At 42.5% G+C, this 72,089-nt stretch overlaps 3 protein-coding genes across 3 annotated transcripts in view; 1 reads left to right on the forward strand and 2 right to left on the reverse strand.

The window, feature by feature from the left end:
• Positions 1-4,528: 4,528 nt before the first annotated feature.
• LOC139582500 (prepronociceptin-like) lies at positions 4,529-21,176 on the forward strand. The gene is made up of 3 exons (XM_071412561.1): positions 4,529-4,638; positions 14,402-14,648; positions 18,911-21,176. The coding sequence occupies exons 2-3, from the start codon at positions 14,496-14,498 to the stop codon at positions 19,565-19,567; spliced, it is 810 nt and encodes a 269-aa protein (XP_071268662.1). The 5' UTR covers positions 4,529-4,638; positions 14,402-14,495; the 3' UTR covers positions 19,568-21,176.
• Positions 21,177-21,245: 69 nt separating this feature from the next.
• On the reverse strand, positions 21,246-46,065 carry LOC139582499 (zinc finger protein 704-like). The gene is made up of 10 exons (XM_071412559.1): positions 45,880-46,065; positions 44,777-44,929; positions 44,393-44,589; positions 43,992-44,110; positions 30,798-31,021; positions 29,463-29,563; positions 28,759-29,131; positions 28,271-28,378; positions 27,911-28,032; positions 21,246-24,572 (listed from the first exon to the last, which is right to left on the reverse strand). Exons 2-10 carry the CDS (start codon positions 44,891-44,893, stop codon positions 24,461-24,463), a joined length of 1,473 nt encoding a protein of 490 aa, XP_071268660.1. The 5' UTR covers positions 44,894-44,929; positions 45,880-46,065; the 3' UTR covers positions 21,246-24,460.
• Positions 46,066-71,755: 25,690 nt separating this feature from the next.
• The window catches only part of paqr8 (progestin and adipoQ receptor family member VIII), a 3,294-nt gene continuing 2,960 nt past the window's right edge, over positions 71,756-72,089 (reverse strand). The window contains exon 4 of the mRNA XM_071412562.1: positions 71,756-72,089. This exon is cut by the window's right edge and continues 129 nt beyond it. Within this exon, the coding sequence (XP_071268663.1) occupies positions 71,898-72,089 (192 nt within the window). The 3' untranslated portion in view covers positions 71,756-71,897.

The raw sequence follows: 72,089 nt of genomic DNA on the forward strand, positions 1-72,089 counted from the left end.
TCCTCCCTTGCCGGTACAAAGCCTCTCCATGACTAAGACTCCTGTCGGGCCTCCTCGCCGCGGCACACGTTAACTGGTTGTCTTGAAACTCTAGGCTAACCGGCAGGGGGATGTCGGAGCAGCAGTGGGCACCAGAGATGCGTCTGTACAGGCCCACCTCTGTGTGGACACGTCCTGGCAGCCATCAACCACTGCCCCGCTGCCTTGTGGGTTAGTCTGGTACGACAAGGGCTAGGGGAGAACACCCTGAGAGAAAAGCAGCGTACTGGTGGCGCGCGTTAGGTGGAAGCGGACAGACTGGGGAATCAGGCAGCCTCCTGCAGCTGTGGAAGATACTGGTCTTCCTGGGTTTCTCCCTTGTCACTGGAATTGAATCTTCCTACAGTGAAGTAGTGTTCGTGGGGATTGCGCACCCTCAGCAGCACTTTAAATAACTTCCTTTGTGCAGGTATCCACTTCTGACCTCAGGTGAAGCCATCAACCGGAAACCGGACTAAAGTCTGGTGGCATTGGGGTATCTGGTGATGGGGGAAGGAGTGAATGCACCGGAAATATGCAGTGAAGTGAATGCACCGGTGTATGTCTGTGTGGGTGTGTGTGTGCCAAGGTGTGGAGAGTCCATTTAAAGTTTTCAGCAGTCTGATGGCTTGTAGATAAAACTGTCTCCGAGCCTGTTGATATCAGACCTCGTGCTCCGATACCGTCTGTCTGATGGTAAGGGAGTGAACAGCTCATGGCTGGCGTCTGTGGGGTCCTAGATGATGCTGCGGGACATTCTCAGGCATCGTTTCAAGTAGATGTCCTGGATGGGGGAGAGCATGGCCCCAGTGGCAAAATCTCCACCCCATGGCAAAATTGGTAGAATTGTAGGAAATTAGCTGTGAAATTGCACATTTGTTCTCTCTACCATATGGCAAAATGAGTGAAATTGCATGAAATGTGTTATAAAATTGCTAAACTTCTCTACTCCCTGTGGCAAAATGTGTAGAATTGCAGGAAATGTATTTTAAAATGTACATTTTTCTCTCTCGCTTAGGGCACCCAAATAGCTTTGGTGGCCAGTGTTTTTTGCAATGGTGTTTTTGAATTAACATTGGCTTAACATGTATTATTTTCAGACTAAATGAATGAAGGGTCCATGCAGTATTAGTTATGACTAGTTGGTCTGACAGGTGATGCTTTAGAGTGCTATAAACCAGGCAGGTTAGTGATGCACCCAATGGGACAGGTTCAGCATGACTGCCTTTCATAGCTGTCCAGGACAGGTTCAGCCTGGCTGCCTTTCATAGCTGTTCAGGACAGGTTCAGCCTGGCTGCCTTTCATAGCTGTTCAGGACAGGTTCAGCCTGGCTGCCTTTCATAGCTGTTCAGGACAGGTTCAGCAGTATTTAGAGATACTGATATACTGAGAGCAGAGAGTAGAGATACTGATAGCAGAGATAGCACTGATAGCAGAGAGTAGAGATACTGATAGCAAAGAGTATATATACTGATAGCAGAGAGTAGAGATACTGATAGCAGAGATAGCCCTGATAGCATAGATTAGAGATTCTAATAGCAGAGATAGCACTGAAAGTAGAGAGTAGAGACACTGATAGCAGAGAGTAGATATACTGATAGCAGAGATAGGAGAGAGTAGAGATACTGATAGCAAAGAGTAGACATACTGATAGCAGAGAAAGGAGAGAGTAGAGATACTGATAGCAAAGAGTAGAGGTACTAATAGCAGAGCTAGCAGAGGGGGTTCTGAAAAAAATGCTTTGCCCGTGCTACAGGCGGCAAAATCTGTCTGGTAATACAGAACTAGTAAAGGCCAAGTGAACTACTTTTGTGAAAAAATATGTTTTGCAAAAAAATACACTGCTCAAAAAAAATAAAGGGAACACTTAAACAACACAATGTAACTCCAAGTCAATCACACTTCTGTGAAATCAAACTGTCCACTTAGGAAGCAACACTGATTGACAATAAATTTCACATGCTGTTGTGCAAATGGAATAGACAACAGGTGGAAATTATAGGCAATTAGCAAGACACCCCCAATAAAGGAGTGGTTCTGCAGGTGGTGACCACAGACCACTTCTCAGTTCCTATGCTTCCTGGCTGATGTTTTGGTCACTTTTGAATGCTGGCGGTGCTTTCACTCTAGTGGTAGCATGAGACGGAGTCTACAACCCACACAAGTGGCTCAGGTAGTGCAGCTCATCCAGGATGGCACATCAATGCGAACTGTGGCAAGAAGGTTTGCTGTGTCTGTCAGCGTAGTGTCCAGAGCATGGAGGCGTTACCAGGAGACAGGCCAGTACATCAGGAGATGTGGAGGAGGCCGTAGGAGGGCAACAACCCAGCAGCAGGACCGCTACCTCCGCCTTTGTACAAGGAGGAGCACTGCCAGAGCCCTGCAAAATGACCTCCAGCAGGCCACAAATGTGCATGTGTCTGCTCAAACGGTCAGAAACAGACTCCATGAGGGTGGTATGAGGGCCCGACGTCCACAGGTGGGGGTTGTGCTTACAGCCCAACACCGTGCAGGACGTTTGGCATTTGCCAGAGAACACCAAGATTGGCAAATTCGCCACTGGCGCCCTGTGCTCTTCACAGATGAAAGCAGGTTCACACTGAGCACATGGGACAGACGTGACAGAGTCTGGAGACGCCGTGGAGAACGTTCTGCTGCCTGCAACATCCTCCAGCATGACCGGTTTGGCCGTGGGTCAGTCATGGTGTGGGGTGGCATTTCTTTGGGGGGCCGCACAGCCCTCCATGTGCTCGGCAGAGGTAGCCTGACTGCCATTAGGTACCGAGATGAGATCCTCAGACCCCTTGTGAGACCATATGCTGGTGCGGTTGGCCCTGGGTTCCTCCTAATGCAAGACAATGCTAGACCTCATGTGGCTGGAGTGTGTCAGCAGTTCCTGCAAGAGGAAGGCATTGATGCTATGGACTGGCCCGCCCGTTCCCCAGACCTGAATCCAATTGAGCACATCTGGGACATCATGTCTCGCTCCATCCACCAACGCCACGTTGCACCACAGACTGTCCAGGAGTTGGCGGATGCTTTAGTCCAGGTCTGGGAGGAGATCCCTCAGGAGACCATCCGCCACCTCATCAGGAGCATGCCCAGGCGTTGTAGGGAGGTCATACAGGCACGTGGAGGCCACACACACTACTGAGCCTCATTTTGACTTGTTTTAAGGACATTACATCAAAGTTGGATCAGCCTGTAGTGTGGTTTTCCACTTTAATTTTGAGTGTGACTCCAAATCCAGACCTCCATGGGTTGATAAATTTGATTTCCATTGATAATTTTTGTGTGATTTTGTTGTCAGCACATTCAACTATGTAAAGAAAAAAGTATTTAATAAGAATATTTCATTCATTCAGATCTAGGATGTGTTATTTTAGTGTTCCCTTCATTTTTTTGAGCAGTGTATATATATATATATTATTTATATATTTTTTTACATTCTGATTTTTCAGGGTGTGCTGCAGCATCATCAGCACCCTACTTCCTGCAGCTAGAGATAGCAGAGCAGATATAGCAGAGATATCAGTGGTCTCCTGAACTAGTGTTTCCACTATTCTAGCGCTTACCTCAGCTGTCCCAGAGCTAGACCAGGTGTGTGTGTTTGTGTGTGTGCGTGTCTGTCTCTGTGTCTGTCTGTCTGTCTCTGTGTGTGGGGGGCAAGTGTTTAAATTGTGCAGTATTACCTATAGTAAATAAGATTCTGGGAGCATCAGTTGTGATGTGTGTGTGTGTGTGTGTGTGTGTGTGTGTGTGTGTGTGTGTGTGTGTGTGTGTGTGTGTGTGTGTGTGTGTGTGTGTGTGTGTGTGTGTGTGTGTGTGTGTGTGTGTGTGTGTGTGTGTGTGTGTGTGTGTGTGTGTGTGTGTGTGTTTGCCGGGCTGGTAGACAGGGGACACAATTCCTCCTTCAGTATCAGACCTCACAGAAACTATACCCTTCACAGCTCTTTATAGTGGTTTGATAGTGGTTTGATAGTGGGTTTGATAGTGGTTTGATAGTGGTTTGATAGTGGGTTTGATAGTGGGTTTGATAGTGGTTTGATAGTGGTTTGATAGTGGGTTTGATAGTGGGTTTGATAGTGGTTTGATAGTGGGTTTGATAGTGGGTTTGATAGTGGTTTGATAGTGGGTTTGATAGTGGTTTGATAGTGGGTTTGATAGTGGTTTGATAGTGGGTTTGATAGTGGTTTGATAGTGGTTTGATATGAAAGCAATAGAAATACAGTCTGTAGATGCAGTTTAGCGTATATGGTGGATATTCAATGTGTTTGTTTGCTCTTAGAGGACTAGAGATAGAAGTGATGTAGGCCAAGTCTCATATAGTATATCAGTGTTGATCACAGAATTAATGTATGGTATCTCCATTGTGTGCGTAACACGGGTATACCCCACGTCACTCTCTCCCTCCCCTCGGCTACGTGAATGGTGAGGTGAGGGGAAGGGGGAGGGGTGGGGTATGTGCTAGGGGAACGGGTGTGTCACTATAAGAAGCCAGAGAGGGGAGCATGCAGACAGTTGGTTCAGAGAAACTCTTCGAAGCCTAAGGACAACACCTTACTACTACTGCCACTCTGCATCCACAAGAGACTAAGATTTAAAAGCCACAAATACAGGTATGAGAGAGATTAGTTTGATTTCCGTGTGTGTCTGTGTGTGCGTGCATTGGATAAGATAATATTTATATTTTGGGAGGGGGTGGAAGAAAAATATCTAATAAGAGAAATTGACACGACGGTTGTGTAGTCATGGGTTTAATCCTTAATTATGCCTACGGGTAATATCATTGGACAGAATGCTTATTACATTGTTTAGCCAATCATCATCATGTACTTTGCTCTATATTGTTTCAGAGGGTTCTGTTCCTTTCATTCACACTAGATTTTCTATCTTTGCTGATATACTTTATACCAGCATTTCTTAAACCTGGTCCTGGGGACCCAAAGGGGTGCTCCGTTTAGATTTTACCCTAGCTCTACACACCTGATTCCAGTAATCAACTCAGCATCGAACCTCTGATCAGCGGAACCATGTGAGTGTAACACTAGAGCATCGAACCTCTGATCAGGGGAACCAGGGGAACATTTACATTACATTTACATTTAAGTCATTTAGCAGACGCTCTTATCCAGAGCGACTTACAAATTGGAAACCATGTGAGTGTAACACTAGAGCATCGAACCTCTGATCAGGGGAACCATGCGAGTGTAACACTAGAGCATCGAACCTCTGATCAGGGGAACCATGGGAACCAGGGGAACCATGTGCGTGTAACACTAGAGCATCGAACCTCTGATCAGCGGAACCATGTGAGTGTAACACTAGAGCAAAAACTACAATGTGGACGTTGTGTCCCCAGGACCTGAATAAAACGTGTATTTCCATTACTCGTTGCTTTTCCCATGTTTCATTACGTTGTTATCACCTTGCTGTGTCCCCTGGCCCATGACACCATCGTCATTAGCACCGCACTGAGTATGTTCCATTCCCATAGCATCATAGCAACTGTCCACCTGTTCACCTGTTCCACTGGCTCACCAATTAATTAACAGAGGAATAAAATCTCATCTAGAGTCACAACACCCAGCCTTTCTGCTGACTTAGTAGTTATCGTTCAGCTTATGCTTTCACGAGGAACTCCTTTGATGTCTTGAGTGTGTAATTTGTCCAATCAATGATGTCAGCGTGTAGAATTGATTTCCAACTGTAAGCCATAACATCAGGTACATGGTATCTTTAATTAGTCACTACTTGCAATGTTATTACCGGATTTATCATCATAAATTACTAACAGGAAGATAATTGAATTCATTATGTTCTAATCTATGAGAAGTGCTTGTAGTGTGTAAGGCCCCACTGGACCATGTACCTTTATGTATTGTTTTAAGTGTACAAGTGTGCACTACATCATGTAGTTTTATGCATATAGGCCTACGTGCTTCAGAGGGGTTTTATTAAGGTAGCTAGCTCTAACAGGAGGGTTTATTAAGGTAGCTAGCTCTAACAGGATGGTTTATTAAGGTAGCTAGCTCTAACAGGAGGGTTTATTAAGGTAGCTAGCTCTAACAGGATGGTTTATTAAGGTAGCTAGCTCCAACAGGATGGTTTATTAAGGTAGCTAGCTCCAACAGGATGGTTTATTAAGGTAGCCAGCTCTAACAGGATGGTTTATTAAGGTAGCTAGCTCTAACAGGATGGTTTATTAAGGTAGCTAGCTCCAACAGGATGGTTTATTAAGGTAGCTATCTCTAACAGAGGGATGTAATAAGGTAGCTAGCTCTAACAGAGGGATGTATTAAGGTAGCTAGCTCTAACGGGATAGTTTATTAAGGTAGCTAGCTCTAACAGGATAGTTTATTAAGGTAGCTAGCTCCAACAGGATGGTTTATTAAGGTAGCTATCTCTAACAGGATGGTTTATATATCTTTTTATTTAACCTTTATTTAACTAGGCAAGTCAGTTAAGAACAAATTCTTATTTACAGTGACGGCCTAGGAACAGTGGGTTAACTGCCTTGTTCAGGGGCAGAACAACAGATATTTACCTTGTCAGCTCGCGGATTCGATCTAGCAACCTTTCGGTTACTGGCCCAACACTCTAACCACTAGGCTACCTGCCCCCCCAAAGGTAGCTAGGGTGGTTAATTAAGCCAGGGTGGTTAATTAAGGTAGCTAGCTCAAACAGGATGGTTAATTAAGGTAGCTAGCTCAAACAGGATGGTTTATTAAGGTAGCTAGCTCAAACAGGATGGTTTATTAAGGTAACTAGCTCTAAGCTCTCAGTCATGGCCAAGCTAGTAGGCCTTTTCCATTGTTTTATATTTTTCCATTTGTGTTTGACAGTGCTTTTAATTTATGTTGTTTCCATTCTACTTCCTCTTTGTCCTTTAGTACCCAATTACACCAGACATAATACCCCGACATTATAATCAGAATACCTTGCATTATAATCCATACAAGCTGTAGCCTGGGGTTTTATTTGTTGTTTTTTTGATAGGTGGAATGAGCTAAAACAAAAACATTATCTGTAGGCTATGATTATTGTTGTTTTTCTCCGTATAAAAGCATTATCAGTACGATCCTGAATATGATTGGAAAATAAGTATTGTGGAGCTGAAGGTCTGCCCTTAAGCTGGCCCATCTGTTCTCCATCATAATAACCCTAGGAGATTGCAGTGTCATACTGCCATAATATAAACAGTCTGCTCAATTAAACTAACACGACGATGCTGGAAACGGATAGAATCAGTGGTGGTCTATAATGTTGCCACAGGCTTCGATGTAATATAATTACTTCATATTATCCACACAAATGCTATTTTATTAAGCGAAACCTCGTCCCCAGGCTGGCGCAAAAGGATTGCGCAAAGCATTTTAAAATGTATTTCAAATTCTGTAGGATAGAAGTGGTTAAACCCCTGAATCGACAGAGACCTAGACACAGTGCTAATTTCAACAGACCTGGACACAGTGCTAATTAATTCAACAGACCTAGACACAGTGCTAATTAATTCAACAGACCTAGACACAGTGCTAATTAATTCAACAGACCTAGACACAGTGCTAATTAATTCAACAGACCTAGACACAGTGCTAATTAATTCAACAGACCTAGACACCGTGCTAATTTCAACAGACCTAGACACCGTGCTAATTAATTCAACAGACCTTGACACAGTGCTAATTAATTCAACAGACCTAGACACAGTGCTAATTAATTCAACAGACCTTGACACAGTGCTAATTAATTCAACAGACCTAGACACCGTGCTAATTTCAACAGACCAGACACAGTGCTAATTTCAACAGACGTAGAGACAGTGCTAATTAATTCAACAGACCTAGACACAGTGCTAATTTCAACAGACCTAGACACTGTGCTAATTAATTCATCAGACCTAGACACTGTGCTAATTAATTCAACAGACCTGGACACAGTGCTAATTAATTCAACAGACCTAGAGACAGTGCTAATTTCAACAGACCTAGAGACAGTGCTAATTTCAACAGACCAGACACAGTGCTAATTAATTCAACAGACCTAGACACCGTGCTAATTTCAACAGACCTAGACACAGTGCTAATTAATTCAACAGACCTGGACACAGTGCTAATTTCAACAGACCTAGACACTGTGCTAATTAATTCAACAGACCTGGACACAGTGCTAATTTCAACAGACCTAGACACTGTGCTAATTAATTCAACAGACCTGGACACAGTGCTAATTTCAACAGACCTAGACACTGTGCTAATTAATTCAACAGACCTGGACACAGTGCTAATTAATTCAACAGACCTAGACACCGTGCTAATTTCAACAGACCTAGACACAGTGCTAATTAATTCAACAGACCTGGACACAGTGCTAATTTCAACAGACCTAGAGACAGTGCTAATTAATTCAACAGACCTGGACACAGTGCTAATTTCAACAGACCTAGACACTGTGCTAATTAATTCAACAGACCTAGACACAGTGCTAATTTCAACAGACCAGACACAGTGCTAATTAATTCAACAGACCTGGACACAGTGCTAATTTCAACAGACCTAGACACTGTGCTAATTAATTCAACAGACCTGGACACAGTGCTAATTTCAACAGACCTAGACACTGTGCTAATTAATTCAACAGACCTGGACACAGTGCTAATTTCAACAGACCTAGACACTGTGCTAATTAATTCAACAGACCTGGACACAGTGCTAATTTCAACAGACCTAGACACTGTGCTAATTAATTCAACAGACCTGGACACAGTGCTAATTTCAACAGACCTAGACACTGTGCTAATTTCAACAGACCAGACACAGTGCTAATTTCAACAGACCTAGACACTGTGCTAATTAATTCAACAGACCAGACACAGTGCTAATTAATTCAACAGACCTGGACACCGTGCTAATTTCAACAGACCTAGACACTGTGCTAATTAATTCAACAGACCTGGACACAGTGCTAATTTCAACAGACCTAGAGACAGTGCTAATTTCAACAGACCTTGACACAGTGCTAATTTCAACAGACCTAGACACCGTGCTAATTTCAACAGACCTAGAGACAGTGCTAATTAATTCAACAGACCTAGAGACAGTGCTAATTTCAACAGACCTAGAGACAGTGCTAATTTCAACAGACCTTGAGACAGTGCTAATTTCAACAGACCTTGACACAGTGCTAATTTCAACAGACCTAGAGACCGTGCTAATTTCAACAGACCTTGACACAGTGCTAATTTCAACAGACCTAGAGACAGTGCTAATTTCAACAGACCTTGACACAGTGCTAATTTCAACAGACCTTGACACAGTGCTAATTTCAACAGACCTAGAGACAGTGCTAATTTCAACAGACCTAGACACAGTGCTAATTTCAACATCAGAGGTACTCTTGATGAAACTACCTCTAAAGGCAACACACAGATGGGCACAGACGTCAGTTCAACGTCTAGTTTTGATTTACATTTGGTTGAGTTGTCAACTAAAGTGAATTCAACGTGAAATCAACAACAACAACAAACATCTTTACTTTGTTGACTTTTTTTTGTAAATCCACATTGATTTAACATCATCACATTGCATTTTTAATTTAAAAAAAAATTATACTTTGTTTTTATTGTAGGAACACAAAGAAGGTACAAATAAAGTAAAATAAAATAACAAAAAAAGATCTGGCAGTTACAGTGCACGTCATACCTTCATCATCATATCATCATATTAGTTACAGTGTACGTCATACCTTCATCATCATATCATCATATCAGTTACAGTGCACGTCATACCTTCATCATCATATCATCATATCAGTTACAGTGCACGTCATACCTTCATCATCATATCATCATATTAGTTACATTAGCATCTTTGAATTAGACCTTTTCCAAGCATGAAACCCATTTCTCCCAGTATTCCTGACCTCTCTCCTGTTGAGTTCTTGTTTTGTTGAAATGACGTGGAAACAACGTTGATTGAACCAGTTTTTGTTGCCCAGTGGGACCTGAACAGTGTTACTGAACGGAACACTCCTCTCATAGTTATTTCCCTATACAGATGTCGGTTTAACTCTCTTCCTCCAGACATTACATTTACATAATCTATTTATATTTTATTAATTTGACAGAAGCTTTTTATCCAGAGAGACTTATCAGTGGGCAAAAAAAAAAGGTCGATGTCACCTTTTAATCCATTTTGACAACTGGGTTATAATCATTACCTGCACAATCTCATGTCTTTCTTCACCTTGACATTAATCCCTGTACATCCTGTACATACTATACCTATCCCGTATCCCCAGCCTCTGCTGTTTGACAGTGATTCAACCTGCTCCTGTGCGATACCACAGGTGTGTGGATCCATACTGCAGGATTAGGATCTGCACAGGGTTGTTGCAGACCTGGGTTCAAACGCTATTTGAAATCTTTCAGATAACCTTGAGAGTTTGCTTTAGTCTGCGTGGAGTTCCAAGCGGACAGTGTTTACAGTTTTGCGACATTTATATTGGTTTATTGCACCAGAAATTCTTAATCACTCCCAGCTAAAGTATTTGAAATGATTTCAAATAGTATTTGAGCCCAGGGTCTGGAGACAGGAGTGCGCTGCTGTTTACCAGCGGCTGGTATAATCAGGTACTCCTACCCTGGGAGGATTAGCACATTCTCTCTGGCTCAGATATAGATCAGTCATTTCACATTTCCTCCTCCAGGATGACTGCTAACAGACACTCTGACAGACTATCGCTCAGGGGAGCTCTTCTACATAGTTTGTATTGTCAAATATGTCGAAGCCCATTCAGAAAAGTGATGTTGACACACCTTGTTGTAAATCCAAGTGAAGTGAGCAGAATAATAGAACAAAAGGGCTCTGAGCAATGATGTATATAAACCATTTAAACATTTCAAAGAGAAAATTACAAGTATTTAAATATTGTTTGTTGTTGTAATGTAGTGGGGTACAGTAACATTAGGATTTTTTGTTGTTGATATATTTCTTTATTAAAAATGTTATGTTTAGCTCACATAATATAATGTAAAAGTATGTATTAAGGTGTCTGTAATATAATAAACGTGACAAAAAACAAACGTAGACATGAATAAGTGGTAGGGGAGGGAGGTGTGATGGCTTCTAAACAGCGCCCCCTGTCAGTCATCTAATGTATATATAAATCATTGGTTCTGAGGCACTACAACTTCACCTCTACTAGTTAGTATAGACATTGGAATTTACACTCTGAGAAAAAAATGGGTTCCGAAAGGGTTCTTTGGCTGTCCCCATAGGAGAACCATTTTTAGTTCCAGGTAGAACCATTTTTGGTTTCAGGTAGAACCCTTTTGGGTTCCACGTAGAACCCTCTGTGGAAAGGTTTCTACATGGAACCCAAAAGGGTTCTACCTGGAACCAAAAAGGGTTCTTCAAAGGGTTCTCCTATGGGAACAGTGGAAGAACCATTTTTTACTCCCCTTTTTTTTCTAAGAGTGTAGCCATTTCTCGAAGAACTGTCCTCTCCCCTGTCTTGGCCTCCGAAACACTGCCTGCTCTTTATATTCCCGTCATTTCAAACAAACACATGAAACAGTTATTGTCAAACAGAAGATCATTAAAAAAAAGTCACTTCTCAAAAAACGTATCAAGAAACATTAATGATGTGTGAGATTTAATAGGTATGAGAGAGAATTTTAATCGTTTTAAATTATTTTCTCCTCGAAATATCGCCCTTTCAATATTCACTCTGCATGTCTTCATGAACGCTGGAAAGACATATGTGACACCATATATATGACATCTTAATGCCTTATTATCCTCATGATCATATAATGACACCAAATGGTACCCTAGTCCCTATATAGTGCACAACTTTGGACCAGAGCCCCATGGGAATAGGGTGCCAGTTGGTGACTAATACAGGAGTAAAGTACCAGGGCCTTATGTTGGTGACTAATACAGGAGTAAAGTACCAGGGCCTTCTGTTGGTGACTAATACAGGAGTAAAGTACCAGGGCCTTCTGTTGGTGACTAATACAGGAGTAAAGTACCAGGGCCTTATGTTGGTGTCTAATACAGGAGTAAAGTACCAGGGCCTTATGTTGGTGTCTAATACAGGAGTAAAGTACCAGGGCCTTATGTTGGTGTCTAATACAGGAGTAAAGTACCAGGGCCTTATGTTGGTGACTAATACAGGAGGAAAGTACCAGGGCCTTATGTTGGTGTCTAATACAGGAGTAAAGTACCAGGGCCTTATGTTGGTGTCTAATACAGGAGTAAAGTACCAGAGCCTTATGTTGGTGACTAATACAGGAGGAAAGTACCAGGGCCTTATGTTGGTGTCTAATACAGGAGTAAAGAACCAGGGCCTTATGTTGGTGTCTAATACAGGAGGAAAGTACCAGGGCCTTATGTTGGTGACTAATACAGGAGTAAAGAACCAGGGCCTTATGTTGGTGTCTAATACAGGAGTAAAGGACCAGGGCCTGATGTTGGTGTCTAATACAGGAGTAAAGTACCAGGGCCTTATGTTGGTGACTAATACAGGAGTAAAGTACCAGGGCCTTATGTTGGTGTCTAATACAGGAGGAAAGTACCAGGGCCTTATGTTGGTGACTAATACAGGAGTAAAGTACCATGGCCTTATGTTGGTGACTAATACAGGAGTAAAGTACCAGGGCCTTATGTTGGTGACTAATACAGGAGTAAAGTACCAGGGCCTTCAGGGCCTTATGTTGGTGACTAATACAGGAGTAAAGTACCAGGGCCTTATGTTGGTGACTAATACAGGAGTAAAGTACCAGGGCCTTATGTTGGTGACTAATACAGGAGTAAAGTACCAGGGCCTTCAGGGCCTTATGTTGGTGACTAATACAGGAGTAAAGTACCAGGGCCTTATGTTGGTGACTAATACAGGAGGAAAGTACCAGGGCCTTATGTTGGTGACTAATACAGGAGTAAAGTACCAGGGCCTTATGTTGGTGACTAATACAGGAGTAAAGTACCAGGGCCTTATGTTGGTGACTAATACAGGAGTAAAGTACCAGGGCCTTGTGTTGGTGACTAATACAGGAGTAAAGTACCAGGGCCTTATGTTGGTGACTAATACAGGAGTAAAGTACCAGGGCCTTATGTTGGTGACTAATACAGGAGGAAAGTACCAGGGCCTTATGTTGGTGTCTAATACAGGAGTAAAGGACCAGGGCCTTATGTTGGTGACTAATACAGGAGTAAAGTACCAGGGCCTTATGTTGGTGTCTAATACAGGAGTAAAGGACCAGGGCCTGATGTTGGTGACTAATACAGGAGTAAAGTACCAGGGCCTGATGTTGGTGACTAATACAGGAGTAAAGTACCAGGGCCTTATGTTGGTGTCTAATACAGGAGTAAAGTACCAGGGCCTTATGTTGGTGACTAATACAGGAGTAAAGTACCAGGGCCTTATGTTGGTGTCTAATACAGGAGTAAAGGACCAGGGCCTGATGTTGGTGACTAATACAGGAGTAAAGTACCAGGGCCTGATGTTGGTGACTAATACAGGAGTAAAGTACCAGGGCCTGATGTTGGTGACTAATACAGGAGTAAAGTACCAGGGCCTGATGTTGGTGACTAATACAGGAGTATGGTTGGTCGGATCGTGAGCGAGCGCAGCGCGTTCCTTCTTCGCGTAGCTCCACTCTTTTTTCTTTCTTGTTTCCTGTCTCTCATTCATTTCATCCCTATTAAAACCACGAGGCAGCTAATACATAGTACAATTACTGAGGCTGATAATGAACTTCCCTTTGTGACTCTTTAATGAACGTATTGCACTGTGTATGAAACAAGCTGCTCCTGCATTGCTGTCGGCCGATTGGGAACTCTTTCTCCATCGACTTTACGGAACAGGCCCCTCGAGGTCTATCTATCCTATCTGGAAAGTGGACACACCTGACCAGTTTAACTTTTCTCAGTTGTATTATGCTGTTGTTGTTGTTATTGTTGTTGTTATTATGCTGTTGTTATTGTTGTTGATGTTGTTGTTATTGTTATTGTTGTTATTGTTGTTGTTGATGTTGTTGATGTTGTTATTTTTATTGTTGTTGATGTTGATGTTGTTGTTATTGTTGTTATTGTTGTTATTGTTGTTGATGTTGTTGATGTTGTTATTGTTGTTGTTGATGTTGTTGTTATTGCTATTGTTGTTGTTGTTGATGTTGGTGTTGGTGTTGTTATTGTTGTTGTTATTGTTGGTGTTGGTGTTATTTTTGTTGTTGGTGTTGTTGATGTTGGTGTTATTGTTGTTATTGTTGTTGTTGGTGTTGTTATCGTTGATGTTGTGACCCTGCTCACCCCTTTGAAATGAACATTTTGAAATGAGTGACTAACCTCCTCTTTCCTCACCTCTGTGTCTTCCCACCAGGCTGTGCCCTACTCCATATACCCTACAGACTTGGGCCTCCACCCTCCTCCCGTCCCTATTGCCCATCCGTCCCTCCCTCCCTCAGTAGTGAGTCATGAAGTGGTCCCTGTGGAGCCTACTGCTGGTGGTGGTGCGTCTGTGTTCACCAGGACGGAGTGACTGCCAGGGTGACTGCCTGGCCTGTGGCCTCCTACTACCCCTACCCAACCCCCAGACCCAGGGCCAGCAGCAAACATTCAACACACTGGTGAGTATCTGTGTGTGTGTGTGTCCTGCATGCAGAATGGGGATGATGGTTGTATGGATGATGGTTGTATGGATGATGGTTGTATGGTTGTATGGATGATGGATGTATGGATGATGGTTGTATGGATGATGGTTGTATGGATGATGGATGTATGGATGATGGTTGTATGGATGATGGATGTGTGGATGATGGTTGTATGGATGATGGTTGTATGGATGATGGATGTATGGTTGTATGGATGATGGTTGATAGATTATGGTTTTATGGATGATGGATGTATGGATGATGGATGATGGTTGTATGGATGATGGTTGTATGGATGATGGATGTATGGTTGTATGGATGATGGTTGTATGGATGATGGATGTATGGATGATGGTTGTATGGATGATGGATGTATGGATGATGGTTGTATGGATGATGGATGATGGTTGTATGGATGATGGATGTGTAGATGATGGTTGTGTGGATGATGGTTGTATGGATGATGGTTGTATGGATGTATGGTTGATAGATGATGGCTGTATGGATGATGGATGTATGGATGATGGTTGTATGGATGATGGTTGTATGGATGATGGATGTATGGTTGTATGGATGATGGTTGTATGGATGATGGTTGTATGGATGATGGTTGTATGGTTGTATGGATGATGGTTGTATGGATGATGGTTGTATGGATGTATGGTTGTATGGAGGATGGTTGTATGGATGATGGATGTATGGATGATGGATGTATGGTTGTATGGATGATGGTTGTATGGATGATGGTTGTATGAAAGATGGTTGTATGGAAGATGGATGTGTGGATGATGGTTGTATGGATGTATGGACGATGGATGATGGTTGTATGGATGATGGTTGTATGGATGATGGATGTATGGTTGTATGGATGATGGTTGTATGGATGATGGATGTGTAGATGATGGTTGTGTGGATGATGGTTGTATGGATGATGGTTGTATGGATGATGGTTGATAGATGATGGCTGTATGGATGATGGATGTATGGATGATGGTTGTATGGATGATGGTTGTATGGATGATGGATGTATGGTTGTATGGATGATGGTTGTATGGATGATGGTTGTATGGATGATGGTTGTATGGTTGTATGGATGATGGTTGTATGGATGATGGTTGTATGGATGTATGGTTGTATGGAGGATGGTTGTATGGATGATGGATGTATGGATGATGGATGTATGGTTGTATGGATGATGGTTGTATGGATGATGGTTGTATTTAAGATGGTTGTATGGAAGATGGATGTGTGGATGATGGTTGTATGGATGTATGGACGATGGATGATGGTTGTATGGATGATGGTTGTATGGATGATGGATGTATGGTTGTATGGATGATGGTTGTATGGATGTATGGATGATGGTTGTATGGATGATGGATGTATGGATGCTGGTTGTATGGATGTATGGACGATGGATGATGGTTGTATGGATGATGGTTGTATGGATGATGGATGTATGGTTGTATGGATTTTGGTTGTATGGATGATGGTTGTATGGATGATGGATGTATGGTTGTATGGATGATGGTTGTATGGATGATGGTTGTATGGATGATGGTTGTATGGATGTATAGATGATGGTTGTATGGATGTATGGATGATGGTTGTATGGATGATGGTTGTATGGATGTATGGATGATGGTTGTATGGATGATGGTTGTATGAATGGTGGATGATGGTTGTATGGATGACGGTTTTATGGTTGTATGGATGAATGGTTGTATGGATGATGGTTGTATGGTTGTATGGATGATGGTTGATAGATGATGGATGATGGATAATGGATGTATGGATTATGGTTGTATGGATGTGTGGATGATGGTTGTTTGGATGATGGATGTGTGGATGATGGTTGTGTGGATGATGGTTGTATGGATGATGGATGTATGGTTGTATGGATGATGGTTGATAGATGATGGTTGTATGGATGATGGTTGTATGGATGATGGATGTATGGATGATGGTTGTATGGATGATGGATGTGTGGATGATGGTTGTGTGGATGATGGTTGTATGGATGATGGATGTATGGTTGTATGGATGATGGTTGATAGATGATGGTTGTATGGATGATGGTTGTATGGATGATGGATGTATGGTTGTATGGATGATGGTTGATAGATGATGGTTGTATGGATGATGGTTGTATGGATGATGGTTGTATGGATGATGGTTGTATGGATGATGGTTGATGGATGATGGTTGTATGGATGATGGTTGTATGGATGATGGTTGTATGGATGATGGTTGTATGGATGATGGTTGTATGGATGATGGATGTATGGATGATGGTTGTATGGATGATGGATGTATGGATGTATGGATGATGGTTGATGGATGATGGTTGTATGGATGATGGTTGTATGGATGATGGTTGTATGGATGTATGGTTGTGTGGATGATGGTTGTATGGATGATGGATGTATGGATGTATGGTTGTATGGATGATGGTTGATGGATGATGGTTGTATGGATGATGGTTGTATGGATGATGGTTGTATGGATGATGGTTGTATGGATGATGGTTGTATGGATGATGGATGTATGGTTGTATGGATGATGGTTGTATGGATGATGGTTGTATGGATGATGGTTGATAGATGATGGTTGTATGGATGATGGATGTATGGATGATGGATGTATGGATGATAGATGATGGTTGTTTGGATGATGGATGTGTGGATGATGGATGATGGTTTTATAGATGATGGTTGTATGAAAGATGGTTGTATGGAAGATGGATGTGTGGATGACGGATGATGGTTGTATGAATGATGGTTGTATGGATGATACTTGTAGTGTGATCATCGTTGTTTATTTGAAAAAACACTTTCTCCCCAAAAAGTTTTACGACACAGCATTTACAAGTTAGAACAGTAAATTAGTATTCTGCCATTAGGGTGACTCATAGGATGTAGCAGTAGTAGTGCTAATGTAGATAATCATTCTAATGATGCTTCTGACTGAGCCAGGTTAACGAAGCAAATAGCACACCTGGGTTTAAACACTATTAGAAATATTTTGAGTGTTTGCTCTAGCTTACCTGGAGTGCCAGATGGAGTGATGAGTTTTTTCAGTGCTGGGACTATTCTATAGGTTTCATTAAGCCAGTCAAGCTTAATCAAGCCCAGCTCAAGTATTTGAAATGGTTTCAAATACTCTTTGAACCCAAGAAGTTCTGAGACATAGCAGTGCTGATAATGATTCTGTGGGCTGGTGCAGCTAGGGGATGGAGCTCTGTGGTAATATAGCAGCTAATTGGCTGGTGCAGCTGGGAATAGAGCTCTGTGGTAATATAGCAGCTAATTGGCTGGTGCAGCTGGGAATAGAGCTCTGTGGTAATATAGCAGCTAATTGGCTGGTGCAGCTGAGGATGGAGCTCTGTGGTAATATAGCAGCTAATTGGCTGGTGCAGCTGGGGGATGGAGCTCTGTGGTAATATAGCAGCTAATTGGCTGGTGCAGCTGAGGATGGAGCTCTGTGGTAATATAGCAGCTAATTGGCTGGTGCAGCTGGGGGATGGAGCTCTGTGGTAATATAGAAGCTAATTGGCTGGTGCAGCTGGGAATAGAGCTCTGTGGTCCTCTGTATTAGCTGTTTATGAGGGGGATGCAGACAGAGATTGATGATTGACACATTGTATCAGAAACTTCTAGATGGAAAGCGCCTGGTTTTGTTGTTTTATTGTTACATAGTTTCCCCACCACTCACTGAGAGATCGTGAGGCCATTACATGGTACACACACACACACACACACACACACACACACACACACACACACACACACACACACACACACACACACACACACACACACACACACACACACACACACACACACACACACACACACACACACACACACACACACACACACACACACACACACAAATTGCTGCAAAGATCTGACGTGAGGAGAATCTCCCGGTGATCCCATTTCCATTTGATACGGATAATTAATTTCCGTCAATAGCTACCCATTCTCTTTTGATGTGAGTCGCCTTTCATACAACTATCTTTAAGTCATCTCCAATCCGAAGGGGATTAGTTAACAGGATTTACTGTTTACATCATCAAAACTGACAATTACAGCTATCATGGGCCTGTCAGGTTTGTGCATGAGTCTCAAATGACTCCCTTTTACCCATACAAACGTACAGGGCTACTTGACTCAGAGGACATATAGTCTAGACTCTACTAACACCTCTCCCTGTCCTTCTCTGTCTGTTCACAGGTGTGTCTGTTGGAGTGTGAGGGTCACGTCTCCCCTGCCCTCACCTGGGAGCTGTGTCAGCGATCCATCCTACCGCACTACCTCCTCCCACCAGGTGGCGGCGCTGTGTCTAAGAGAGCAGCAGAGGAGCTGAACCTGGGCCCTGTACACCTGGAGTCTGATGGACAACTCCTCTACTCTGCAGCCATGGAGCACTACCAGCAGGACAGAGAGGACCAGGAAGACAGGGCCCTGGAGCAACGTGATGCCCAGTACGACGACTCCCCGCTGGACTCGACCGAGGAGGAAGACTCCCTGGCTCTGGAAAACAGGGAGGAGAAGAAGGAGGAAGAGGACAGGACGAGGAGCAGTCAGGGGGAGGGAGGAGACGATGAGGAGGAGGCCGCGGTCCAGCTGACCAAGCGTTTCGGGGGCTTCCTGAAAGGTCACCACGGTTATAGGAAGTTGATTGGCGGGCCGGTGGGGCGGCCACTGCAGAAACGCCTCGGAGGGTTCATCGGGATCAGGAAGTCGGCCAGGAAGTGGAACAACCAGAAGAGGGTGAGCCAGCTCCTCCGGCAGTACCTGGGGATGACCAGCAGCAGCATCCCTGGCCGCGGTGTTGGCAGGTTCAATAACCCAGCCCAGGGATTCAGGAGGCTACCCAGCCGGCTGTAGCCTTCCCTTCCCTCCACAGCCCCCTGAGGGAGTAGAATTCTCTTCTCCCTTGCCTCCACCCTCCCAAGTACCTCCATAGAAATAATAATGACTATAGTTTACCATTTGTCTACTATTATTTTGGTGTTCTATTCCTATAGTTACCAACTATCTCTACAGGGACCGTGAACTCCCTCATACCTCATCAGCCTAATGAGGAAGAGTAATGATATCGTCGTTCTGAAACCCATCCGGTGTTGTGAAGAGAAGGAATGTTTCCTTACAACCATCAATGTTTCTCCCCCCCCTACCGCCCCAGTTAATGAACTGCATCCTGAAAAATAAAAGTGCAATGTAATATTGTGTGTCAGTATCGTAAAATCCAGACGACATGATACTAGATCCTGGATACAATACTACCCTATGTTAAGATGATGACTGGATGGATGTTTATGATGTATGTTCAGCTCCTCTGCTGCTCTCTTAGACACAGCGCCGCCACCTGGTGGGAGGAGGTAGTGCGGTAGGATGGCTCTCTTAGACACAGCTCCCAGGTGAGGGCAGGGGAGACGTGACCCTCACACTCCAACAGACACACCTGTGAACAGACAGAGAAGGACAGGGAGAGGTGTTAGTAGAGTCTAGACTATATGTATGCACTTTAACTTTTTATTTATTTAAAGCTTGAGCGAGTGAGGGGTTGCATTTGTTATTTGCACTGTTCACGGTCTCTGGGTCATTAAACAACTGGTGCTCCGCTTCTTCTCTATTCTGAGAATATACTGTGTGTGTCACTGGGCAGAGAACAGCCGTCACTATCTGGCCAAGTTGCAAAGTTGGAAGCCTTGCCTATTCTACAATTTATCTTCTTAAAATCTGATTTTAAACCTAACCCTATAACCTTAATCCTAAACTTAACCTTTACCTCCAACCTTTGGCTTGCCCTCCTCATTTTTTATTCACACCAAAAAGCTCATTTTAGTTTTCATAAATGTTTACTATATAGCCAATTTAGATTTTGCAGCTTGGCCATATAGTGGGAACCGCAGAGTGGACCAGCTACCAGACAGTAGGGTAACACTGCCCCCTGGTGTTGGTAGAGTAAATCAGCATCCCAGAAGTAACACTGCCCCCTGGTGTTGGTAGAGTAAATCAGCATCCCAGACAGTAGGGTAACACTGCCCCCTGGTGTTGGTAGAGTAGATCATGTCCTGTATTTGTCTTCTAGGATACATACCAAACTGAATTTACCACCTATCTGATTTTGACCACAAAAAAAAGGCAAGACGAGAGATATGTGCATGTTATCTTCTTGTTACTGTATGAAACACAGTGTGTCTGCTTGTCTGAAAATACTCAATAACACAACACTATGTTATGGTTTTAGGTTAGAATTTCACCTGTTAGAGGTTGATATTGCTTTGCCACGCATACCTTTAGGCAGTATTTATCCAGTACTGTACTGGGGTATGTTAAAGAGTGTGTGTGTGTGTGTGTTTGTGAGTACATGTCTCTCGTTCATACACAAAGAACTTTGTGAATACAGTGTACATTTCTAATGTGTATTATTGTTCAAAAGTCTTTATGAAACCTGTATAGAGAAAAATACAATAAATGAGTTTGCTATTTCTCTTGTGGATTGTCGTTACAGAAAATTGTCAGTGCCCAATATTCTCAGTGGTTATTTTTGTTGATACTTTATTTGAATGTGTTAATAACATTAGACAATATGTTTTGTTGTTGTTTCATTAGAAGGCTAATACATATTCAGTTGTCTAATTGCCTGATCCCTTGGTAGTGGTCCAATAGTAGGATTGGGTTCAATTCCAATTGAAATCAATCAATACAGGAAGTGATTTGAATTAAAATATTCTAAACTTGACAAGCTTTTTGAAATAATTAGCTTCTTCTCTTCCATTTATTGAGAAATCATTGAGAACACACACAATTTTTTAAATTGGAATTTCAGTTTAATTGACCCCAATACTGTCCAGAAGCTTATACAGACAGAACCATAACAATGCTTACCAAGACGGAGAAGAGTAAAATACTGTTATGGAAGGAACTGACTCCATTCAAACCACAACGAGTCAAACCAAATGTAGCTTATTTGTCATTATCCTTGTAAAATACATTTCCATAAAATGTGCCAAAACATGACATAAACCTCTGCCTACCTCTCAGGCGGGACAGAAAGACAATCATTTAAAAAGAGACACAAACGAAATAGTCCAAAGGAAGAACTCATAGATAGCACACCATGTAGAAGTAACAGGTTTCCATTACCTCCGTAGAGACCACAGGGAAGAATGAAATGTTGAAGAAAAAGAGAAAAAACATACAGTGGAAGGTGAGGAGAAATGTTCTCAGTGGAAGGTGAGGAGAGATGTTCTCAGTGGAAGGTGAGGAGAAATGTTCTCAGTGGAAGGTGAGGAGAGATGCTCTCAGTGGAAGGTGAGGAGAGATGCTCTCAGTGGAAGGTGAGGAGAAATGTTCTCAGTGGAAGGTGAGGAGAAATGCTCAGTGGAAGGTGAGGAGAGATGCTCTCAGTGGAAGGTGAGGAGAGATGCTCTCAGTGGAAGGTGAGGATAAATGTTCTCAGTGGAAGGTGAGGAGAAATGTTCTCAGTGGAAGGTGAGGAGAAATGTTCTCAGTGGAAGGTGAGGAGAAATGTTCTCAGTGGAAGGTGAGGAGAAATGTTCTCAGTGGAAGGTGAGGAGAAATGTTCTCAGTGGAAGGTGAGGAGAAATGTTCTCAGTGGAAGGTGAGGAGAAATGTTCTCAGTGGAAGGTGAGGAGAAATGCTCAGTGGAAGGTGAGGAGAAATGCTCAGTGGAAGGTGAGGAGAGATGCTCTCAGTGGAAGGTGAGGATAAATGTTCTCAGTGGAAGGTGAGGATAAATGTTCTCAGTGGAAGGTGAGGATAAATGTTCTCAGTGGAAGGTGAGGAGAGATGCTCAGTGGAAGGTGAGGAGAAATGTTCTCAGTGGAAGGTGAGGAGAAATGTTCTCAGTGGAAGGTGAGGAGAGATGTTCTCAGTGGAAGGTGAGGAGAGATGCTCAGTGGAAGGTGAGGAGAAATGTTCTCAGTGGAAGGTGAGGAGAAATGCTCAGTGGAAGGTGAGGAGAGATGCTCTCAGTGGAAGGTGAGGAGAAATGTTCTCAGTGGAAGGTGAGGAGAAATGCTCAGTGGAAGGTGAGGAGAGATGCTCTCAGTGGAAGGTGAGGAGAAATGTTCTCAGTGGAAGGTGAGGAGAAATGCTCAGTGGAAGGTGAGGAGAGATGCTCTCAGTGGAAGGTGAGGATAAATGTTCTCAGTGGAAGGTGAGGAGAAATGCTCAGTGGAAGGTGAGGAGAGATGCTCTCAGTGGAAGGTGAGGAAAGATGCTCAGTGGAAGGAGAGGAGAGATGCTCTCAGTGGAAGGTGAGGAGAGATGTTCTCAGTGGAAGGTGAGGATAAATGTTCTCAGTGGAAGGTGAGGATAAATGTTCTCAGTGGAAGGTGAGGAGAGATGCTCTCAGTGGAAGGTGAGGATAAATGTTCTCAGTGGAAGGTGAGGATAAATGTTCTCAGTGGAAGGTGAGGATAAATGCTCAGTGGAAGGTGAGGAGAGATGCTCTCAGTGGAAGGTGAGGAAAGATGCTCAGTGGAAGGTGAGGAGAGATGCTCTCAGTGGAAGGTGATGATACATGTTCTCAGTGGAAGGTGAGGATAAATGTTCTCAGTGGAAGGTGAGGATAAATGTTCTCAGTGGAAGGTGAGGAGAAATGCTCAGTGGAAGGTGAGGATAAATGTTCTCAGTGGAAGGTGAGGATAAATGTTCTCAGTGGAAGGTGAGGATAAATGTTCTCAGTGGAAGGTGAGGATAAATGTTCTCAGTGGAAGGTGAGGATAAATGTTCTCAGTGGAAGGTGAGGAGAGATGTTCTCAGTGGAAGGTGAGGATAAATGTTCTCAGTGGAAGGTGAGGAGAGATGTTCTCAGTGGAAGGTGAGGAGAAATGCTCAGTGGAAGGTGAGGAGAAATGCTCAGTGGAAGGTGAGGAGAAATGCTCTCAGTGGAAGGTGGAAGGAACCTGGGGACAGATCAGTTTGCTGTACAGAAGAAGAAGAATCCTGGATGGAGAGCAGTTAAGGGTTAAGTGCCTTGTTCAAGAGTACAACCAGGGATGGATATGAAGCTAGCCCGCTAGTACTGTTCAGACCAGGCTAGTAGGATATGAAGCTAGCCCGCTAGTACTGTTCAGACCAGGCTAGTAGGATATGAAGCTAGCCCACTAGTACTGTTCAGACCAGGCTAGTAGGATATGAAGCTAGCCCGCTAGTACTGTTCAGACCAGGCTAGTAGGATATGAAGCTAGCCCGCTAGTACTGTTCAGACCAGGCTAGTAGGATATGAAGCTAGCCCGCTAGTACTGTTCAGACCAGGCTAGTAGGATATGAAGCTAGCCCGCTAGTACTGTTCAGACCAGGGTAGGAAATGAAGCTAGCCCGCTAGTACTGTTCAGATCACACCAGGCCAGTCAAAGTTTGTTCTTAGAAATATTGTATGGCGCATACTTTGGACCCAAATGTTACCCAGGGCAACTAGCCAGTGCCCAAAAAGTTCCATCCCTGTGTATAGCTAACTCCTATGGTTGTTGCCATGCTACACAGCAGAAACAGGTCTGGGACGGAAGAGCATTGTAGGCCTACCACATAACACAGTCTAACCTACTAGCTACTAGCACCACCATCGCACACTGACTTACTTCTCAGGTCAACGTATAAAAAAACATAACTTTATTCCTTGAGGGGAAAATAAACAAGGTATAAAAAAAGGAAGTTGTTGTTGTTGATGGCCCACAGGCCCTGATCCTGATCGTGTCCTCTCTGTTTTAGTCTCTTTCTTTCATCATCCTTCGTTCACACACTCGTTTAGTCTGGGAAGCGCTGGCATGCTTTCTTCCAGCGACAGGCCGTGCACCACTGCTCCTTGCGCTCCACTCCGTACACCTTACGACACTTCTTAGCCTCCCCTCGCCCCTTCCTACAGGGATGATACACAAGAAACATTTTAGCCTCCCCTCGCCCCTTCCTACAGGGATGATACACAAGAAACATTTTAGCCTCCCCTCGCCCCGTCCTACAGGGATGATAAACAAGAAACATTTTAGCCTCCCCTCGCCCCTTCCTACAGGGATGATACACAAGAAACATTTTAGCCTCCCCTCGCCCCGTCCTACAGGGATGATAAACAAGAAACATTTTAGCCTCTCCTCCCCTCGCCCCGTCCTACAGGGATGATAAACAAGAAACATTTTAGCCTCCCCTCGCCCCGTCCTACAGGGATGATAAACAAGAAACATTTTAGCCTCCCCTCGCCCCTTCCTACATGGATGATAAACAAGAAACATTTTAGCCTCTCCTCGCCCCTTCCTACAGGGATGATAAACAAGAAACATTTTAGCCTCTCCTCGCCCCTTCCTACAGGGATGATAAACAAGAAACATTTTAGCCTCCCCTCGCCCCCTCCTACAGGGATGATAAACAAGAAACATTTTAGCCTCCCCTCGCCCCGTCCTACAGGGATGATAAACAAGAAACATTTTAGCCTCCCCTCGCCCCTTCCTACAGGGATGATAAACAAGAAACATTTTAGCCTCCCCTCGCCCCTTCCTACAGGGATGATAAACAAGAAACATTTTAGCCTCCCCTCGCCCCGTCCTACAGGGATGATAAACAAGAAACATTTTAGCCTCCCCTCGCCCCGTCCTACAGGGATGATAAACAAGAAACATTTTAGCCTCCCCTCGCCCCGTCCTACAGGGATGATAAACAAGAAACATTTTAGCCTCCCCTCGCCCCGTCCTACAGGGATGATAAACAAGAAACATTTTAGCCTCCCCTCGCCCCTTCCTACAGGGATGATACACAAGAAACATTTTAGCCTCCACTCGCCCCGTCCTACAGGGATGATACACAAGAAACATTTTAGCCTCCCCTCGCCCCTTCCTACAGGGATGATAGACAAGAAACATTTTAGCCTCCCCTCGCCCCTTCCTACAGGGATGAAACACAAGAAACATTTTAGCCTCCCCTCGCCCCTTCCTACAGGGATGAAACACAAGAAACGTTTTAGTCTCCCCTCGCCCCGTCCTACAGGGATGATACACAAGAAACGTTTTAGCCTCCCCTCGCCCCTTCCTACAGGGATGATACACAAGAAACGTTTTAGCCTCCCCTCGCCCCTTCCTACAGGGATGATACACAAGAAACATTTTAGCCTCCCCTCGCCCCTTCCTACAGGGATGATAAACAAGAAACATTTTAGCCTCCCCTCCCCTCGCCCCGTCCTACAGGGATGATACACAAGAAACATTTTAGCCTCCCCTCCCCTCGCCCCGTCCTACAGGGATGATACACAAGAAACATTTTAGCCTCCCCTCGCCCCTTCCTACAGGGATGATAAACAACAAACATTTTAGCCTCCCCTCGCCCCGTCCTACAGGGATGATAAACAAGAAACATTTTAGCCTCCCCTCCCCTCGCCCCGTCCTACAGGGATGATACACAAGAAACATTTTAGCCTCCCCTCGCCCCTTCCTACAGGGATGATAAACAAGAAACATTTTAGCCTCCCCTCGCCCCGTCCTACAGGGATGATAAACAAGAAACATTTTAGCCTCCCCTCACCTCGCCCCTTCCTACAGGGATGATAAACAAGAAACATTTTAGCCTCCCCTCGCCCCGTCCTACAGGGATGATAAACAAGAAACATTTTAGCCTCCCCTCGCCCCGTCCTACAGGGATGATAAACAAGAAACATTTTAGCCTCCCCTCGCCCCGTCCTACAGGGATGATAAACAAGAAACATTTTAGCCTCCCCTCGCCCCGTCCTACAGGGATGATAAACAAGAAACATTTTAGCCTCCCCTCGCCCCGTCCTACAGGGATGATAAACAAGAAACATTTTAGCCTCCCCTCGCCCCTTCCTACATGGATGATAAACAAGAAACATTTTAGCCTCCCCTCGCCCCGCCCTACAGGGATGATAAACAAGAAACATTTTAGCCTCCCCTCGCCCCGTCCTACAGGGATGATAAACAAGAAACATTTTAGCCTCCCCTCGCCCCTTCCTACAGGGATGATAAACAAGAAACATTTTAGCCTCCCCTCGCCCCTTCCTACAGGGATGATAAACAAGAAACATTTTAGCCTCCCCTCGCCCCTTCCTACAGGGATGATACACAAGAAACATTTTAGCCTCCCCTCGCCCCGTCCTACAGGGATGATACACAAGAAACATTTTAGCCTCCCCTCCCCTCGCCCCTTCCTACAGGGATGATAGACAAGAAACCAAGATGGGGACGTGTGGCAGACTAATAGTATACCTAATATAGAGAAAAGGCTGTGTTAGAGAGAATAAGTTACACATTCTCCATCATGTTTCTTATCTAGCCATCTAATCATGCCCTCTTGTCACATTGTGGGAGGTGTGGAGTCTGTGCAGAGAAAAAGATAGACGAGAACGATAGAGTTAGCAGGAATGGAGAGGAGAGATAGTTGAGACAGAATGGAGAGATAGTTGAGGCAGAATGGAGAGGAGAGATAGTTGAGACAGAGGGGAAATTAGAGATTGTTGAGACAGAGGGGAAATGAGAGATTGTTGAGACAGAATGGAGAGGAGAGCTAGTTGAGACTGTTCTGCCTGCGGCTATGGAACCCTGACCTGTTGAGAGGAGAGATAGTTGAGACAGAATGGAGAGGAGAGATAGTTGAGACAGAATGGGGAGGAGAGATAGTTGAGACAGAATGGAGAGATAGTTGAGGCAGAATGGAGAGGAGAGATAGTTGAGGCAGAATGGAGAGGAGAGATAGTTGAGACAGAATGGAGAGGAGAGAGGAAATGAAAGGTGGAGAGAAGAATAGAGGATAGATAGTTGAGATGGAGGAGAGAAGAAAGGAGAGGATAAATGGTGCTGACTAAAGGAGCAGTGAGCGCGTGACGGGGATGAGAGAGAGAAGAAAGGCAGTCATAGGTAGTTCTAACCTGAAGGAGCAGTGAGTGAGTGACGGGGATGAGAGAGAGAAGAAAGGCAGTCATAGGTAGTTCTAACCTGAAGGAGCAGTGAGTGAGTGACGGGGATGAGAGAGAGAAGAAAGGCAGTCATAGGTAGCTCTAACCTGAAGGAGCAGTGAGTGAGTGACGGGGATGAGAGAGAGAAGAAAGGCAGTCATAGGTAGCTCTAACCTGAAGGAGCAGTGATTGAGTGACGGGGATGAGAGAGAGAAGAAAGGCAGTCATAGGTAGCTCTAACCTGAAGGAGCAGTGATTGAGTGACGGGGATGAGAGAGAGAAGAAAGGCAGTCATAGGTAGTTCTAACCTGAAGGAGCAGTGAGTGAGTGACGGGGAGGCTGCTCTCAAGGTGGTTAGCCTGTTGGTGGCACTGCTCTGTTGAAGCCACTGTTCTCCCACACTCACAGACCTGCAGCGACCCGTCATCACCTGTAGGGGGCAGGAGAGAAGGAGTAGAGGGGGAAGAGAGAAAAGCAAGGCATGTCTTGTAATAAGAAATCATTAAATAGTCACTATTAATATCACATCCGCCTGTTATCCTACTGATGCTCTGACGTTAACCAGGACATAGATGTTAGCCAGATATCACAAGATATTCTCGTTCTGGAGAGACCTGGGAAGGAACGGCTGAGTTTGAGCCTAACCAGGAAGAGGAGAGCAGACGTACCTGGGTGTTGTGATGGCTGTGCTGGTTAGAGACGGTGAGAGGGGGAGGGGTCCAACAACAGGGGGAGGGGCTGCAGGAGGACATGGTCACCTGGAGGGGAGCGCAGGCCTGGAGGACAGGAGGACAACAACAGACCAGACATCTCTCAAACTCCTATACATTTATTTTACTGAAATTCTAGTCAAACTCTTTTCAAGATGGCTAGCTGTTTGTTTCTAAACACAACGCATAAGACAAGTCAACAACGCAACATCACTGCCTTGCCATACAAGACAAGTTGGTTGAAATGCGAAACAGAGAGACCAGCCTAAAACCATAAAAAATGAATAAACAATCATGAACTGCAAATGATCTCAACATCCAAAGCACTGACCCTCTACAGGTCAGGGCAGACCCAGTACGCCCTAGAAAGCAGTGGCAATTGTTACTGAGTGGAATATATATATATGAAATGAGAAAGAAACCAGGGCCAGACCAGGGTCACCTACCTGATAGAGATGGTCTGTCTGTATCTGCCAGGTGGAGCTGGGGGCAGACTGGCTGAGAGGTCTGTGCTGGTATGGGGCTGACTCTGGGCCTGAACTGGGCCTGGAGCTCCCTGACCCTGAGGAGGTGATCTGAAGACCGGAATCTGGATCAGGGCTTAGAGGGGAGCCACAGGACCCCCAGGGGACGTGAGGGGACGAAGCCGGGAGGTGGGCTGGGGGAAGAGGGGAGACGGGAGAGGGGTCTGGGGGAAGAGGGGAGACGAGAGAGGGGTCTGGGGGAAGAAGGGAGACGGGAGAGGGGTCTGCTGGAGCTTCGCAGGAGATCTTTGTGTAGTAGAAGTCCTCCTCTCTTGGGGACTGCTCCGATCCACTGCTGTAGGGGTGTGCCGGGGTGGGGTGTGTGTGTGTGCCAGGGTGGGGTGTGTGTGTGTGTGCCGGGGTGTGGTGTGTGTGTGTGTGCCGGGGTGTGGTGTGTGTGTGTGCCGGGGTGGGGTGTGTGTGTGTGACGGAGTGGGGTGTGTGTGTGTGCCAGGGTGGGGTGTGTGTGTGTGTGTCGGGGTGGGGTGTGTGTGTGTGCCAGGGTGGGGTGTGTGTGTGTTAATTTGGAAGGGAGAGACAAAGAGAGGGAGACAGAGTAAGTTAACAATATAATTGGACTACATGCATGTGTTTCTCTAAACCAGATGGCTGAGAGGAGAACTCACCCCAGGTGCAGCACACGGACATGTCTCTTCATCCCAACTGAAGACGTGAGCACCTTGCCACAGCTGGGCCACAGACACCTGTACGCTCCTCTGAAAGAACTCTGTGATCAGAGAGAGAGAGGGGACGGGTAGAGGGAGAGAGGGGGAAGAGGGAGAGAGACAGGGGGGAGAAGGGTAGAGAGGTAGAGAGAGAGGGGACGGGTGGAGGGAGAGAGGGGGAAGAGGGAGAGAGACAGGGGGGAGAAGGGTAGAGAGGTAGAGAGAGAGGGGATGGGTAGAGGGAGAGAGAGAGGGGGAAGAGGGAGAGAGACAGGGGGGAGAAGGGTAGAGGTAGAGAGAGAGGGCACGGGTAGAGGGAGAGAGAGAGGGGGAAGAGGGAGGGAGAGAGACAGGGGGGAGAAGGGTAGAGAAGTAGAGAGAGAGGGGACGGGTAGAGGGAGAGAGAGAGGGGGAAGAGGGAGAGAGACAGGGGGGAGAAGGGTAGAGAGGTAGAGAGAGGGGGGACGGGTAGAGGGAGAGAGAGAGGGGGAAGAGGGAGAGAGACAGGGGGGAGAAGGGTAGAGAGGTAGAGAGAGGGGGGACGGGTAGAGGGAGAGAGAGAGGGGGAAGAGGGAGAGAGACAGGGGGGAGAAGGGTAGAGAGGTAGAGAGAGAGGGGACGGGTAGAGGGAGAGAGATAGGGGGAAGAGGGAGAGAGACAGGGGGGAGAAGGGTAGAGAGGTAGAGAGAGAGGGGATGGGTAGAGGGAGAGAGAGAGGGGGAAGGGGGAGAGAGACAGGGGGGAGAAGGGTAGAGAGGTAGAGAGAGAGGGGACGGGTAGAGGGAGAGAGAGAGGGGGAAGAGGGAGAGAGACAGGGGGGAGAAGGGTAGAGAGGTAGAGAGAGAGGGGACGGGTAGAGGGAGAGAGAGAGGGGGAAGAGGGAGAGAGATAGGAGGGAGAAGGGTAGAGAGGTAGAGAGAGAGGGGACGGGTAGAGGGAGAGAGAGAGGGGGAAGAGGGAGAGAGACAGGGGGGAGAAGGGTAGAGAGGTAGAGAGAGAGGGGACGGGTAGAGGGAGAGAGAGAGGGGGAAGAGGGAGAGAGATAGGAGGGAGAAGGGTAGAGAGGTAGAGAGAGAGGGCACGGGTAGAGGGAGAGAGAGAGGGGGAAGAGGGAGAGAGACAGGGGGGAGAAGGGTAGAGAGGTAGAGAGAGAGGTAAAGAAAAAGAGAGATGGAAGGGAGAGAAAGAGAGACAGAGAGAGAGAAGAACAAAACAAACCTCATCAGCTACCTCACCGATTCTTCAACTGCCTATTTCTCTCTCTATCTCCATGGCGACAGCCTCCTCCCCCCTCACCTTTGACCTTGCGGCTGTATGTAGCTCACCCCCCTGCTCCAGCTCCATATGCAGTCCTTCATCTGGGCTGCTGTCCATCTCGGCGACAGAAGGGGACAGAGCGGGACTAACGTTGCCATGGTCCCAGCTCCAGTAGCCACTGCTGCCGCTGTCCGAAAGCTCCCCGCCCCCACACTCCATGTCTCCGCCCCTACACTCCATGTCTCCGCCCCCTGATGATGAACCTAGAGAGACACAGCATGGTGGTCAATATAGTCACTATATAACCATGTTAGAGACACAGCATGGTGGTCAATATAGTCACTATATAACCATGTTATAGAGACAGCATGGTGGTCAATATAGTCACTATATAACCATGTTATAGAGACAGCATGGTGGTCAATATAGTCACTATATAACCATGTTATAGAGACAGCATGGTGGTCAATATAGTCACTATATAACCATGTTATAGAGACAGCATGGTGGTCAATATAGTCACTATATAACCATGTTAGAGACACAGCATGGTGGTCAATATAGTCACTATATAACCATGTTATAGAGACACAGCATGGTGGTCAATATAGTCACTATATAACCATGTTATAGAGACAGCATGGTGGTCAATATAGTCACTATATAACCATGTTATAGACACAGCATGGTGGTCAATATAGTCACTATATAACCATGTTATAGAGACAGCATGGTGGTCAATATAGTCACTATATAACCATGTTATAGAGACAGCATGGTGGTCAATATAGTCACTATATAACCATGTTATAGAGACAGCATGGTGGTCAATATAGTCACTATATAACCATGTTATAGAGACAGCATGGTGGTCAATATAGTCACTATATAACCATGTTATAGAGACAGCATGGTGGTCAATATAGTCACTATATAACCATGTTAGAGACACAGCATGGTGGTCAATATAGTCACTATATAACCATGTTAGAGACACAGCATGGTGGTCAATATAGTCACTATATAACCATGTTATAGAGACAGCATGGTGGTCAATATAGTCACTATATAACCATGTTATAGAGACAGCATGGTGGTCAATATAGTCACTATATAACCATGTTAGAGACAGCATGGTGGTCAATATAGTCACTATATAACCATGTTATAGAGACAGCATGGTGGTCAATATAGTCACTATATAACCATGTTATAGAGACAGCATGGTGGTCAATATAGTCACTATATAACCATGTTATAGAGACAGCATGGTGGTCAATATAGTCACTATATAACCATGTTAGAGACAGCATGGTGGTCAATATAGTCACTATATAACCATGTTATAGAGACAGCATGGTGGTCAATATAGTCACTATATAACCATGTTAGAGACACAGCATGGTGGTCAATATAGTCACTATATAACCATGTTATAGAGACAGCATGGTGGTCAATATAGTCACTATATAACCATGTTAGAGACACAGCATGGTGGTCAATATAGTCACTATATAACCATGTTATAGAGACAGCATGGTGGTCAATATAGTCACTATATAACCATGTTATAGAGACAGCATGGTGGTCAATATAGTCACTATATAACCATGTTATAGAGACAGCATGGTGGTCAATATAGTCACTATATAACCATGTTATAGAGACAGCATGGTGGTCAATATAGTCACTATATAACCATGTTAGAGACAGCATGGTGGTCAATATAGTCACTATATAACCATGTTATAGAGACAGCATGGTGGTCAATATAGTCACTATATAACCATGTTATAGAGACAGCATGGTGGTCAATATAGTCACTATATAACCATGTTATAGAGACAGCATGGTGGTCAATATAGTCACTATATAACCATGTTATAGAGACAGCATGGTGGTCAATATAGTCACTATATAACCATGTTATAGAGACAGCATGGTGGTCAATATAGTCACTATATAACCATGTTATAGAGACACAGCATGGTGGTCAATATAGTCACTATATAACCATGTTATAGAGACAGCATGGTGGTCAATATAGTCACTATATAACCATGTTATAGAGACAGCATGGTGGTCAATATAGTCACTATATAACCATGTTATAGAGACAGCATGGTGGTCAATATAGTCACTATATAACCATGTTATAGAGACAGCATGGTGGTCAATATAGTCACTATATAACCATGTTAGAGAGACAGCATGGTGGTCAATATAGTCACTATATAACCATGTTATAGAGACAGCATGGTGGTCAATATAGTCACTATATAACCATGTTAGAGACACAGCATGGTGGTCAATATAGTCACTATATAACCATGTTATAGATACAGCATGGTGGTCAATATAGTCACTATATAACCATGTTAGAGACACAGCATGGTGGTCAATATAGTCACTATATAACATTGTTAGAGACAGCATGGTGGTCAATATAGTCACTATATAACCATGTTATAGAGACAGCATGGTGGTCAATATAGTCACTATATAACCATGTTATAGAGACACAGCATGGTGGTCAATATAGTCACTATATAACCATGTTAGAGACAGCATGGTGGTCAATATAGTCACTATATAACCATGTTAGAGACAGCATGGTGGTCAATATAGTCACTATATAACCATGTTAGAGACACAGCATGGTGGTCAATATAGTCACTATATAACCATGTTAGAGACACAGCATGGTGGTCAATATAGTCACTATATAACCATGTTATAGAGACAGCATGGTGGTCAATATAGTCACTATATAACCATGTTAGAGACAGCATGGTGGTCAATATAGTCACTATATAACCATGTTAGAGACACAGCATGGTGGTCAATATAGTCACTATATAACCATGTTATAGAGACACAGCATGGTGGTCAATATAGTCACTATATAACCATTGTTAGAGACAGCATGGTGGTCAATATAGTCACTATATAACCATGTTATAGAGACAGCATGGTGGTCAATATAGTCACTATATAACCATGTTATAGAGACAGCATGGTGGTCAATATAGTCACTATACAACCATGTTAGAGACACAGCATGGTGGTCAATATAGTCACTATATAACCATGTTAGAGACACAGCATGGTGGTCAATATAGTCACTATATAACCATGTTATAGAGACAGCATGGTGGTCAATATAGTCACTATATAACCATGTTATAGAGACAGCATGGTGGTCAATATAGTCACTACATAACCATGTTAGAGACACAGCATGGTGGTCAATATAGTCACTATATAACCATGTTAGAGACACAGCATGGTGGTCAATATAGTCACTATATAACCATGTTAGAGACACAGCATGGTGGTCAATATAGTCACTATATAACATTGTTAGAGACAGCATGGTGGTCAATATAGTCACTATATAACCATGTTAGAGACACAGCATGGTGGTCAATATAGTCACTATATAACCATGTTAGACACAGCATTGTGGTCAATATAGTCACTATATAACCATGTTAGAGACACAGCATGGTGGTCAATATAGTCACTATATAACCATGTTATAGAGATAGCATGGTGGTCAATATAGTCACTATATAACCATGTTATAGAGACAGCATGGTGGTCAATATAGTCACTATATAACCATGTTAGAGACAGCATGGTGGTCAATATAGTCACTATATAACCATGTTATAGAGACAGCATGGTGGTCAATATAGTCACTATATAACATTTAAGTCATTTAGCAGACGCTCTTATCCAGAGCGACTTACAAATTGGTGCATTCACCTTATGATATCCAGTGGAACAACCACTTTACAATAGTGCATCTAACTCTATAACCATGTTATAGAGACAGCATGGTGGTCAATATAGTCACTATATAACCATGTTATAGAGACACAGCATGGTGGTCAATATAGTCACTATATAACCATGTTAGAGACAGCATGGTGGTCAATATAGTCACTATATAACCATGTTATAGAGACAGCATGGTGGTCAATATAGTCACTATATAACCATGTTATAGAGACAGCATGGTGGTCAATATAGTCACTATATAACCATGTTATAGAGACACAGCATGGTGGTCAATATAGTCACTATATAACCATGTTAGAGACACAGCATGGTGGTCAATATAGTCACTATATAACCATGTTAGAGACACAGCATGGTGGTCAATATAGTCACTATATAACCATGTTAGAGACACAGCATGGTGGTCAATATAGTCACTATATAACCATGTTAGAGACACAGCATGGTGGTCAATATAGTCACTATATAACCATTGTTAGAGACAGCATGGTGGTCAATATAGTCACTATATAACCATGTTATAGAGACAGCATGGTGGTCAATATAGTCACTATATAACCATGTTAGAGACAGCATGGTGGTCAATATAGTCACTATATAACCATGTTAGAGACACAGCATGGTGGTCAATATAGTCACTATATAACCATGTTATAGAGACAGCATGGTGGTCAATATAGTCACTATATAACCATGTTAGAGACACAGCATGGTGGTCAATATAGTCACTATATAACCATGTTATAGAGACAGCATGGTGGTCAATATAGTCACTATATAACCATGTTATAGAGACAGCATGGTGGTCAATATAGTCACTATATAACCATGTTAGAGACACAGCATGGTGGTCAATATAGTCACTATATAACCATGTTATAGAGACAGCATGGTGGTCAATATAGTCACTATATAACCATGTTATAGAGACACAGCATGGTGGTCAATATAGTCACTATATAACCATGTTAGAGACACAGCATGGTGGTCAATATAGTCACTATATAACCATGTTATAGAGACAGCATGGTGGTCAATATAGTCACTATATAACCATGTTAGAGACACAGCATGGTGGTCAATATAGTCACTATATAACCATGTTAGAGACAGCATGGTGGTCAATATAGTCACTATATAACCATGTTAGAGACACAGCATGGTGGTCAATATAGTCACTATATAACCATGTTAGAGACATTCAGCATGGTGGTCAATATCCAGTGCGACTATATAACCATGTTAGTGACATTCAGCATGGTGGTCAATATAGTCACTATATAACCATTGTTAGAGACAGCATGGTGGTCAATATAGTCACTATATAACCATGTTATAGAGACAGCATGGTGGTCAATATAGTCACTATATAACCATGTTATAGAGACACAGCATGGTGGTCAATATAGTCACTATATAACCATGTTAGAGACACAGCATGGTGGTCAATATAGTCACTATATAACCATGTTATAGAGACACAGCATGGTGGTCAATATAGTCACTATATAACCATGTTAGAGACACAGCATGGTGGTCAATATAGTCACTATATAACCATGTTAGAGACAGCATGGTGGTCAATATAGTCACTATATAACCATGTTAGAGACAGCATGGTGGTCAATATAGTCACTATATAACCATGTTATAGAGACACAGCATGGTGGTCAATATAGTCACTATATAACCATGTTAGAGAGACAGCATGGTGGTCAATATAGTCACTATATAACCATGTTAGAGACACAGCATGGTGGTCAATATAGTCACTATATAACCATGTTAGAGACAGCATGGTGGTCAATATAGTCACTATATAACCATGTTAGAGACACAGCATGGTGGTCAATATAGTCACTATATAACCATGTTAGAGACAGCATGGTGGTCAATATAGTCACTATATAACATTGTTAGAGACAGCATGGTGGTCAATATAGTCACTATATAACCATGTTATAGAGACAGCATGGTGGTCAATATAGTCACTATATAACCATGTTAGAGACACAGCATGGTGGTCAATATAGTCACTATATAACCATGTTAGAGACACAGCATGGTGGTCAATATAGTCACTATATAACCATGTTAGACACAGCATTGTGGTCAATATAGTCACTATATAACCATGTTATAGAGACAGCATGGTGGTCAATATAGTCACTATATAACCATGTTAGACACAGCATTGTGGTCAATATAGTCACTATATAACCATGTTAGAGACACAGCATGGTGGTCAATATAGTCACTATATAACCATGTTATAGAGATAGCATGGTGGTCAATATAGTCACTATATAACCATGTTATAGAGACAGCATGGTGGTCAATATAGTCACTATATAACCATGTTAGAGACAGCATGGTGGTCAATATAGTCACTATATAACCATGTTAGAGACAGCATGGTGGTCAATATAGTCACTATATAACATTTAAGTCATTTAGCAGACGCTCTTATCCAGAGCGACTTACAAATTGGTGCATTCACCTTATGATATCCAGTGGAACAACCACTTTACAATAGTGCATCTAACTCTATAACCATGTTATAGAGACAGCATGGTGGTCAATATAGTCACTATATAACCATGTTATAGAGACACAGCATGGTGGTCAATATAGTCACTATATAACCATGTTAGAGACAGCATGGTGGTCAATATAGTCACTATATAACCATGTTATAGAGACACAGCATGGTGGTCAATATAGTCACTATATAACCATGTTAGAGACAGCATGGTGGTCAATATAGTCACTATATAACCATGTTAGAGACACAGCATGGTGGTCAATATAGTCACTATATAACCATGTTAGAGACAGCATGGTGGTCAATATAGTCACTATATAACCATGTAAGAGACACAGCATGGTGGTCAATATAGTCACTATATAACCATGTTATAGAGACAGCATGGTGGTCAATATAGTCACTATATAACCATGTTATAGAGACAGCATGGTGGTCAATATAGTCACTATATAACCATGTTATAGAGACAGCATGGTGGTCAATATAGTCACTATATAACCATGTTAGACACAGCATTGTGGTCAATATAGTCACTATATAACCATGTTATAGAGACAGCATGGTGGTCAATATAGTCACTATATAACCATGTTAGACACAGCATTGTGGTCAATATAGTCACTATATAACCATGTTAGAGACACAGCATGGTGGTCAATATAGTCACTATATAACCATGTTATAGAGACAGCATGGTGGTCAATATAGTCACTATATAACCATGTTATAGAGACAGCATGGTGGTCAATATAGTCACTATATAACCATGTTATAGAGACAGCATGGTGGTCAATATAGTCACTATATAACCATTTAAGTTATTTAGCAGACAGCTCTTATCCAGAGTGGCTTACAAATATAGTCACTATATAACCTTATGTTATCCAGTAGAACAGCCACTGGTGGTACAATAGTACGTCTAACTATATAACCATGTTATAGAGACAGCATGGTGGTCAATATAGTCACTATATAACCATGTTATAGAGACACAGCATGGTGGTCAATATAGTCACTATATAACCATGTTATAGAGACAGCATGGTGGTCAATATAGTCACTTTATAACCATGTTAGAGAGACAGCATGGTGGTCAATATAGTCACTATATAACCATGTTATAGAGACAGCATGGTGGTCAATATAGTCACTATATAACCATGTTAGAGACACAGCATGGTGGTCAATATAGTCACTATATAACCATGTTATAGAGACAGCATGGTGGTCAATATAGTCACTATATAACCATGTTAGAGACACAGCATGGTGGTCAATATAGTCACTATATAACCATGTTAGAGACACAGCATGGTGGTCAATATAGTCACTATATAACCCTGTTAGACACAGCATGGTGGTCAATATAGTCACTATATAACCATGTTAGAGACAGCATGGTGGTCAATATAGTCACTATATAACCATGTTAGAGACACAGCATGGTGGTCAATATAGTCACTATATAACATTTAAGTCATTTAGCAGACGCTCTTATCCAGAGCGACTTACAAATTGGTGCATTCACCTTATGATATCCAGTGGAACAACCACTTTACAATAGTGCATCTAACTCTATAACCATGTTATAGAGACAGCATGGTGGTCAATATAGTCACTATATAACCATGTTATAGAGACACAGCATGGTGGTCAATATAGTCACTATATAACCATGTTAGAGACAGCATGGTGGTCAATATAGTCACTATATAACCATGTTAGAGACACAGCATGGTGGTCAATATAGTCACTATATAACCATGTTAGAGACACAGCATGGTGGTCAATATAGTCACTATATAACCATGTTAGAGACACAGCATGGTGGTCAGTATAGTCACTATATAACCATGTTATAGAGACAACATGGTGGTCAATATAGTCACTATATAACCATGTTAGAGACACAGCATGGTGGTCAATATAGTCACTATATAACCATGTTAGACACAGCATTGTGGTCAATATAGTCACTATATAACCATGTTAGAGACACAGCATGGTGGTCAATATAGTCACTATATAACCATGTTATAGAGATAGCATGGTGGTCAATATAGTCACTATATAACCATGTTATAGAGACAGCATGGTGGTCAATATAGTCACTATATAACCATGTTAGAGACAGCATGGTGGTCAATATAGTCACTATATAACCATGTTATAGAGACAGCATGGTGGTCAATATAGTCACTATATAACATTTAAGTCATTTAGCAGACGCTCTTATCCACAGCGACTTACAAATTGGTGCATTCACCTTATGATATCCAGTGGAACAACCACTTTACAATAGTGCATCTAACTCTATAACCATGTTATAGAGACAGCATGGTGGTCAATATAGTCACTATATAACCATGTTATAGAGACACAGCATGGTGGTCAATATAGTCACTATATAACCATGTTAGAGACAGCATGGTGGTCAATATAGTCACTATATAACCATGTTATAGAGACAGCATGGTGGTCAATATAGTCACTATATAACCATGTTAGAGACAGCATGGTGGTCAATATAGTCACTATATAACCATGTTAGAGACACAGCATGGTGGTCAATATAGTCACTATATAACCATGTTAGAGACACAGCATGGTGGTCAATATAGTCACTATATAACCATGTTAGAGACACAGCATGGTGGTCAATATAGTCACTATATAACATTGTTAGAGACAGCATGGTGGTCAATATAGTCACTATATAACCATGTTATAGAGACAGCATGGTGGTCAATATAGTCACTATATAACCATGTTAGAGACAGCATGGTGGTCAATATAGTCACTATATAACCATGTTAGAGACACAGCATGGTGGTCAATATAGTCACTATATAACCATGTTATAGAGACAGCATGGTGGTCAATATAGTCACTATATAACCATGTTAGAGACACAGCATGGTGGTCAATATAGTCACTATATAACCATGTTATAGAGACAGCATGGTGGTCAATATAGTCACTATATAACCATGTTATAGAGACACAGCATGGTGGTCAATATAGTCACTATATAACCATGTTAGAGACAGCATGGTGGTCAATATAGTCACTATATAACCATGTTAGAGACACAGCATGGTGGTCAATATAGTCACTATATAACCATGTTAGAGACAGCATGGTGGTCAATATAGTCACTATATAACCATGTTAGAGACACAGCATGGTGGTCAATATAGTCACTATATAACCATGTTAGAGACACAGCATGGTGGTCAATATAGTCACTATATAACCATGTTAGAGACACAGCATGGTGGTCAATATAGTCACTATATAACATTGTTAGAGACAGCATGGTGGTCAATATAGTCACTATATAACCATGTTAGAGACACAGCATGGTGGTCAATATAGTCACTATATAACCATGTTATAGAGACAGCATGGTGGTCAATATAGTCACTATATAACCATGTTAGAGACAGCATGGTGGTCAATATAGTCACTATATAACCATGTTAGAGACACAGCATGGTGGTCAATATAGTCACTATATAACCATGTTATAGAGATAGCATGGTGGTCAATATAGTCACTATATAACCATGTTATAGAGACAGCATGGTGGTCAATATAGTCACTATATAACCATGTTAGAGACAGCATGGTGGTCAATATAGTCACTATATAACCATGTTAGAGACACAGCATGGTGGTCAATATAGTCACTATATAACCATGTTAGAGACACAGCATGGTGGTCAATATAGTCACTATATAACCATGTTAGACACAGCATTGTGGTCAATATAGTCACTATATAACCATGTTATAGAGACAGCATGGTGGTCAATATAGTCACTATATAACCATGTTAGACACAGCATTGTGGTCAATATAGTCACTATATAACCATGTTAGAGACACAGCATGGTGGTCAATATAGTCACTATATAACCATGTTATAGAGATAGCATGGTGGTCAATATAGTCACTATATAACCATGTTATAGACACAGCATGGTGGTCAATATAGTCACTATATAACCATGTTAGAGACAGCATGGTGGTCAATATAGTCACTATATAACCATGTTAGAGACAGCATGGTGGTCAATATAGTCACTATATAACCATGTTATAGAGACAGCATGGTGGTCAATATAGTCACTATATAACCATGTTATAGAGACAGCATGGTGGTCAATATAGTCACTATATAACCATGTTAGAGACAGCATGGTGGTCAATATAGTCACTATATAACCATGTTAGAGACAGCATGGTGGTCAATATAGTCACTATATAACATTTAAGTCATTTAGCAGACGCTCTTATCCAGAGCGACTTACAAATTGGTGCATTCACCTTATGATATCCAGTGGAACAACCACTTTACAATAGTGCATCTAACTCTATAACCATGTTATAGAGACAGCATGGTGGTCAATATAGTCACTATATAACCATGTTATAGAGACACAGCATGGTGGTCAATATAGTCACTATATAACCATGTTAGAGACACAGCATGGTGGTCAATATAGTCACTATATAACCATGTTAGAGACAGCATGGTGGTCAATATAGTCACTATATAACCATGTTAGAGACACAGCATGGTGGTCAATATAGTCACTATATAACCATGTTATAGAGACAGCATGGTGGTCAATATAGTCACTATATAACCATGTTAGAGACACAGCATGGTGGTCAATATAGTCACTATATAACCATGTTATAGAGACAGCATGGTGGTCAATATAGTCACTATATAACCATGTTAGAGACAGCATGGTGGTCAATATAGTCACTATATAACCATGTTAGACACAGCATTGTGGTCAATATAGTCACTATATAACCATGTTAGAGACACAGCATGGTGGTCAATATAGTCACTATATAACCATGTTATAGAGACAGCATGGTGGTCAATATAGTCACTATATAACCATGTTAGAGACAGCATGGTGGTCAATATAGTCACTATATAACATTGTTAGAGACAGCATGGTGGTCAATATAGTCACTATATAACCATGTTATAGAGACAGCATGGTGGTCAATATAGTCACTATATAACCATGTTATAGAGATAGCATGGTGGTCAATATAGTCACTATATAACCATGTTATAGAGACAGCATGGTGGTCAATATAGTCACTATATAACCATGTTAGAGACAGCATGGTGGTCAATATAGTCACTATATAACCATGTTAGAGACAGCATGGTGGTCAATATAGTCACTATATAACCATGTTAGAGACAGCATGGTGGTCAGTATAGTCACTATATAACCATGTTATAGAGACAGCATGGTGGTCAATATAGTCACTATATAACCATGTTATAGAGACAGCATGGTGGTCAATATAGTCACTATATAACCATGTTATAGAGACAGCATGGTGGTCAATATAGTCACTATATAACCATGTTATAGAGACAGCATGGTGGTCAATATAGTCACTATATAACATTTAAGTCATTTAGCAGACGCTCTTATCCAGAGCGACTTACAAATTGGTGCATTCACCTTATGATATCCAGTGGAACAACCACTTTACAATAGTGCATCTAACTCTATAACCATGTTATAGAGACAGCATGGTGGTCAATATAGTCACTATATAACCATGTTATAGAGACACAGCATGGTGGTCAATATAGTCACTATATAACCATGTTATAGAGACACAGCATGGTGGTCAATATAGTCACTATATAACCATGTTAGAGACAGCATGGTGGTCAATATAGTCACTATATAACCATGTTAGAGACACAGCATGGTGGTCAATATAGTCACTATATAACCATGTTAGAGACAGCATGGTGGTCAATATAGTCACTATATAACCATGTTAGAGACACAGCATGGTGGGCAATATAGTCACTATATAACCATGTTATAGAGACAGCATGGTGGTCAATATAGTCACTATATAACCATGTTAGAGACAGCATGGTGGTCAATATAGTCACTATATAACCATGTTAGAGACAGCATGGTGGTCAATATAGTCACTATATAACCATGTTAGAGACACAGCATGGTGGGCAATATAGTCACTATATAACCATGTTATAGAGACAGCATGGTGGTCAATATAGTCACTATATAACCATGTTAGAGACAGCATGGTGGTCAATATAGTCACTATATAACCATGTTAGAGACAGCATGGTGGTCAATATAGTCACTATATAACCATGTTAGAGACAGCATGGTGGTCAATATAGTCACTATATAACCATGTTAGAGACAGCATGGTGGTCAATATAGTCACTATATAACATTGTTAGAGACAGCATGGTGGTCAATATAGTCACTATATAACCATGTTATAGAGACAGCATGGTGGTCAATATAGTCACTATATAACCATGTTAGAGACAGCATGGTGGTCAATATAGTCACCATATAACCATGTTATAGAGACAGCATGGTGGTCAGTATAGTCACTATATAACCATGTTAGAGACAGCATGGTGGTCAATATAGTCACTATATAACCATGTTAGAGACAGCATGGTGGTCAATATAGTCACTATATAACCATGTTAGAGACACAGCATGGTGGTCAATATAGTCACCATATAACCATGTTATAGAGACAGCATGGTGGTCAATATAGTCACTATATAACCATGTTATAGAGACAGCATGGTGGTCAATATAGTCACTATATAACCATGTTATAGAGACAGCATGGTGGTCAATATAGTCACTATATAACCATGTTAGAGACAGCATGGTGGTCAATATAGTCACTATATAACCATGTTAGACACAGCATTGTGGTCAATATAGTCACTATATAACCATGTTAGAGACAGCATGGGGAGAGAGACAGACAGAGAAAGTGAGAGCAAGATGGTTCTGATCTATTGACTAACCTACCTGGTAAAGAGTCATTCTGACTCTGAGGAGAGCTCTGGACCACAGAGCTGCAGGACAGACTGGTCAGAACCATGGCTGCCATGATCTCATCCATCTCCACCGACCCTGGGCTCCAGAAACTGAGGAGTGGGGGGGGGGGCAATAGTTACAAAATGGATTTAGTCTTGGAGAAACGATCACAATCTCCACCTAAACAGACAACTTAAAGAAGAGGAGCAGATGAAGAACGGAGACTCTGTTGAGGAGTATCAAGATAACAGTTGATGTTGTAAGGTCGTGTGACAAGATGAAGAACGGAGACTCTGTTGAGGAGTATCAAGATAACAGCTGATGTTGTAAGGTCGTGTGAAAAGATGAAGAACAGCTTTAGACTGAAGGATGCCTACAGCGAGAGAGCTTACCTGTAAGGGGCAGACACAGGGCAGGAGGGTATTATGGGAGTTGTAGTCTGCTGGGGAGCCGGGGGGTGGGTCCAGACCCTCTCAGTCCTCCCCTGGGGCACGAAGACTGGGCCCTGATGGTTTCTATCCATGCTTTTCCTATGACTGTTCCTCTCTGTCAAGTTAGGGGCTTCCTGCCCACAGCACTGCATGTACACCTGCAGACAGACACGGGGACAGAGATGCAACACTGATAAGATATGGGTGAGACGCAGAGAGAGAGGCACAGTTGAGACAATGACACCTGTACAGCAAAACTGTGACAATACTTTTAGATACCCACAAAATATTGAAATTGAATGATGGATTCCTTCTTCCTATCTCTGCTTGTATGGGTCCACCTACCAGTGTCTCCTGTGTCTCTGCCCCAGGCTGCCTGCTGTCTGTGGGTCTTACTGCTGTAGAGGGACATGACTGTGGTCCTGAAGAAGAGGTCCTGTCCCCTGGTCTCTTGGTTGCCATGGTACTGCTGCTGGTAGAGGCTGGAGTTATGCTATTCTAGAACCATAGAATAAAAGTAATCTCTTCATTGGAAGGAAAGCAGCAAATAATGTTTTTTGTTGTTGTGCGCATATAAATATGATGTAATGTCTTGGAATGTAAATCACAGCACAAAATGTTTTACTTCAATCATTACTGGTAATTACATGTTTATTATCGGCATCTGCATGTGTAATTACAGTTTCCATCCAACAAAGGAGTGATGTTGCGAAAATTCCTAAAAGTCAATCACACAACCAATGACATCATCCTGTACCGAGAGTGTTTCAAACATTTTTTTTGAAGATCCCACACCCCTCTCTGTCTGTCTGACCGAGAGGTAGCAAGTGTGCAGTGTGTGTGGACTCCTGGGTGGCTTTTAGTGGAGCACAATATCCCATTTCTGTTTAATCTAACGTTTATGATTTTAAAACAAAGACTTGTCTTAAACTGCATTATTTGGGGACTGTGCCGATAGGCTAGTAAAGACCCTGGAGGTATAGTCGTCTTGTCCAATAAGCGCTCACTTCCACTAGTAAACAACCCTACTGTGGAGGAGACGGGCGCTCATTGGCCGAGAGCTTCTTTCCAGGCTACACACCCCTTTTTGACAACGTGTTCGGACACGAGTTTCGGCCGGAGCGTTGGAGATGGTGATGGGAATATAGTCATATCCGCTTAATGTTTAATAAAAAGTAGTATAATTTCCCTGAGAATATTGCCATTTTCGTATTAGTCCGAAGTCATGCGTGGTAATAGTGAAAAGAAAATAGAGAAATCTCAAAACAACACCGATGAACTCAATGAAAACATCTATCCTACCCGGCAACCCAGAACGATTAGGAAATCCCCCCCATTACAAACATGCCCAAACATGTATAAAAAAAGCAAACACATCATTAACGTTATTAATATTTTCTAAACATTACTACTATCCTATTTAATAATAAAACATGACGATATTTTACCGTTAGAGCGATCGAGATTCTTGTGTCCAGTTTGGAGAGTGAATGAAAGTAGGCGTCTCCACCGGGTCTGCCTTGATGACTACCAGTGAAAGGGTGGTTGGATGGGGGAACGGATTGCTGGATGCGCTCTGTGAGGATGTGGCTACGTGCGTGCGTATGGTGGAGCAGTGCCGAGTGCGACAGCTGCCCACAGCGCTAGATATCAGACTGCACTGAGACTGCACAAGGGCAGATCTGGGTGATAGGTTACGAGATCAAAATTATACCCTCAGCGCCCAGACACAGACAGACGGAGGGAGAACTGCGCCAGAGAAAATAGGCTACATGAAACACAATGACCAGAGATTTGATTTCTTCATATTTTTTTTGATGCGTGTTTTTAATGTGCAGATAGTTTTGTTCAAATATAAATGTTTAAAATGGTTTCCCTGTGCAACGTCATAATAAGGGTTTTCCCCTCTCAATCTCGCAATTTGGAAAATAAACAAACACAAACAAAACATATGAGCTGAAAACACATTGAATGACTTAAATCTATTTGTCATAACCTCAGAATTGTCATAATCTTTTTTTACAACAGACCAGTAGACAATGTAAATGCATCTCTCATCAGTATAGGCCTAAACCTCTCTATTTTGCACCTTAAAATATGTTGTTTATGTTTAATGTGATATTAACCTATATGACAATACGTACAGTGTAGGAGGAGGAGGAGGGGGGAGGGGGGGGGGGGTCCTGAGAGGAGGGGGTAACCTCTCCCACACACATATCCAAGAAGAAAGTTGAAGCTCATCTACTGCAAATTCTATACAATTTTAAAACTCTAAATTGCAATTTGGAGAACAGCAAAAACAAGCAAAATTTACACCAGCCATTAAAACGTTGGTTGCTGTAGCTTCATTCACCTCAGTCGATCTTATGCCATGTTACTATGATATCTGAGTGAGAGGAACTAACAAAATGAGTGGGTGCCCTGGTTGGTAATTAGGCCATGAACACTACACCCTGGCTAGACTAACTAGACTCATTTACCAATCAATATATATTTTTTTAACTGGCATGGTCTAATTGAATGAGTGTCAGTAGCTAGTTTTCCATCCAATTGGTGACAGATTTTCATGTAAATATGCTGCACTGAACAAAAAATATTAAACACAACATGTAAAGTGTTGGTCCCATGTTTCATGAGTGAAATACGAGATACCAGAAATGTTACATACGCACAAAAAGCTTATTTCTCAAAAATTTGTTTACATCCCTGTTAGTGAGCATTTCACCTTTGTCAAGATAATCCACTTGACAGGTGTGGCATATCAAGAAGCTGATTAAACAGCATGATCATTATACAGGTGCGCCTTGTGCTGGGGACAATAAAAGGCCACTCTAAAATCTGCACTTTTGTCACACAACACAATGCCACAGATGTCTCAAGTTAAGGGAAAATGCAATCTGCATGCTGACTGCAGGAATGTCCACCAGAGCTGTTTACAGAGAATTTTATGTTAATTTCAAAGTCATTTTAGAGAATTTGGCAGTACGTCCAACTGGCCTCACAACTGCAGACCACGTGTAACCGCACCAGCCCAAGACTTCCACATGGCTTCTTCACCTGTCTGATCGTCAGAGGGGGGGAGGGCGGTGTGCCGTGGAATATTTTTGTCCCTTTTGTGGGGGGAAACTTTTCTGATTGGCTGGGCCTGGCTCCCCAGTGTATGGACCTAATGAATTTATTTCAATTGACTGATTTCCTTATATGAACTGTAACTCAGCAAAATCTTTGAAATTGTTGCATGTTGCGTTTATATTTTTGTTCAGAATAAAATATGCATAAAACAATATGTCCATTTTCCCACCAGATTTTCATCAAATTGACCCGTTGCAGATAAAAGGCTGTGCGTGATGATGTAGTGCACATAAAAATACAGTTTACTGTTATATTCCCACATACCGAGTAAAAAATACAAGTTAAATGTGTTTCCATCGCATTTTCAACTTTACTGATGATTTTCTCACAAAAAATGTGCACTATATAGCGAGTGTGCCCACTCTGGTATGGATACATGCGCTCTAGCCAACAGCTCGCAGATATAGTGTAGCCTATAGCCTACATGACTAAATTATTATTTGTTAAACGGTAGCAAAGCATCAATCATCATATCACCAGAGTAAAACCCTCAAAATATATTGGAAAGGTACATCCCAATTATCACCTTGCAATTTGTAGAATAATAATTCCATTTAGCAGACACTTTTATTCAAAGAAATTTACAGTCACATATGGGTGGCCCCCGGGAATTAAACACACTATCCTGGCATTGCTGGTGCCTTGCTCTACCAACTAAGCCAGACAGGACCATTCACCACCCTGGGAAGTTCATCATCATTTATTTCATCTGTATCCTAATAACATGCATGGTTTCCCGACTCGTCGTAGTGGGAAGACCACACAACATGTCATCGGATGACTCCAAGTTAAGTTCAATATGATGGTTATTATAATCAACATTTACGCATAAACAACTTTTCCCTACCGACATTTGTCACACAATTAATTTTCCAACACAGAAAGATCCCACCTTTTATTATGTCGACATTTGGAAAGTTTACCGAAAAATTTGTGGTTTCCATCAGGCCTGTTGTGACATTTTTTATACTTTACTCATAAAAATGTTGGATGGAAACCTGGTTAGTGAGTGACATAACAAGAGGAAACCTGGTTAGTGAGTGACATAACAAGAGGAAACCTGGTTAGTGAGTGACATAACAAGAGGAAACCTGGTTAGTGAGTGACATAACAAGAGGAAACCTGGTTAGTGAGTGACATATAACAAGAGGAAACCTGGTTAGTGAGTGACATATAACAAGAGGAAACCTGGTTAGTGAGTGACATATAACAAGAGGAAACCTGGTTAGTGAGTGACATATAACAAGAGGAAACCTGGTTAGTGAGTGACATATAACAAGAGGAAACCTGGTTAGTGAGTGACATATAACAAGAGGAAACCTGGTTAGTGAGTGACATAATAACAAGAGGAAACCTGGTTAGTGAGTGACATATAACAAGAGGAAACCTGATTAGTGAGTGACATATAACCAGAGGAAACCTGGTTAGTGAGTGACATAATAAGAGGAAACCTGGTTAGTGAGTGACATATAACAAGAGGAAACCTGGTTAGTGAGTGACATATAACAAGAGGAAACCTGGTTAGTGAGTGACATATAACAAGAGGAAACCTGGTTAGTGAGTGACATAACAAGAGGAAACCTGGTTAGTGAGTGACATATAACAAGAGGAAACCTGGTTAGTGAGTGACATATAACAAGAGGAAACCTGGTTAGTGAGTGACATATAACAAGAGGAAACCTGGTTAGTGAGTGACATATAACAAGAGGAAACCTGGTTAGTGAGTGACATATAACAAGAGGAAACCTGGTTAGTGAGTGACATATAACAAGAGGAAACCTGGTTAGTGAGTGACATATAACAAGAGGAAACCTGATTAGTGAGTGACATATAACCAGAGGAAACCTGGTTAGTGAGTGACATAATAAGAGGAAACCTGGTTAGTGAGTGACATATAACAAGAGGAAACCTGGTTAGTGAGTGACATATAACAAGAGGAAACCTGATTAGTGAGTGACATATAACAAGAGGAAACCTGGTTAGTGAGTGACATATAACAAGAGGAAACCTGGTTAGTGAGTGACATATAACAAGAGGAAACCTGGTTAGTGAGTGACATATAACAAGAGGAAACCTGGTTAGTGAGTGACATATAACAAGAGGAAACCTGGTTAGTGAGTGACATATAACAAGAGGAAACCTGGTGAGTGAGTGACATATAACAAGAGGAAACCTGGTTAGTGAGTGACATATAACAAGAGGAAACCTGGTTAGTGAGTGACATATAACAAGAGGAAACCTGGTTAGTGAGTGACATATAACAAGAGGAAACCTGATTAGTGAGTGACATATAACAAGAGGAAACCTGGTTAGTGAGTGACATATAACAAGAGGAAACCTGGTTAGTGAGTGACATATAACAAGAGGAAACCTGGTTAGTGAGTGACATAACAAGAGGAAACCTGGTTAGTGAGTGACATATAAAAAGAGGAAACCTGGTTAGTGAGTGACATAACAAGAGGAAACCTGATTAGTGAGTGACATATAACAAGAGGAAACCTGATTAGTGAGTGACATATAACAAGAGGAAACCTGGTTAGTGAGTGACATATAACAAGAGGAAACCTGGTTAGTGAGTGACATATAACAAGAGGAAACCTGGTTAGTGAGTGACATAACAAGAGGAAACCTGGTTAGTGAGTGACATATAAAAAGAGGAAACCTGGTTAGTGAGTGACATAACAAGAGGAAACCTGATTAGTGAGTGACATATAACAAGAGGAAACCTGGTTAGTGAGTGACATATAACAAGAGGAAACCTGATTAGTGAGTGACATATAACAAGAGGAAACCTGGTTAGTGAGTGTCATATAACAAGAGGAAACCTGGTTAGTGAGTGACATAACAAGAGGAAACCTGATTAGTGAGTGACATATAACAAGAGGAAACCTGGTTAGTGAGTGACATATAACAAGAGGAAACCTGGTTAGTGAGTGACATATAACAAGAGGAAACCTGGTTAGTGAGTGACATATAACAAGAGGAAACCTGGTTAGTGACATAATAAGAGGAAACCTGGTTAGTGAGTGACATATAACAAGAGGAAACCTGGTTAGTGAGTGACATATAACAAGAGGAAACCTGGTTAGTGAGTGACATATAACAAGAGGAAACCTGGTTAGTGAGTGACATATAACAAGAGGAAACCTGGTTAGTGAGTGACATATAACAAGAGGAAACCTGGTTAGTGAGTGACATATAACAAGAGGAAACCTGGTTAGTGAGTGACATATAACAAGAGGAAACCTGGTTAGTGAGTGACATATAACAAGAGGAAACCTGGTTAGTGAGTGACATATAACAAGAGGAAACCTGGTTAGTGAGTGACATATAACAAGAGGAAACCTGGTTAGTGAGTGACGTAAAACAAGAGGAAACCTGGTTAGTGAGTGACATATAACAAGAGGAAACCTGGTTAGTGAGTGACATATAACAAGAGGAAACCTGGTTAGTGAGTGACATATAACAAGAGGAAACCTGGTTAGTGAGTGACATATAACAAGAGGAAACCTGGTTAGTGAGTGACATAACAAGAGGAAACCTGGTTAGTGAGTGACATATAACAAGAGGAAACCTGGTTAGTGAGTGACACATAACAAGAGGAAACCTGGTTAGTGAGTGACATATAACAAGAGGAAACCTGATTAGTGAGTGACATATAACAAGAGGAAACCTGGTTAGTGAGTGACATATAACAAGAGGAAACCTGGTTAGTGAGTGACATATAACAAGAGGAAACCTGGTTAGTGAGTGACATATAACAAGAGGAAACCTGATTAGTGAGTGACATATAACAAGAGGAAACCTGGTTAGTGAGTGACATATAACAAGAGGAAACCTGGTTAGTGAGTGACATATAACAAGAGGAAACCTGGTTAGTGAGTGACATAACAAGAGGAAACCTGGTTAGTGAGTGACATAACAAGAGGAAACCTGGTTAGTGAGTGACATAACAAGAGGAAACCTGGTTAGTGAGTGACATAACAAGAGGAAACCTGGTTAGTGAGTGACATAACAAGAGGAAACCTGGTTAGTGAGTGACATAACAAGAGGAAACCTGGTTAGTGAGTGACATAACAAGAGGAAACCTGGTTAGTGAGTGACATAACAAGAGGAAACCTGGTTAGTGAGTGACATATAACCAGAGGAAACCTGGTTAGTGAGTGACATAACAAGAGGAAACCTGGTTAGTGAGTGACATAACAAGAGGAAACCTGGTTAGTGAGTGACATAACAAGAGGAAACCTGGTTAGTGAGTGACATAACAAGAGGAAACCTGGTTAGTGAGTGACATATAACCAGAGGAAACCTGGTTAGTGAGTGACATATAACCAGAGGAAACCTGGTTAGTGAGTGACATAACAAGAGGAAACCTGGTTAGTGAGTGACATAACAAGAGGAAACCTGGTTAGTGAGTGACATAACAAGAGGAAACCTGGTTAGTGAGTGACATAACAAGAGGAAACCTGGTTAGTGAGTGACATATAACAAGAGGAAACCTGGTTAGTGAGTGACATAACAAGAGGAAACCTGGTTAGTGAGTGACATATAACAAGAGGAAACCTGGTTAGTGAGTGACATATAACAAGAGGAAACCTGGTTAGTGAGTGACATAACAAGAGGAAACCTGGTTAGTGAGTGACATAACAAGAGGAAACCTGGTTAATGAGTGACATATAACAAGAGGAAACCTGGTTAGTGAGTGACATAACAAGAGGAAACCTGGTTAGTGAGTGACATAACAAGAGGAAACCTGGTTAGTGAGTGACATAACAAGAGGAAACCTGGTTAGTGAGTGACATATAACAAGAGGAAACCTGGTTAGTGAGTGACATAACAAGAGGAAACCTGGTTAGTGAGTGACATATAACCAGAGGAAACCTGGTTAGTGAGTGACATAACAAGAGGAAACCTGGTTAGTGAGTGACATAACAAGAGGAAACCTGGTTAGTGAGTGACATAACAAGAGGAAACCTGGTTAGTGAGTGACATAACAAGAGGAAACCTGGTTAGTGAGTGACATATAACAAGAGGAAACCTGGTTAGTGAGTGACATAACAAGAGGAAACCTGGTTAGTGAGTGACATATAACAAGAGGAAACCTGGTTAGTGAGTGACATATAACAAGAGGAAACCTGGTTAGTGAGTGACATAACAAGAGGAAACCTGGTTAGTGAGTGACATAACAAGAGGAAACCTGGTTAGTGAGTGACATATAACAAGAGGAAACCTGGTTAGTGAGTGACATAACAAGAGGAAACCTGGTTAGTGAGTGACATATAACAAGAGGAAACCTGATTAGTGAGTGACATATAACAAGAGGAAACCTGGTTAGTGAGTGACATATAACAAGAGGAAACCTGATTAGTGAGTGACATAACAAGAGGAAACCTGGTTAGTGAGTGACATAACAAGAGGAAACCTGGTTAGTGAGTGATATAACAAGAGGAAACCTGGTTAGTGAGTGATATATAACAAGAGGAAACCTGGTTAGTGAGTGACATATAACAAGAGGAAACCTGGTTAGTGAGTGACATATAACAAGAGGAAACCTGGTTAGTGAGTGACATATAACAAGAGGAAACCTGGTTAGTGAGTGACATATAACACGAGGAACTGCTGATGCACAACCAAACTCTCAAAAGTACATTTCAGACCCTGACTGAGTTCCTAGAAAATATAATCGAGGTCTGGACTTCTGTGTCCTCATATGTATCTACAGCCCTGCATATTTGTGAGTGGATTACAGCCCAAACCCTGTCTGTGTTTTCTGGAATGAATGTGTAGTTACTTCAGCAGACCAGACAGACAGACGCTGCACAGACAGGGATTTTAGTCTGAGCTACAGCACTACTCAGTCCCTGTGATACAGACAGAGGACCCAATCCCACTGCCAATCTCAAACCCAATCTAGACGGAATCCTGTCTATTAATTAAATCATGTGACCTTGTCGGACCTATAACAACCCAGATGAAAGCTTGTTGGTGCTATGTTCTGATCTGCTCCTTGTTTGCTTTAGATAGAAGATCAAACCAAATGTATTTATAAAGCCCTATTTACATCAGCAGATGTCACAAAGTGTTTATACAGAAACCCTAACAGCAAGCAAACACGGTGGCTAGGAAAATCTCCCTAGGACGGCAGGAACCTAGGAAGAAACCTAGAGAGGAACCAGGCTCCGAGGGGTGACCAGTCCTCTTCTGGCTGTGCCCGGTGGAGATTATAAGAGTACATGGCCATTAAAAGGATCCGCCCCTTTTTTTTAATTTTCGCCAAAAATGACATACCCAAATCTAACTGCCTGGAGCTCAGGCCCGGAAGCAAGGATATGCATTTTCTTGGTACCATTTGAAAGGAAACACTTTGTAATTTGTGTAAATGTGAAAGAAATGTAGGAGAATATATGACAATAGATCTGGTAAAAGTTAATACAAAGAAAAAAACATTATTTTGTATTTTTTTTCGTACCATCATCTTTTAAATGCAAGAGAAATGCCATAATGTATTATTCCAGCCTAGGTAGAGTTTAGATTTTGGCCACTAGATGGCAGCAGTGTATGTGCAAATTTTTAGACTGATCCAATTAACCATTGCATTTCTGTTCAAAATATTGTACCAAGACTGCCCAAATGTGCCTAATTTATTTATTAATAACTTTTCATGTTTAAAATTGTGCACTCTCATGAAACAATAGTATGGTATTTTTTCACTGTAATAGCGACTGTAAATTGGACAGTGCAGTTAGATTAACAAGAATTTAAGCTTTCTGCCAATATCAGATATGTCTATGTCCTGGGAAATTATCTTGTTACTTACAACCTCATGCTAATCGCATAAGCCTATGTAAGCTCAACCGTCTCATGGAAGGGACACTGATCCCGAAGAAGTTTTAAGGCCGGATCGTTCTTCAGATGTTCAAACGTTCATAGATGACCAGCAGGGTCAAATAATAATCACAGTGGTTATAGAGGGTGCCACAGGTCAGCACCTCAAGAGTTCATGTCAGTAGGCTTTTCATAGCCGAGCAGTCAGAGGTCGAAAACAGCAGGTCTGGGACAATGTAGAGCACGTCGGTGAACAGGTCAGGATTACATAGCCGCAGGCAGAACAGTTGAAACTGGAGCAACAGCACGACAAAGTAGCACATCTGTTGAACAGGTCAGGGTTCCATAGCCACAGGCAAAACAGCAGAAACTGGATCAGCAACACGACCAGGTGGACTGGGGACAGCCAAGAGTTATCAGGCCAGGTAGACCTGAGGCATGGTTCTAGGGCTTAGGTCCTCTGAGAGAAGAGAGCGTGAGAGATGGGAGAATTAGAGGGAGCATACTTAAGTTCACACAGAACACCAGATAAGACAGGAGAATTTCACCAGAAAAGACAGGAGAATTACACCAGATAAGACAGGAGAATTACACCAGATAAGACAGGAGAATTACACCAGATAAGACAGGAGAATTACACCAGATAAGACAGGAGAATTATACCAGATAAGACAGGAGAATCGTGAATCGTGCATACATTTATTTTGTCCCCCCCACACCAAATGCGATCACGACACACAGGTTAAAATATCAAAACAAACTCTGAACCAATGATATTAATTTGGGGACAGGTCAAAAAGCATTTAACATTTATGGCAATTTAGCTAGTTAGCTTGCACTTGCTAGCTAATTTGTCCTATTTAGCTAGCTTGCTGTTGCTAGCTAATTTGTCCTATTTAGCCAGCTTGCTGTTGCTAGCTAATTTGTCCTATTTAGCTAGCTTGCTGTTGCAAGCTAATTTGTCCTGGGATATAAACATTGAGTTGTTATTTTACCTGAACTGCACAAGGACCTTTACTCCGACAAATTAATCCACACATAAAACGACCAACCGAATCGTTTCTAGTCATCTCTCTTCCTTCCAGGCTTTTTTTTCTCTTGACTTTATATTGCGATTGGTAACTTTCATAAATTAGTTTTATTACCGCCACTGACCTCGTTCGTCTTTCAGTCACCCACATGGGTATAACCAATGAGGAGATGGCACGTGGGTACCTGCTTCTATAAACCAATGAGGAGATGGGAGAGGCAGGACTTGCAGCGCGATCTGCGTCAGAAATAGAACTGATTTCTATTTTAAACCTTGGCAACGCAGACGCTCGTTGGCGGCGCAAGCAGTGTGGTTGCAATAATTGAATAACATAGATTTCTACATTTATTTTGCGACGCGAGTTGTGTGGTCAGCCTGTGAGGCTTTTACCCACCAAGCTCTCCAGCCCGAGGCCCTAATCCTACCCCTGTCAGAGCCCACAACTACTCACGGGTGGGTTGGCTGAGTAAGCCACCGGACATGCTTACTCTGTAAGCAAGGGACTGTGTTAACTTGTCCTCTGTTATATAAAAGAAAGAAAAAGAGGAATACGACAACTGAAGAAAAAATAAAATGTTATGCATTTACATTTGTTATGACTTAATGTTAATGCTGTTATGTTTGCACTTTCTATTGAAAAGGATGTTCCGTAGTCTAGTTGATAGGTAATCAATTAGCTGGGCTGTTCCCGTACCCCGTATGTAGGGACTTGTACAACACTTGAACATGACATTGTGTCTGTCTTTATTTTTTTATCTAACATATCATACAGAAACAGTAAACACCGCCATGTTTAGTTTTGCCCAATGTAGATCGAGGCAAAGACACCGTCTCAATGAGGATAGCTGAGCTGACTACATTGACTATGCTAGTGGCAGACTGCACTAAGCTGGCAGGCTGGCTAACAGCCTGCTGCCTGGCCTGCACCCTATCTCATTGTGGAGCTAGGGGAGTTAGAGCGCTGTCTATGTTGATAGATAAGATGAGAGCACCCCTTCAGCTTGGATGGAGTCCGTCACTCCTCAGCAGGCCAGGCTTGGTCCTGTTTGTGGAGGATTCCCAGAAAGAGAGCCAGTTATCTACAAATTCTATATTTTGGGAAGGGCAGAAAACAGTTTTCAACCAGCGATTGAGTTGTGCGAGTCATCTGTAGAGCTCATCACTCCCCCTAATTGGGAGGGGGGCAGAGACAATTACTCGATCAGTGCTGCCAACTTAGCGGGTTGCCAACTTAGCTATTTTTAGCGAGTATTCAGACCCCTCTAGCGACACTTTTTCAAAAAATCGACTAGCGACAAATCTAGCAACTTTTTCTGGTGTTATTGGAGACTTTTGTAGACTGACGTGAAAGCACGTATCGTTCTTACTCTTCTCAACGAGCAGCGGGTGCTGCCGTGGGCCCCACCCCCGTCCCAAAGCACTCACAGGCGGCCCAGTCCTCGTGGAGCAGTCCCTCCCAGCTGCAGTCAGAGCAGGAGATGTTCACCCCTCCGTATCCAGACTGCAAATGAATCGCGCATGCGGGAAGCCGCCGCTGGATGATCCCGCCCTGGCTTACATAAAAAAAAAAAAATTAACCTGAATTAGGGCCAGACTAGTTACCAGCATTTTCTCACATTGCCATTGACAGTTTTTTCTATTGTCTCTTTTTGGTCCATTTAGATTGTTAATGTAGATTGTATACATTTTTTATGTTATGGTTAAAAATGTTCATGTTTTACTGTGACTTGTTGTAGGCTCCTAAGTGGACCATACGGTTAAAAAACAAACCAAATTAAGAAAATAAAATAAAAAAATAAAATAAAAAAGTAACTCCGCCAACTCTTTTAGGTCACTTTTGCCGGTCCCAAGCCCGGATAAAAGAGGGGGGTTGGAATTGTGACATAAAAAAACAAGAATCGACAGAAGAAAGTTCATTTGTAGTTCTAAACATATTTAGGGTGTTTCTTACTGACTTTTTGTCTCTCCCACAACGTTAATCCTCTCTCCTACAGCGTCCATCACAATTACATGCACATGGACAATTATGCAAATTAGGTGATGACATCATTTAGCGATTTGTAGCGACTTTTAGGACAGCCAATAGCTACTTTCCTTACTGAGGAGTTGGCAACACTGTAACTCGATGCCAACACATCTTTCTAGCTAAGTTACACGCTGAAGTTATGTTGCGCTTGGTGACTAACGTAAACTCACCCCATTCCGTTCAAATGTGCGCAACCGCGACATTCAAACGAGGCTACAAAGAAAACTAATGGGACTGTAGCGACTGTGTTGACTTTAAAATCGGGGGTGTGAACTAGGTTTCTACTCAAGTGTTGATCGACATGGTAATAGTTCTATAGTATTGGAGAAAAGTTGAAAAAAAACGGACCCTCCGTTACATCGTGGCGTGTCATAACGTACAGCACGCATAAAGCTACTATTTCTGTCTTACAATCTCTCTCCACCAGGTGTAGCACTTCTCTCATCGTTTAAAAACAATAAATGGACAGTGACGGGGGTAAGGGGGGGATACCTAGTAATTTTTTGCGTCATCACTGCATGCGATCATCATTCTCAAAGCCGCTGTTTACTTCTAAGATCACTTTAGCACCGCCCTAAAAACCCGATTCAAATTCGACACAAACCTTCAAATAGGTATGTAATGACACATTATATAAACTCTTTGTGGTGTTTTATTTACATTTTAGAGGCGATAAGGTGATAAGTTGGACAGATCGAGTGAAAAAAAGCAATTTTCCCACACGACATCTCTCCTTCTCACTATCACGCATTAGTTTCGCTTCTCCACCCGCCATTTTTAAAAAGACCCGACGGGGCTCATTGCCTGCTTGAATTATGCAGAAACGGGCAGTGTTTAGGTCATGTAATTGATTCTGTTGGAAAGGGGAGAAATTGTTCACAGGGACAGGTTAAGCTGAATTCTCTATCTCTTCCCTCTCTCTCTCCTCATCCTCCGCTTTCCCATCAGGCATGTCGAGAAGGGAGAAAAAAAGAGAACATTCTGGGAGCTTGGCCACAGCCCTATTAGCTTTGTTCACCACTGCTACTCATCATCAGCGTCATACATCTCCCTGCCAATCAAACCTAGCCCCTCCCCCCCAGGTAGAGTGGGTGGAGCCAGGAGGCTTGGCAACTTTGTGTTCTGAGAGTCAGGTAGATGTCCTCGGGTGCCATATGGGACATGTCCTCGGGTGCCATGTGGGACATGTCCTCGGGTGCCATATGGGACATGTCATAGGGTGCCATATGGGACATGTCCTAGGATGTCATATGGGACATGTCCTAGGGTGTCATATGGGACTAGTCCTCGGGTGCCATATGGGACATGTCCTCGGGTGCCATATGGGACATGTCCTCGGGTGTCATATGGGACATGTCCTCGGGTGTCATATGGGACATGTCCTAGGGTGTCATATGGGACATGTCCTAGGGTGTCATATGGGACTAGTCCTCGGGTGCCATATGGGACATGTCCTCGGGTGTCATATGGGACATGTCCTCGGGTGCCATATGGGACATGTCCTCGGGTGTCATATGGGACATGTCCTAGGGTGTCATATGGGACATGTCCTAGGGTGCCATATGGGACATGTCCTAGGGTGCCATATGGGACATGTCCTAGGGTGTCATATGGGACATGTCCTAGGGTGTCATATGGGACATGTCCTAGGGTGCCATATGGGACATGTCATGGGGTGTCATATGGGACATGTCCTAGGGTGTCATATGGGACATGTTCTAGGGTGCCATATGGGACATGTCCTAGGGTGTCATATGGGACATGTCCTCGGGTGTCATTTGGGAAGCGTGATAGGGTGCCATTGGGGAAGCGTGATAGGGTGCCATTGGGGAAGCGCGATAGGGTGCCATTGGGGAAGCGTGATAGGGTGCCATTGGGGAAGCGTGATAGGGTGCCATTGGGGAAGCGGATAGGGTGCCATTGGGGAAGCGTGATAGGGTGCCATTGGGGAAAGGTACTGGGGTTTTACAAATGTGTGATCATTAATTCAGTTCAAATGCCCAGACACTTCAAGTGGTGTTTCTTTTGTCACGAGAAAATAATCTTGAAACCTTGTAAAAACAAAAACACACCCATTTACTATGCAGCATTAGTACTGTTATGGCTAGCTGTCTATCATCACCCAGACTCATTCCAGTACGGGGACAGCATTCCATTCTTCTGGGTGACAACAACGTGACCCAACCCATAATGCATTGTGCAAGGAGCCTAAGACATCAATATAAAGTATGGGCCCTTAATGGCACCCTATTCCCCTATGAGCCCTTAATGGCACCCTATTCCCCTATGAGCCCTTAATGGCACCCTATTCCCCTATGAGCCCTTAATGGCACCCTATTCCCCTATGAGCCCTTAATGGCACCCTATTCCCCTATGAGCCCTTAATGGCACCCTATTCCCCTATGAGCCCTTAATGGCACCCTATTCCCCTATTGGCCCTTAATGGCACCCTATTCCCCTATGAGCCCTTAATGGCACCCTATTCCCCTATTGGCCCTTAATGGCACCCTATTCCCATATTGGCCCTTAATGGCACCCTCTTCCCCTATGAGCCCTTAATGGCACCCTATTCCCCCATGAGCCCTTAATGGCACCCTATTCCTCTATGAGCCCTTAATGGCACCCTATTCCCCTATGAGCCCTTAATGGCACCCTATTCCCCTATGAGCCCTTAATGGCACCCTATTCCCCTATTGGCCCTTAATGGCACCCTATTCCCCTATTGGCCCTTAATGGCACCCTCTTCCTCTATGAGCCCTTAATGGCACCCTATTCCCCTATTGGCCCTTAATGGCACCCTATTCCCCTATGAGCCCTTAATGGCACCCTATTCCCCTATTGGCCCTTAATGGCACCCTATTCCCCTATTGGCCCTTAATGGCACCCTATTCCCCCATTGGCCCTTAATGGCACCCTATTCCCCTATTGGCCCTTAATGGCACCCTATTCCCCTATTGGCCCTTAATGGCACCCTATTCCCCTATTGGCCCTTAATGGCACCCTATTCCCCTATTGGCCCTTAATGGCACCCTATTCCCCTATTGGCCCTTAATGGCACCCTATTCCCCTATGAGCCCTTAATGGCACCCTATTCCCCTATGAGCCCTTAATGGCACCCTATTCCCCTATGAGCCCTTAATGGCACCCTATTCCCCTATGAGCCCTTAATGGCACCCTATTCCCCTATTGGCCCTTAATGGCACCCTATTCCCCTATTGGCCCTTAATGGCACCCTATTCCCCTATTGGCCCTTAATGGCACCCTATTCCCCTATGAGCCCTTAATGGCACCCTATTCCCCTATGAGCCCTTAATGGCACCCTATTCCCCTATGAGCCCTTAATGGCACCCTCTTCCCCTATGAGCCCTTAATGGCACCCTATTCCCCTATTGGCCCTTAATGGCACCCTATTCCCCTATGAGCCCTTAATGGCACCCTATTCCCCTATGAGCCCTTAATGGCACCCTATTCCCCTATTGGCCCTTAATGGCACCCTCTTCATCTATGAGCCCTTAATGGCACCCTATTCCCCTATTGGCCCTTAATGGCACCCTATTCCTCTATGAGCCCTTAATGGCACCCTATTCCCCTATTGGCCCTTAATGGCACCCTATTCCCCTATTGGCCCTGGTCTAAAGTAGTGCACCAGCACTATAAAGGGTGTCATTTGGGATGCAAACATTCTTTCCCTGTGTTGTCTGTTTCCTGATGCCTCTCAATACTCATATCAACACATTATACAGTATCTTACACACCACAGGTTCAGATGATAGATTATACAGTATATTACATAAGCATTAATTCTATACTACACAAGTAGACAAAGTCAATAACATACCCAAACAGTAGAATCGAAGCAGCGTACACACCCACAGTAAATAGTTATATGTATTTTTCTTTGCCGAGTGACTCTTAATTTGTCTGCTGTGGCAAATCGTAGCCTAAACTATCAAATTGAAGTCAGTCATTAAATCAACTAGTCAAAAGCAAGTAGTCAGTCTGTCTGGTGTCTGTCATTCACCAGACTGATTGCATGATCTAGTCTCTGTACTGTTGTTGTTCTGTGTCTCTGTCGAGATTCTAGAGGTTATTATCTAATCCATAGTTTCCTGTCTGTCTATAAAAAATGGCACTGATTTTTTTGTCCGGATACAACACATTAATTCCTGAGGTTTATGGAAATGCATGAAGGGAACTTTTACGAGTGCCATGATATTTCTCACATTCCAACAACAACCAGATTTGAACACACTTTACAGAATTGACTGTGAAGGATACTCCGTTGAGGTAATTGAGCATTGATGAGCTGTGGTGGCACACACTGTTTGTTTGTGACTCATTTCTTCAGGTAAAATCGTTCGTTGTGCTGCTATTGTTAGTCATGTTGTGACATCACGTTAAGGACAACACTGACCCCTACTGGTGATTTATAGGATTACAGAAAATCACAGACCGGAATAAAAATATATCTAAATAAAATTAAAGGTTATCGGTCGCTTACACATATTTTGCAGATGCTATCGCAGGTGCAGCAAAATGCTTATGTTTCTAGCTCCATCATTGCCGTAATATCTAACAACATAAAACATACACACAATTCCCCCCAAAAATTTTAAAGAAACAAATGAAGACATGAGAACGAGCAATGTTTATATATATACAGTGGGGAGAACAAGTATTTGATACACTGACAATTTTGCAGGTTTTCCTACTTACAAAGCATGTAGAGGTCTGTAATTTTTATCATAGGTACACTTCAACTGTGAGAGAAGGAATCTAAAACAAAAATCCAGAAAATCACATTGTATGATTTTTAAGTAATTAATTTGCATTTTATTGCATGACATAAGTATTTGATACATCAGAAAAGCAGAACTGAATATTTGGTACAGAAACCTTAGTTTGCAATTACAGAGATCATACGTTTCCTGTAGTTCTTGACCAGGTTTGCACACACTGCAGCAGGGATTTTGGCCCACTCCTCCATACAGACCTTCTCCAGATCCTTCAGGTTTCGGGGCTGTCGCTGGGCAATACGGACTTTCGGCTCCCTCCAAAGATTTTCTATTGGGTTCAGGTCTGGAGACTGGCTAGGCCACTCCAGGACCTTGAGATGCTTCTTACGGAGCCACTCCTTAGTTGCCCTGGCTGTGTGTTTCGGGTCGTTGTCATGCTGGAAGACCCAGCCACGACCCATCTTCAATGCTCTTACTGAGGGAAGGAGGTTGTTGGTCAAGATCTCGCGATACATGGCCCCATCCATCCTCCCTTCAATACGGTGCAGTCGTCCTGTCCCCTTTGCAGAAAAGCATCCCCAAAGAATGATGTTTCCACCTCCATGCTTCACGGTTGGGATGGTGTTCTTGGGGTTGTACTCATCCTTCTATTCCTCCAAACACGGCGAGTGGAGTTTAGAGCAAAAAGCTCTATTTTTGTCTCATCAGACCACATGACCTTCTCCCATTCCTCCTCTGGATCATCCAGATGGTCATTGGCAAACTTCAGACGGGCCTGGACATGCGCTGGCTTGAGCAGGGGGACCTTGCGTGCGCTGCAGAATTTTAATCCATGACGGCGTAGTGTGTTACTAATGGTTTTCTTTGAGACTGTGGTCCCAGCTCTCTTCAGGTCATTGACCAGGTCCTGCCGTGTAGTTCTGGGCTGATCCCTCACATTCCTCATGATCATTGATGCCCCACGAGGTGAGATCTTGCATGGAGCCCCAGACCGAGGGTGATTGACCGTCATCTTGAACTTCTTCCATTTTCTAATAATTGTGCCAACAGTTGTTGCCTTCTCACCAAGCTGCTTGGCTATTGTCCTGTAGCCCATCCCAGCCTTGTACAGGTCTACAATTTATCCCTGATGTCCTTACACAGCTCTCTGGTCTTGGCCATTGTGGAGAGGTTGGAGTCTGTTTGATTGAGTGTGTGGACAGGTGTCTTTTATACAGGTAACGAGTTCAAACAGATGCAGTTAATACAGGTAATGAGTAGAGAACAGGAGGGCTTCTTAAAGAAAAACTAACAGGTCTGTGAGAGCCGGAATTCTTACTGGTTGGTAGGTGATCAAATACTTATGTCATGCAATAAAATGCAAATTAATTACTTACAAATCATACAATGTGATTTTCTGGATTTTTGTTTTAGATTCCGTCTCTCACAGTTGAAGTGTACCTATGATAAAAATGACAGACCTCTACATGCTTTGTAAGTAGGAAAACCTGCAAAATCGGCAGTGTATCAAATACTTGTTCTCCCCACTGTATATATATATATATAATAATAATAATAATAATAATAATAATGTATACATACATACATACACTACCATTCAAAAGTTTGGGTTCACTTAGAAATGTCCTTGTTTTTGAAATAAAATAAAATATTTTTTCCATTAAACTAACATAAAATTGATCAGAAATACAGTGTAGACATTATTAATGTAAATGCTAACCTTCTAGGCAGAGTTACTCTGTCCAGTGTCTGTGTTATTTTGTCCATCTTAATCTTTTCTTTTTATTGGCCAGTCTGAGATATGGCTTTTTCTTTGCAACTCTCCCTAGAAAGCCAGCATCCTGGAGTCGCCTCTTCACTGTTGACGTTGAGACTGGTATTTTGCGGGTACTATTTAATAAAGCTGCCAGTTAAGGACTTGTGAGGTGTCTGTTTCTCAAACTAGACAATCTAATGTACTTGACTTCTTGCTCAGTTGTGCACCGGGGCCTCCCACTCCTCTTTCTACTCTGGTTAGAGACAGTTTGCGCTGTTCTGTGAAGGGAGTAGTACACAGCGTTGTACGAGATCTTCAGTTTCTTGGCAATTTCTCACATGGAATAGCCTTCATTTCTCAGAACAAAAATAGACTGACAATTTCCAGAAGAAAGTTCTTTGTTTCTGGCCATTTTGAGCCTGTAATCGAACCCACAAATGCTGATGCTCCAGATACTCAACTAGTCTAAAGAAGGCCAGTTGTATTGCTTCTTTAATCAGGACAACAGTTTTCAGCTGTGCTAACATAATTGCAAAAGGGTTTTCTAATGATCAATTTTAAAATGATAAACTTGGATTAGTTACACAACGTGCCATTGGAACACAGGAGTGATGGTTGCTGATAACGGGCCTCTGTACGCCTATGTAGATATTCCATTACAAATCAGCCGTTTCCAGCTGCAATAGTCATTTACAACATTAACAATGTCTACACTGTATTTCTGATCAATTAGATGTTATTTTAAATGGACAAAAAAATGAGCTTTTCTTTAAAAAACAGGACATTTCTAAGTGACCCCAAACTTTCGAACGGTAGTGTACATATATATATATATATATATATATACATACACATACATACATACATACATACATACATACATACTCGGGCCTTGGGAAAGTTTCAGACTCCTTGACTTTTCCCACATTTTGTTACGTTACAGCCTTATTCTAAAATTGATTAAATATTTTCTCATCAATCTACACACAATACCCCATAATGACATCACAATACCCCATAATGACATAATACCCCATAATGACAAAGCGAAAACAGGTTTAAAGACATTTTTGCAAACGTATTAATCCTTTCTCACCTTCACACGACGCCATTGACGCTTTCAGCCATCTTCCAGATACATTTAAAACCGGGATTCATCCCTGAAGAGCACACTTCTCCAGCCAGTGGCCATCGAAGGTGAGCATTTTCCCACTGAAGTCGGATACGACGCCGAACTCCAGTCAAGTTAAGGCCCTTGTGAGGACGACGAGCACTCATATTACCTTCCCTGAGATGGTTTCTGACAGTTTGTGCAGAAATTATTTGTATGTGCAAACCCACAACTTCATCAGCTGTCCGGCTGGCTCATCTCAGACCCCCCCACAGGTGAAGAAGCCGGAGTGGGCACACTTGCTATATAATGCAAAAGAAATTGTAAGTAAACTATCAGTAGAGTTGAAAATGCGATGGAAACACATTTAACTTGTATTTTTTATTCGGTACATGGTAATTTTAACAGTAAACTGTATTTTTATGTGCACAGCTTTCTATCCACAACAAGTCAATTTGATGGAAACACATCTCTGGTGAGAAAATGTACATTGTTTTAGGCGTTCTTTTTATACAGAAAAATATACACTACCGTTCAAAAGTTTGGGGTCACTTAGAAATGTTCTTGTTTTTGAAAGAAGAGCAATTTTTTTGTTGTCAATTAAAATAAAATAGATCAGAAATACAGTGTAGACATTGTTAATGTTGTTAATGACTATTGTAGCTGGAAACGGCTGATAAAAAGGGAGTTGGTGGAACAAACTCCCTCACGACGCCAGGTCAGCGGAGTCAATCACCACCTTCCGGAGACACCTGAAACCCCACCTCTTTAAGGAATACCTAGGATAGGATAAAGTAATCCTTCTAACCCCCCCCCCCCCTTAAAATAATTAGATGCACTATTGTAAAGTGGTTGTTCCACTGGATATCATAAGGTGAATGCACCAATTTGTAAGTCGCTCTGGATAAGAGCGTCTGCTAAATGACTTAAATGTAAATAATAAGGGATATCTACAGAGGCCCATTATCAGCAACCATCACTCCTGTGTTACAATGACACTTTGCAAATGCAACTTATTTCTATGTGAAAACTGAAATGATATATTCATACTTTTCCATTTTAGTAGATGCTCTTATCCGGAGCATCTTACAGTAGTCTACATGTTCATACTTCTTCTTGAACCCATAACCCTAGCATTGCAAACGCCATACTCTTATCAACTGAGCCACATATCACTTGACGTTTCAATGTACTAATTTACTGTATTGTGTATTGTTTTTCTTCATGCTGATAGAAAGTCTACAGGTACAACCCTAGATGACCGGCCTATGTACAATACAGTCATGTACATTTACATTAAGTGGTTTGTAAGGATGGTCAATTAATGATGTACAAAAAGTGGTTGTTTTCTGTGTTACTTGATCAATAAAAAAAACCAATTTGATATGGATGTTTTCTGTCTTTCACCAGAACTTTGCACCTTTTGATGTAAATGTTTGAGGACGGGGTTTTGTTCTTTCTGGATTCCATTAGAATGACATCACAGAGAAAGATACAGGGTTTTGTTCTTTCTGGATTCCATTAGAATGACATCACAGAGAAAGATACAGGGTTTTGTTATTTCTGGATTCCATTAGAATGAGATCACAGAGAAAGGGCCAGGGTTTTGTTCTTTCTGGATTCCATTAGAATGACATCACAGAGAAAGAGACAGGGTTGTGTTCTTTCTGGATTCCATTAGAATGACATCACAGAGAAAGGGACAGGGTTTTGTTCTTTCTGGATTCCATTAGAATGACATCACAGAGAAAGGGACAGGGTTTTGTTCTTTCTGGATTCCATTAGAATGACATCACAGAGAAAGGGCCAGGGTTTTGTTCTTTCTGGATTCCATTAGAATGACATCACAGAGAAAGGGCCAGGGTTTTGTTCTTTCTGGATTCCATTAGAATGACATCACAAAGGGCCAGGGTTTTGTTCTTTCTGGATTCCATTAGAATGACATCACAGAGAAAGGGCCAGGGTTTTGTTCTTTCTGGATTCCATTAGAATGACATCACAGAGAAAGGAACAGGGTTTTGTTCTTTCTGGATTCCATTAGAATGACATCACAGAGAAAGGGCCAGGGTTTTGTTCTTTCTGGATTCCATTAGAATGACATCACAAAGGGACAGGGTTTTGTTCTTTCTGGATTCCATTAGAATGACATCACAAAGGGCCGGGGTTTTGTTCTTTCTGGATTCCATTAGAATGACATCACAAAAGGGCCAGGGGCAACAACTCTTACAATTCCAACTATTGAATCATACAAGATTCTGTTCTTAATTATACAACTACTTTTTTTTGCCAAAAGTAGAGATGCTGAAAAACAAAAAAGTGCACTAATTTTGTGAAATAATATATATATGATTCATTCTGATTTTCAGGGGGTACCGCAGCACCCTCAGCCCTCCTACAGCTGTGCTTGTGGAGCCCCCATGTTGAGGATCAGCGTGGCGGAGCTGTTGTTGTCTACCTTCAACACCTGGGGTCGACCCGTCAGCAAGTCCAGGACCCAGTTGCACAAGGCGAGGTTCAGACCCAGGGCCCCCGAGCTTAGTGATGAGCTCGGAGGGCACCATGGTGTTGAAAGCTGAGCTATAGTGGTTGAACAGCATTCTTACATAGGTATTCCTCTTGTCCAGATGGGATAGGGTAGTGTTCAGTGCAATGGCGATTGCGTCATCGTTAGATCTATTGGGGCGGTATGCAAACTGTAGTGGGTCTAGGGTGTCAGGTAAGGTGGAGGTGATATGATCCTTAACTAGCCTCTCAAAAAGGACTTCGTGATGACAGAAGTGAATGCTACGGGGCGATCGAAGCATTTGGGGGTTCAATTACGGTCCTAGTACAGAGGCTCCTCAACCAGCTCATTTATACTCCAGCTAGGACAACACTAGCACACTTGATTCAGCTAATCATCAAGCCCTTGAATACTTGAGTCAGGTGTAATAATATCGGCCTGAAAATAATATGTTACTGCTGTGGATCAATTGAAATCCTCTGGTCTATCACATTTGGTTTAAAATACCATTATATATCATATTGCCATTATATATCATACTGCCATTGTCAACTATGTCAGGTTTAGTCCCTATATCTGGTTCGATCACAGAATGAGCAATATTGGTTGTAACAAAAATATATATACTGTATATTTTTCCCAATAGGCCAAATTCTCTGTTTTAAATTCTTTTTCCTAAGAGCTGGCTAAAACCCCATAGTAAGATCATTTTCACAAGGAAAGTCTTCAGTCCACAGAAATACTGTTGTTCTGTACTACAGCACTAGAACAGGTGGGCCAACCAGGGCAGAGAAGCAGAATCAGGGGACACGGCCCAAATAGTACCCTATTTCCCATCTACGGTGCATTCGGGAAAGTATTCTGACCCCTTGACTTAATCCACATTTTGTTTCACGTTACAGCCGTATTCTAAAATGAATTACATTATTTGTCTCATCAATCTACACACACTAACCCATAATGACAAAGTGAAAACAGTAAAAAAAATAAAAAATGTTTGCAAATGTATAAAATAAAAAAATAAAATACCTTATTTACATAAGTATTCAGACCCTTTGCTATGAGACTCGAAATTGAGCTCCGGTTCATCCTGTTTCCATTGATCATCCTTGAGATGTTTCTACAACTTGATTGGAGTCCACCTGTGGTAAATTCAATTGATTGGACATGATTTGGAAAGGCACACACCTGTCTATATAAGGTCCCACATTTGACAGTGCATGTCAGAGCACAAACCAAGCCATGAGGTTGAAGGAATTGTCCATAGAGCTCCGAGAAAGGATTGTGTCGAGGCACATATCTGGGGAAGGGTACCAACATATGTCTGCAGCATTGAAGGTCACCAAGAACACAGTGGTCTCCATCATTCCTAAATGGAAGAAATTTGGAACCACCAAGACACTTCCTAGAGCTGGACCCCGGCCAAACTGAGCAATCGGGGGAGAAGAGCCTTGGTCAGGGAGGTAACCAAGAATCCGATGGTCACTCTGACAGAGCTCCAGAGTTCATCTGTGGAGATGGGAGAACCTTCCGGAAAGACAACCGTCTCTGCAGCACTCCACCAATCAGGCCTTTATGGTAGAGTGGCCAGACGGCACATGACAGCCCGCTTGGAGTTTGCCAAAGGGCACCTTAAGGACTCTCAGAACATAAGAAACAAGATTCTCTGGTCTGATGAAACATCGATTGAACTCTTTGGCCTGAATGCTAAGTGTTATGTCCTGAGAAAACCAGGGACCACTCATCACCTGGCCAATACCATCCCTACAGTGAAGCATGGTGGTGGCAGCATCATGCTCTGGGGAAGTTTTTCAGCAGCAGGGACTGGGAGACTAGTCAGGTTGAAGGAAAGTACACAGAGATCCTAGATGAAAACCTGCTTCAGAGCACTCAGGACCTCAGATTGGGGTGAAGGTTCACCTTCCAACAGGACAAATACCCTGAGCACACAGCCAAGACAACACAGGAGTGGCTTTGGGGACTCTGAAAGTCTCTGAAGTGGCCCAGCCAGAGCCCAGACTTGAACCCGATGGAACATCTCTGGAGAGACCTGAAAATAGCTGTGCAGCGACACTCCCCATCCAACCTGACAGAGCTTGAGAGGAGCTGCAGAGAAGAATGGGAGACACTCCCCAAATACAGGTGTGCCAAGCTTGTAACGTCAGTAAAAAAATTGAAAAACATTTCTAAAAACCTGTTTTTCCTTCGTCATTATGGGGCATTGTGTGTAGATTGATGCGGAATAACAACAACTTAATCCATTTAAGAATAAGGCTGTAATGTAACAAAATGTGGAAAAAAGTGAAGGGGTCTGAATACTTTCTGAAGGCACAACTCTTGACCATGCAGAGCCCTATGAGGAATTGGGTGGCATTTCAGATGCAACCAGGGTCAATAGTGTGCACAGAAACCTGATGAAGTGTGCTGTGTACCAATAGCAGTATTAGAGGAAGTGTGCTGTGTACCAATAGCAGTATTAGAGGAAGTACCTGCCTGGTACTGTCATTGTTTTCATGGACTGCAATGTCAACTAAAATCAGAATACTGGTATTCAACACCGGCCATAGAAACAGAATACTGGTATTCAACACCGGCCATAGAAACAGAATACTGGTATTCAACACCGGCCATAGAAACAGAATACTGGTATTCAACACCGGCCATAGAAACAGAATACTGGTATTCAACACAGGCCATAGAAACAGAATACTGGTATTCAACACCGGCCATAGAAACAGAATACTGGTATTCAACACCGGCCATAGAAACAGAATACTGGTATTCAACACAGGCCATAGAAACAGAATACTGGTATTCAACACCGGCCATAGAAACAGAATACTGGTATTCAACACCGGCCATAGAAACAGAATACTGGTATTCAACACCGGCCATAGAAACAGAATACTGGTATTCAACACCGGCCATAGAAACAGAATACTGGTATTCAACACCGGCCATAGAAACAGAATACTGGTATTCAACACCGGCCATAGAAACAGAATACTGGTATTCAACACCGGCCATAGAAACAGAATACTGGTATTCAACACCGGCCATAGAAACAGAATACTGGTATTCAACACCGGCCATAGAAACAGAATACTGGTATTCAACACCGGCCATAGAAACAGAATACTGGTATTCAACACCGGCCATAGAAACAGAATACTGGTATTCAACACCGGCCATAGAAACAGAATACTGGTATTCAACACCGGCCATAGAAACAGAATACTGGTATTCAACACCGGCCATAGAAACAGAATACTGGTATTCAACACCAGCCATAGAAACAGAATACTGGTATTCAACACCGGCCATAGAAACAGAATACTGGTATTCAACACCGGCCATAGAAACAGAATACTGGTATTCAACACCGGCCATAGAAACAGAATACTGGTATTCAACACCGGCCATAGAAACAACAAGCTTGCTATAGAATTCTACATTCATGTTGATTTTCTGAACAGTCATATTCCCAAGCGAGTCATCCTATTTATGGATGTTGATGGGCTTTTTCATTATGATGTAATACAAATATGTCTAGATCCCAATCACACAACACATTTCTTTGTGTAGATTTTGTCTTGCATCAATGCTTTTGCTTGTTTTGTAAAAATGCCAATTAGTATATCCAATATGACCCAGGTTCACCCTGTATAAAAGCATCACTCCTCGTCACCCACAGCTCCCCTCCTGATCCTCAACCCACTCGCTCTAGTTGCCAGATCCTGCTCTGCATGGCCTATAGTCTGCCTGTCACTATGGCCAAAATAACAGCCTGTTCTGTTCACTGCTCAATAAAACGGACTTCTTTGTTTGCTCAGTCCCGTGCTTGGCCTGCCCTGTCTCACTCCGACAGCTGAAAGGGAAAGCCAAAAATCCAGCTTTAACAATTTCACTAACTCTTTATCAGACAGACTTTGGGGTGAAATTCCATTAAGCTTAACACAAAAAAAAACCCTTCATGGGTTCCTCAGATATAAACTGAATCAATAGCCTGGTCCCAGATCTGTTTGTACATTTGGCATGACAAGGTCCACAGGCGTTGGCTATACAGCACAAACAGATCTGGGATCAGGCTACTGAATCAAAGCTTATTGATCAATAACTAGTCAGAAATAGGTAATAAAGAAATATATACCCTGTGTTCAGGAAGTAAACAGAGAAGGAAATGGTTAGATTGTACAGGAATCAAATGATCTTTTAAGGCAAGAACCATTTATCTGCTACAAAGATGTTCAGCGTCTTAGATAAATACTGTCTCTCTATACATTTACAGGACATGATCACTCTCAAAACACTGAAAATGTCTCTCATTCTTCCTCTCCCTGCCATTCCTCACTGTTTCACAGTTTCACCTTTCTCCAGTCGTCTCTGTACATGCCTACTCATGACAACCGCGGTCAGGGCACTACATAGTGCTAGGGCGAGGAAGGATACACCGGCGTACCACAGCTGCCTCTCCCCATACAACTGCAGCACTGTATCCCTCCGACTGCCATAGTCCAGGAAAAGGGCCTCCAGCTGACA

The sequence above is a fragment of the Salvelinus alpinus genome, chromosome 8 (assembly GCF_045679555.1).
Source record: "Salvelinus alpinus chromosome 8, SLU_Salpinus.1, whole genome shotgun sequence".
NCBI lineage: Eukaryota > Metazoa > Chordata > Actinopteri > Salmoniformes > Salmonidae > Salvelinus > Salvelinus alpinus.

Coding starts and splice junctions, on each gene's coding strand:
- LOC139582500 (XM_071412561.1), top strand. CDS start 14,496: ATGAAGTGGTCCCTGTGGAGCCTACTGCTGGTGGTGGTGCGTCTGTGT. Junction 14,649..18,910: donor AGCAAACATTCAACACACTG/GTGAGTATCTGT, acceptor GTCTGTTCACAG/GTGTGTCTGTTGGAGTGTGA.
- LOC139582499 (XM_071412559.1), bottom strand. CDS start 44,893: ATGGCAACCAAGAGACCAGGGGACAGGACCTCTTCTTCAGGACCACAG. Junction 29,132..29,462: donor GTCCGTGTGCTGCACCTGGG/GTGAGTTCTCCT, acceptor ACACCCCTACAG/CAGTGGATCGGAGCAGTCCC. Junction 28,379..28,758: donor AGACAGACCATCTCTATCAG/GTAGGTGACCCT, acceptor CCTGTCCTCCAG/GCCTGCGCTCCCCTCCAGGT.